The sequence below is a fragment of the Micropterus salmoides genome, unplaced genomic scaffold (assembly GCF_014851395.1).
Source record: "Micropterus salmoides isolate LMB-PRFRI ecotype aquatic unplaced genomic scaffold, ASM1485139v1 Ms_hic_scaffold_14, whole genome shotgun sequence".
NCBI classification, from domain to species: Eukaryota; Metazoa; Chordata; class Actinopteri; order Centrarchiformes; family Centrarchidae; genus Micropterus; species Micropterus salmoides.
Genome location: NW_024040485.1, coordinates 21806805 through 21859944, shown reverse-complemented (window position 1 = coordinate 21859944; position 53140 = coordinate 21806805). Strand labels below are relative to the sequence as shown.

General features: G+C 40.5%; 3 protein-coding genes across 3 annotated transcripts in view; 2 read left to right on the top strand and 1 right to left on the bottom strand.

Moving 5' to 3' along the window:
- Nucleotides 1-2713: 2713 nt before the first annotated feature.
- Nucleotides 2714-30370, top strand: pkn2 (protein kinase N2). The gene is made up of 23 exons (XM_038718371.1): nt 2714-3043; nt 10075-10239; nt 10614-10749; nt 15069-15223; nt 19197-19326; nt 19442-19587; nt 19896-20109; nt 21134-21319; nt 21555-21664; nt 21785-21928; nt 22357-22432; nt 22696-22852; nt 22970-23096; nt 24077-24213; nt 25292-25367; nt 25702-25793; nt 26008-26184; nt 26571-26633; nt 26746-26822; nt 26998-27140; nt 27335-27442; nt 27601-27681; nt 28338-30370. Exons 1-23 carry the CDS (start codon nt 3023-3025, stop codon nt 28539-28541), a joined length of 2925 nt encoding a protein of 974 aa, XP_038574299.1. The 5' UTR covers nt 2714-3022; the 3' UTR covers nt 28542-30370.
- A 99-nt stretch (nt 30371-30469) lies between these two features.
- Nucleotides 30470-44113, bottom strand: gtf2b (general transcription factor IIB). The gene is made up of 7 exons (XM_038718372.1): nt 44062-44113; nt 41231-41343; nt 38833-38966; nt 38279-38425; nt 34397-34526; nt 32708-32989; nt 30470-31009 (listed from the first exon to the last, which is right to left on the bottom strand). The coding sequence occupies exons 1-7, from the start codon at nt 44076-44078 to the stop codon at nt 30876-30878; spliced, it is 957 nt and encodes a 318-aa protein (XP_038574300.1). The 5' UTR covers nt 44079-44113; the 3' UTR covers nt 30470-30875.
- A 5946-nt stretch (nt 44114-50059) lies between these two features.
- The window catches only part of lrrc8da (leucine rich repeat containing 8 VRAC subunit Da), a 7455-nt gene continuing 4374 nt past the window's right edge, over nt 50060-53140 (top strand). Inside the window, 1 exon segment of the mRNA XM_038718370.1 lies at nt 50060-50156. The gene's annotated coding sequence lies outside the window, so the exon portion shown is untranslated.

Genomic DNA, 53140 nt, shown 5'->3' with positions numbered 1-53140 from the left:
TTTTTATTGATTTACATTTAAACTTCCATCAGACATTTTATCTCCTCATACATTTTTCTCAATTGCACAGAATGGAGGTTATTTATTAGGAGGAGTACATAAGAAACATACATAGTGTAAATCTTAATGATAGTGACCCTGGCAGTTACGGCAATCATAGTTAAATAAATGATTATGAGTTTTTCAATTATAAAACACAAATTAGAGGTTTTTTTAGAATATTTTATAGATATTTAAGAAATTTTGTGCTAATTCAGCCTTTATTAGTAGAGAACAATGCGGAACTTGGGGGTTGGTAAAATGCAACAAAGTTCCCCCTCTCAAAATGTGTGTCCCTATCTAAACACTTTAGAGGCACCATTTTGCTAACACCTATCAAAATACAGTATGTGATAAAGCACGATGAAAACATGTGCAATGGCAAAATATGGCTGAAATCCCGTCATGTTGCAGAATCTGGTGTAACACCAGACTTGAGGTACATTAGATATACATGAAGATTTCTCAGAGTTTTTAAATCTTGTGAGGAAATATCTAATATTATATGCATGCCCAATAAAACATCACCATGCCATTAATCAGGGCATTAATCAACATATTTTCATTCATTAGAGCTGGAGTAACAGCTGTAGAAAGGCAGAACAACACAGTTTCTGATAACAATACATGAATTTACCTGTTGGTACAGAAACATTACACCATATCATCTCCATTCTTCCCTCACACACCAAACACTGCACCCATTTAGTGTAGGTTGTGGATATTGCTGATAGACCGTATTAATCCACATACAAAAGACAAAATCATCACGTCCCGTCTGAAGCACCTATCCTCAGTCAGGCTCTGGAGAGCATCACTGACGGAGACTTGACCTTTCCAGGGATCTTAACAGGGACACATAATTCAAAAGTCTGATCAACAAGGCCGCTGCCATTTTTATTATGTGGACAACACTCAGTTTATGAATGAGGACCCAGCGTTGTTGTCCACACCAATAAATATCTGTGACACAATGCCATAAGCACAGATAGCCCCTTGTCTCTGAGACATATGGCGTGTGATGACTGTGTCCCTGTGGATTACGTAATGCAGCAGTAAGTCTTCTCACTGAGGTGTGACATGTCATGCCCTGGCCCCAGTGGAGAAGAGTCCAGTGTTTGTCCTGAGGTTTCTTCATAGCAGCACCTCCTGATCTATCTGGCTTGGCAACTCAAAGTAAACTCAAAGTTATTCAGTCTGCCACAGCTTTTGTTTGCATTGCAGCTCTGGTTGTTTGTTCAGCATCTGAATGATCCTTTTGATTTGAACTATGCGGATTAATATTAAATTGTTGACAGTCTTTCTGAGGTGCAGCCTTGACACAAGTACAGTTTTGAGGCACTTGTACTTTGAGTTCAGTATTTATATTTTATGCTCCTTTACTACTATTTCATGGGGAAATATTGTACTTTTTACCCCATTATATTTACCCGAAAGTTATCATTATATCTTAAAATATGTTGCACATGATTTTATAGAATAAACTCTCCAACAGCCTACATATTAATGCTTCAACAATAATCTAGATATTTATGAATGTATGGCATTTTGGAAGAGGCCATTCTGAGTACTTCTAAGTTTGAGAGCTCTAATTAAAGTATATTTTGCTGATAATATGTAATTATACTTAAGTACAAATCTCAATTCCTAAATTGTATTTTGAGAGTATTTTGACACGAATGCATTGCTGTTAAGAAAAGAACCTGAGTGCTACCCCATGAGTACTTTTAATACTATACCTACATTTTTGCTGCTTATACTTCTGTACTTTTCACAGAGGTATTGCTGCTTTTACTAAAGTAAAGGACCTCAGTACTTCTTCCACCACTGATGAAATGGCAAATATCTAAGAAGTTAAAATTCTTAATCTGTAGTGAAGGATTTCCTTTGTCTACATATTTTAGCCTAAATTAAAAAAGTTGTGCTACTCTGTCCATCATAGGCCTACTTTACTTTTCATACTGTACTTAAATATTTCCTCCTGAATTAGGAGGAAGTCTCCATTATGTAAAGGTCCTGCTACAGAAGTAGCAGGACCTTTACTTGTAATGCAGTACTTTTCACAGAGGTATTGCTGCTTTTACTAAAGTGAAAGACGTTAGTTCTTCTTCCACCAGTGATGAAATGGCACAAGTCAGGATTCTCCATCTGTAGTGAAGGATTTCCTTAGTCTGCAGTCTGCACATACATTTAAACACATTTTAGCCTGACATGGGCCCTGCTAATCCATCCATAATATTTTACTTTGATATTGTACTTACATGTTTCCTCCTACAGTAGGAGGAAGCACTCCATTATGTAAAAGTCCTGCTACAGAAGTAGCACTCACTTCTGTAGCAGGACTTTACATATAATGGAGTTCTTTTCACAGAGTTATTTTATTGCTGTATCACTCAAGTAAAGGACCTCATTACTTCTTCCACCACTGATGAAATAGCACAGAATTCAGGATTCCCCATCTGCAGTTAAGGATTTCCTTAGTCCGCACATACATTTGAACATATTTTAGCCTAAATTTGAAAAGCACCCCGGCCTGAGATGAATTTTCGTCCATTTTTGTGTTTACCACAGGATGGTTTCAGGTCATTACCATGAGGTAAGGCCAGCCTATATGAAGTTTTGGATCACGTGTGTGTTAACTGTCCGAGCTGAGAGCAGCCCAGCGGCAGCAGCTCCTCTGGGCGGACTCTTCCACTCTCACCACCGCCTCTTTCCCAACTGCACTGGGACAGATTTATGCTCCAGCTTTTTTATTTATGAGCGCCAGTCCACCCTCCAGGAGCTCGCTAGGACGGTGTGACCCCGTAAATGAAGTGTGGAGACGACATGGGAAGCCCCGTGTACCCGAGATGACCGATGATTTGGTCCAAATAATCACTACTTTTTTGTCGCCAGAGAGGGAAACTTGAAACAGGGCTTGCTTTTGGAGTTCCACCTCCCCTCCTCTCTCCCCGTAGGATTTGATTCAAAGGCGAAAACCAAGATGGCCGCCGATTCCGTGCAGGTAGGAAAAGTTGACAACTGTTGCGAAAAGTGCGCAAACTTTCTCCAGAGGTTCAGTTATAAGTCAGCAAAGCTGTTTTATTTAATAAAGTTTAGTCGCTGTGAGTGGAAAGTGTTGTAATTTGGGTGAAAGGCCTCTGTCTGATCCCAAAGGGTTGTCTGGGAATTATCCATGGATTGAGGCCTGGGAAACAATTATCCAAAGTTATTTATCCTGAAATATCCAAACTTTTTAAACCTGTGATTTTGTGCGGGAGCTGCTGTGATAATTAACGTTATTGTAACTTTAACAGCCTTTGTTGTGAAAAGTTTGAACGTTAGTGTTGCTGTAATTCAAGTCAAGTAAGGGCTGTTTAACGTTAACTTGCAGCTCTGTAGCCAAACGTCAAGTTAACCTGCGCTACTTTAGGAAAATAAACACTGTCTTCTGTGTACCGGTAACTCTATAGCTTTCATTTGAATATGTTCATCCTCAGTGTGAGTACAGTGAAACATTTTCCCATGTTTCGTAAGAGCAAGTGTTCACTGGTTTGCTTGACGTAAAGTTTTTGTTTTTTTAAAAAACACGTTACACAGACCGGGATAAAGTTAGAACCTGTCACCAGCGACGTGACATAGGTCAGAAATAAATGTCTGTCCTGATCTTCAAATGCAGGTTTTTACATTTAACACACACACACACAAAAAAGGGAGCAAGTGAATGTAAGCTTTACACTCATGTCTCATTATTGTCTGAACAGCCGTGACTCACTCACTAATGTGGTTTCACTTGAGTGACGTCAGTCCTGAAATACATATTTTATGATTAAAATCTGAAAATATGGTCCAAGAGGAACAAACTCATCCAGGACTTTATCTAATCAAGTGCAGCCGAGCATGGCTTTAGCAATATCCCTCCTGTTAAAGCCAGTCTGATTACTCACGTATTATTATTGATCTTTACAGGGAGTATTGGGTTACAGGAGAAACCAAAGCTAACATTTATGAGAAGTATTTCTTATTAATTAGATGCACAGGGCTGGTGCAGACTGAAACTGATCTCTAAGGCAATGATCTGCTTGTCATGACAGTAAGGCTGTTGCTTAACCAGTTTAATCATAAAATGGCTTATTATATTATTACATCTTTATTTTATTCACTAAGCACTGGCTATGCACTATAATTCTCAGTCTGAAAAATTATCAGCTGATATAGGGCATATTATTTTCATTATTGGAATTACATCAGAAAATTATATTTTGGCAGATAATTTAGCCAGTAAAATTAAACAATACTTTAACATGTACAGCTGCTGTTGTCGCACTCATAATGTCATATTGCTGTACCTGGATAGAGCCACTTACTGAGGGGTTTGGTTTTTTTAATACTTTGAGATGTATGATTTGATATCTTATGTCAGTCCATTTGATTTATTTTGAATTGTTTTTGTTTTAATAAAATTGATGTCAGATTTGATTACGTCAGAGTTATGGAATATTAAATTACAAATCTTGCTGTACATGACATCTTAGCCTTTCTTAGAAAGAATCTATCGTGCATCACTATTAAGCACAGGTGTTTGTGTGGATTTATAAAGTTAAATTGTCACAGTAGCCCATATTATACTGAGTCTAAAAATTGTAAGCTGATGGTAAAACAGGTGTAGGCATGACAACCTGTTTCCTCTTGAGTATGAGGACATAAATAGATAAAGATGTGCCTTTATTCTCATCACAGTATTGGTAGGTTTTATAATCAAACCAATCATTAAGCCAGTTCTGGGTGGTGTAAAGTTGCACTGTTTTACTATCAGGGGTGGCTCATAATGGTTGACATCACAATTAGTTACTTTAATTTTCTGCCAGTATTAATGTATATAATGATGTGGCGAATGGATAATCGGTTCAGTGTCCACTGTTCTGTATTACATTTTTCTTAACACACTTAAAAACAAAAGCATCAGTAACAGATTGTTTTTAACAGTGTGCGTGGGATCACTAATTCAGACAGTATTTTGTAAAACAGTGAGTTCACACAATTTCAGATGTGTAATATAATTTAGTAGCTAAATGATTTAACAAAAATATGATTTATGTTTAACAACATAATATGTAACAACAGTATATTTTCTGTCACAATATCCGTTTAGGTGCAAAATGAGATCATTTACATTCACTGATTAGTAGAGTCTGACCAATATGGGATTTTTAAGACCGATACAGATTTTGGTATTTGAAGATTTTAAAATCCTATATGCCAATATATTGACCAATATTATTTTTTTTCCCCCTTCTTTTCAAAAATACATAACACATGTTAGGGATAATCTTTGTTTATGTTATGTTATAACATCACAAAATGCTGAATAAAATATAACAACAAACTAATTAAAGCTTTAATAAATAAGAGTCAAATGTTTAAAACTACAAAAAAATTTTAAAGATCCATAAACTAGAGAGTACTACTACTAATGAACATTAAAGGAAATGTGTATGTAGCCTATTGTATGGGCCTGCTAAACAGAAACTATAACTAAAAAATACTAATATACTACATCTACTATAACAATAATAATACCATATCTATAGCTCATGGCATTACAATTGTTGTATATTGTTATAATGATAAACACGGCTCTCCTACATAGGAAATTTGTTGTCGTGCAGTAGGTATTACCTTACACATAATCTGCCACAATGACTGACTTTTCAATGTAGCATATTCATCTGTAGTTTATCCCTTTACCAGCACGCTTTTCATTTTATCCAAAGCTATGAGAATTTTTCAACCGTCATCTATAATACAGTGACCCAGAGGAAGCGCTGCTGTTAAATGCGTCTAATACTACATAAATGTCTACAACAAGGACTTGCAACTTTGTGATGTCTCACTAACATTACAGATTTAAAGGAGGATCTGAATAACGTTGTGGCCTAGGAAGCCGTGTTGTTCAGCTCACGTTTATTTACATGTCCCCTATGGTTTAATCAGTCGGTGTGTCGGAAACTACTACACTCGTAGTGTATTTTGCATATTTTTAGTGGGGCTTAAACTACCACCTGGGTGTTTTACTTTCACTATGCATCTATGTTTAGCTAAACCTTAACATTTATCACCATAGTGGTTTATATGGAGTGTACCCAGATCAACTCAGCAGAGCAACAGGTGCTTCAGTACAGTTTTTATCGCTCAGTCTCTTTTGTGACACTGTAGCATTAGTTTTCTAGTCTACGCACAATAAATCTACTGTTTGTCCGGCTCAGAAACGAACATTAACATTGACCTGAAGTGCAAGATGTTACCTACAGTTTGACTTGGCATGGGATATGTCTAAGGCTTGTGTGAAGGCTGCATTTGTTGGATCTGCTGTTTATTAGCCTGTGTTACTATTTTTGGTCGCGGCCAAAACTCCTCAGCCAGCTGCGGGGTAAGACGGCCGGGTGTCAGGTTGTAGGCTGACATAGGCTGACATAGGCCTCACGCAGAAATGGCAAGGCCTTGGCTGGATAGTGCCCTCAACTTTTCCATTGTCCTATTGTCTGAATGAAGCACTTGTTATTGGAGCTTTCAGGCTTAAAGAGCAAGTTAACCTGCTTAAACTTGAGGCTCAGACGTAGTGTTTGCTTTTACCTCACAGTTTCCTTTCATGTTTAAGGCATTAAAGGGCTCTTTAACAAGTTCAACATGTGTAGGTAACAGTTATCTGTTGAAATAATGTTATCTTAGGAGTATAATATACATTATATTATCAAGGGTTTTTATTAAATACAGGTCCTAGATTTCTATAAATATTATTGTTTTTATTAGGTAGGTAACCAACCCCTGTTTTTTCCACCTAATAAATGAAGTAGCTCTTTCATTTTTGAACAAAACTTGTGGCTGAAAAAAGCTTTTAGTGACCACCTTTTCATTTGTTGTGCACCCTGAACATTTCACAGAGCAGCTAGCAGAGCTGCACTGACAAGAACAAGTTTCCTCCATCCATCAAAAACTGTATGCTTTGTGGAACGAGTGGAAACATTTGCTTACAGTTCCTGCTTCACTTGTCTTTGAACTAATAAGTCTCGAGTCTCAGTGTGGCGTCATTCCCCGTTGCCCTGACAGTGCACTCAGGCAGCAAGAAATGATAAGGGCCGCACAGGTAAAAGACCAACTCAGGGAAGTACTGCACTTATAGAGACACAAGAGGTGAAAGCAATCCTGCAAATGAGTGTGCCTGCTCTCTTTCTTTGGATATAGTTTCTTTGTTTGATCTCAAATTAAAACGCAGACCATGCGGGGTCTACCAGCTGATTTATTTCCACCTTATCAGATCGGCTTCGCATGGATTTCCTTGCATTGTTGCACAGTAAAATGGGCCCATTGGGGTGTCCTCATGCTGTCCTCATACCACGTTGGGCAAACACAGCTACAGTGCAAACAAGTTTTGCAAGGCAGTGAGCTGAAGAACAGAGCTGCCCCTCCTCTTCTTCTCCTGGGAGTTGTGACCTCCATTTTACCTATGAGTCATCAAGGAGCCCCTGCGCCAGGATATGTGCAAAACTATAGTTTCCTCTTAAGTGAGCACCTATAGAGGAGAGTGGCGGGGGGGTTCACAAGGGTATGCCAGAACTCATGGAAATCCCTCATCTTACCAAACTCCATGACGTATTTTCCCAACGTAAATACATCCGGCAGAAGTAGAGTGGATGATTTCAGGGTTTCCCCTATGTAACTGTTTTAGCCGATCATGAAATTCATAATCAATTGAGTTAGAAGATGACGGCCTAAATAATAGCCGCTAAATGTGATGGATTTTGCTGCCTATAATGTGGCCTCTCATCTTGTAGAGGAGGTGGATGTGTTTGAGATGAGGTGGCCAACCTCTGAAATAAAACACTGTGGGAAACCATGGATTTTCTGTGAAACTGTGGCATGGATTTAGGGACAATACAGCCGGCGTGGTGCTTTACTGGCTTGTGTCTGCCAGTGACAACCTTTCAGGGTTAATTCCCCAATGAGCTCTTGTGTTTTTTAAAAGCTTCGTTTTCACTTGTAGACAAAACACACTTTCAAACAACACCACTCTCTACTGTGTTTTACAGATGTGGTGGTGTCGTTCTCCTCCTCCACCACACAAGTTGCTTTCCGGGGGGGGGGGGGAGGCCACAATAGAGAGCCAGTGTTAGCCAGTGTTTTTAACTTGAGTTAATTTTAGACACAGTCCTCTCCCTGGAGTGAGATTAGGGCCCGTTCTGGTCTGCTCTGACCTCACAGAGTTAGAAGCTAAGAGGGATTTGGCTGTCGCTGCTCAGACGGTTTATCTCCCCTGTTGATGTCAATGGTCTGTGTGAGAAAGAGTGCACAACAAGAGAGCTGCACAACATCGGATACCAGCGGAGTGAATGAGTGTGGCTTCGGACCAAGCCTCCTGTCCATGCAATGATAGCTTAGCTGGCCAGCAGAACATGCATGGACTAGTCGGTTCATCTGATCTAGAGATGGAGTTGGCTGAAACCAATGAAGTTATGGTAAGGCAGAAAGATTAGTAAAGCCAATTTTTACCATCCTTTTCTTAGGCAGTTGTAATTTTAACAGTAGCCCACTGAATCAAAGCTAATTCCACTAAGAGTGTTTGGTTTGACTGCTTTCTTTTATAGTAAAGTCATAATGGCTAAAATGCAACAAGCCGCAGATCTTGTGGTAGTCACAGAGGGGTGACGTGCTGTTTTTCACATCTCATTAGGCCCATGTTCATGAATGGAATAAGCTGAACACTTTAACTCTAGCACGGTTGCTTTCAGAGGGAAGCGAGTCTCTTCTTTCCCTTACATTTTACATGTTATATGTGTTGGTTATTTTAGTGAGTGCACTTTACATTGATAAATTTTTCCAAAACATTAACGGTCACAGATGTAAAATAACAAATCATTTGCATAGCTAATTGAAAAGTTGTCAGTAAGGGCACGCTTTTGGCTACTTTGGTTTGTAATTTTGGCCTGTTTGAGCTATGATGATGTTGTTGCTTCACAGTTTTAAAAATTATGTTGTCCAACTTCAAATTTAAAATTGGAAGATATTATTAAACCTGAGAACTTGGATTGGTGAACAGTGTAATGAAATGGAGTAAACTGATTAGTCATAGTCCTCAAGATAGTCAGACGTATTCTGTGATCAACTAGTGGAACGTAACCGGTTCACCACTGCATTCATGATTAACTTTAACGCTGAAGCCATTCAGGAAGTGCCTTCTAATCCCTCTTTAGTTAAGGTGACGGCTTAAAGGATGCAGGTAAATGGTGACTGACAGCACAGTGAAAACACCACATACAGAGGCCAGCTCAAGTTCAAAATGCACCACTACACGGGGGTTGACCTCAGGATGCTCAGGCAGACTGTATTAAATCTCTGAACCTCTTGTTTAGTAAACATATTTTCAGTGCATTTAAGTCATTATAACTTCAGATGCATTTATTTTGAATAAGTTTATTGTAGGATTTGTAAATGATCACCTGATGTGCAGGATCAAGTCAGATTGTTATAAACTCAGTGATTGCTGGGATCAAACTGTCTGTGGCTCCGTCTCTGTTGTTATTGGTTCCTTGCTGCTGTCATGAATCAGAAGAAGGAGCTTTATTGCTAAGTAGTGTTTTACACATACAAGGAATTTCCTGTGGTGATAAGGTGCTACACGTAGACAAACAGACAGTCAACATAAATAAATGTAGAAATATATAAATATGGAATGGATGAACAACGTAGCAGATATATACATGTGAGCAGGCACTTACGACAAAATGGAAATTCAGGCATTTTATATGTAGTTTCAGCTGTTTTGAAACAATGTTGGTGCATTGCTTTTTTTTACCCGTCCTTGAGAGTTCATATTGCTGAGTCCTGTTGGTTAAACTACTCAAAAAAACGGCAGTATGCACGGTCTATTTGTTGACTGAGTCACTGACCTCTGTATGTCCTCTCCTCCTTACTCTGTTATCCCATTTTCCTTCTCCTCCTCCCTTGCTGACCTCCTCTCAATTACATTCCTCTCATCTCGTCTTTTTCCTCCTCCTTCAGGGGGACGCCAGAGGCCAGCTGGTGGCGGAGCGACTGGGTCTGGGACACAACCTGGACCTGTCCGACACCATGGTCCAACAGAAGCTGGACGAGATCAAGGAGCAGATCCGACGCGAGATCCGCAAGGAGCTGAAGATCAAAGAAGGTGCAGAGAACCTGCGAAAGGTAAAATCACTTTGTTGTCTTTCTCTCAAAGGGGCACTTTGCTGATTTAGTATTCATTGTTAAAATCAGACAGGCTATATTCTGACTTTTATCCTGACAGAGTATGGGTTATTCTCCAAGAACACTGGATCATACATTTCTGCAGCCAGTAGCATTTTTCCTGCCTGGTAAACGCTCATGTTTTTCAAACTCCATGCTGCCAGTTTGTAGTCTTCAAGGCCAAGCTGACAGTAGACATAACACAACTGTTCTTGCCAGTGTAGTGCTCCCAATGACTATTAAGCTGACATTTATTATTAAAGTTAAGAGTTTGCTTTTAAAATCTTATCAATTGTCACATTTTTTTTAAGTCTCCTCCACTCCCCTCTCCTCAGGTCACCACAGACAAGAAGAGCCTGGCTTATGTTGACAACATGCTGAAAGAATCTAACAAGAAGGTTGAGGAGCTTCACCAGGAGCTGCAGGAGCTCAACGCCCACATTGTGGTCAAAGACCCTGAAGAACTGTTAGGTAACAGAAACACTACAGCAAAGTAACTCCAGAGGATTTAGTAAATATTAACCAACTCGTAAAGTTGATACAAGCTAATGTTATATGGCCAATTGCAGTATCCACATTGCAGAGGCTGCAATTTTTGGATGTAGATAAAATGCGTGAATAAACAGCATTATGATGAAGTGCTGTAGAGCCGCAGAGGTGCCCCTGCCTACAAATCTTGTTCTCCAGATCTGGTACAGACTCCAACAAACGTCACATCATCATGATTTTTATAGTTTTTTTTTTTCATTGAAAATAAAAATTGTGATGCAAAAACAATCATTCCAACTAATTGTAAATCATATCGTTACATCTGTCAAAAGAATAGCAATAATATTTTTTCATGCAGCCCTAGTACTAATATATATTTTAGTTGTGCACTTTTACATCAGCTAAATGTTCCTTGTGTTTAAGCATTGAAATCTAAGGTTAGTTACATCATGCTAAAATTATAACTGAAAACTTTTTTTTTTTGGTTATTTGTTTGCATCTCTATTAATATTTTCAATCAAAATTAGTGGGTTGACACGGGCAACAGAGTATTTGTATAGAAGCAGGGTCTCTGTGTCTTACAGTCACATTTACATATGGTACAATCTCACAAAACGCCAATGAACATCTCTTCCACATATTGTCATTCTATCCATACTAGCATTTTTTTTTTTCCAAAAGCAAAGTATCGCTGAGTAAATAATATTGGCAATGTTGTGTCAGAACAGCACCTATATGAGCACACAGAGCACCCTCAGTGTTTGGAGGTGACTCACTCTCCAGAGGCCGACATTGTTGCATTCCACATTCCTCCGACAGTTACAATGAGCTGTCGATTGTTCCCCTCCGAGGCTGCTGAAAGCCTGCTCCTGTGCGTTTGTCGAAAACAATGGAATTGGAGAGAGTTAACCACAACAGTGGCGTGTGTGCATTCAATATGGTTTTGTTACAGTAGTTGCCTTATGCAGTATTTGTTGGTGCCGAGCGTCTGGGTGAATGCAGGAAGAGAAGGAATGGTATTTGTCTCCCTGTTGCCATCACGTCCCCCCGGTTCAGTTGATATTAGGAAGTAGATGAGGAGGTGTGTGTGTGTGTGTGTCCGTGTCCTGGGGGAGGGAAGGGAGGTTGTCTTGGTAAATGGTTATCTTAAGTGGGAACAAATTTAGCCTGACTCGGTGACACTCTATCTGATGAACGAGGGTTTTCTTTTTAAGTGACGCGACGCCAGCGGAATGTCGCTGGCTATTGCAAAGTGATGGAGAGGCACTGAGGGCAGCTCGGCTCCGCAGTCATGAGACGGACTTGTTGAAATACATTTTAGTTCTTGAATCCGCAAGAGACAGCACTCTCTTCCTGAATTAGTAGGAAGGAGTTGCTCAGCCTCTGTGAGCAGCCAGAATGTGTTTTTGTTCCAGGAGAAAGTCGAGGGGACTCTGGTTATTCTCCGCCACTCAGCTGAGGCCAGAAATGGACCGACTTGCTCTCGGGCACCGTCTGGGAGAAGCAGCAGCAGCTCTGACGCCAGGTTGCCAGCCAGGTCCCTCTGTCAAATATGATCCCATTCATAAAGAGGCTTACCCCAAAGTCAGCGGTTTACTCCCTGAATACAAGTCGAGTGTGTTTTCCTTCCAGTCATCATATCACATCTCAACTGTCAACCACCCCCGCCACTTTTAGGTCCAGCTCGCCAAATCGTGAGGCAATTGTTTAGAAAGTATTGTTAGCATGTTTCTTGCTGACTTCTCATCAGATACAGATGGGGTTAATCTGAGGGAGGGTTCCCCTTGTCAGCTGTCCAGCAGTGACATCAGTCCTGCAGCTATTCAGCTATTCCTCTGTCAGCGTAGCTCAGCCTCAGCCTGGAGGGTGGGGGTCCTTGAATTCTTGGCTTGATGTGACCTTGACTACCCCCCCCCACCCCCCCACCACCGCGCAGAGAGGAAAGCCCCCAAACGCAGCGCTTTTGCATGTGTGTTTCTAAGCGAGCCTTTGTCATTTTCACAAACAACTTTCTCATGACATTGACTTAACGTGACTTAATGTAATCACTATGACACTACAGAGCCTTGTTATGCAATATGGGTTTTAGGAACGCTAAAGTCAGTTTTTCCCCAAGCCCCTGTTGATTTCCCACCTCTCTCCACAGGCTTTTCTAGAGATGTGGTTTGGATGAGAATCTTAAAGTGCCCACTCCTAGCTGTTTTTCCCATCTAGCCCTGCCCCTGTCACTGTGTATGGTTGTATACAAGAGGGTTGCCCCAGGGAGGTTAACATCCTCCCGTCCTGCCTATTAACAGAAACCTCAGCGGTGATGCCCTCTCAGCTTATTAAAGGTCATTAAATGAATCATTTAGCCTTTAAGTTCAAAGAATCACATGCTTCCTATTTGCCTGTATCCCGCAGGTGTTCAAAGGAATCTTTAGACTGTCTGTTGATGAAACGTTCAGAGTGAATGAATCACAGACCCACCTGCTGGTTATTGTTATCTGTGTTTGGCAGCGTCTTCTGAATAACTGATTTTCCTCACTGCTGTTATTTTAGGTAATGCCAGTGGGACTCACTAAGATGGATTCAAGACCCTCAGGGAAATCAGATATTTCTTTTTATTGGGAGTATTTGTTATTTCCATGTCATCAGTTGTTTGGTTTTTTTTGATGGGAGTTGAAAATATGCATAGAAGAGAACTGAGCTAAAAGACTTTTAGTTATAATAGGCTCCTGTTTCTGAGAGGAGTTCCTTTATGACACCACAGACTCCTAAACTGAACTTGCAAGTCAAGTCAGGAGAAGTCAGGCAGGTTTTTTTGCCCACCTTGTGTGTGTGTGTGTGTGTGTGTGTGTGTGTGTGTGAGAAAGTTTTTGCTTTGTGCTGCAGTGATCAGTGTGGGGAGGGGTTTTCTCTGCACCTTTCGAGTCCAGACATGACAAAAAATACGCAACAAAACAGTGAGCTCATCGAACAGAACTGTGGTCCAGCTCAGGGGATAGACAGTTTTTGTGTCTGCGTGGTGTGAATGCATGAGAAACTCAAAAGCCTAAATATGGATGAGCCCAGCAGCATCGTGTTGTCCCAGTTGCTTTTAGGGTCTGGACACAAAGCAATATTAAAAAAAGTTTGAAATTTGCATTGTTGTGCAATAAGGGATAGCGACAGAAATGTAGTATTGGTAGTTGTCTGCAAGTTCACACTTGTTGTTTGGTTTTTTTTTTGTTTTTGTTTTTCAGTTGCTCAGTATAGAGATAGCTGCAGGGTTTCCATGTTAAACATTTCAAAAGATTTCAGGAGAGAGCCAATGAGATAACAGAAGATGCGTTTGAATTAGCAGCTTTGTGTTACGATATCAATGCATCATACCGAATCAAATTCAAGTCAAAGTGAACATTTGTGTGCTCTGGGTTCACCTATGATGTGTTTTAATCACACTTTTATTTTCTGTGTCTGGTAATATAGCACAAAAGTTGCATTAAAAAAAACCTCATCCATCATCCTGAAATTCTGCTTTATGTTAAATCTTAATGCTGTTGACTTGTGTGACTCTGTCTGTGTTGAGGGAGTGAGGCAATTGGAGTAGGGCTGAAACGATTCATCGATTAAACTGATTAATAAAATGCATCGATGCTTCGTTTAATCCATATAACTATACAGCCCACTGTTTCGCACGGACATTTATTACTGTCGCGCTTGCGCTGTGAACACCACGTGATTATAATGGCGCTGTGTGCAAAGTGGAGGAAGAGAGAGAAAAAGAAAAAAGTGTCCAAAGTATGGGATTAGTTTAAGCTAAAGAAAACAACAACTCTGCAATGTTACAGTCTGTCCACGTAAAACGAAATTAATGCTGCCTCGTCAACAGCACGACGGCATCTGATCAGAAAGCACCCGGTGTGGACCACAGACAAGCAAAAGTACTTCTTAAATGACGCATTGATGAATCGTTGAAATAATCTATAGAAACTTCAAATACTAAAATCATCGTTAGCTGCAGTCCTAAATTGGAGTCTTATGCTAACACACCTCATCAAATTATAAACAGTCGACCTTTCTGGATACTTTATGTGACTGCTGAAGTTGCTACCTGACGTGTTTTTGTAAGCAAAGCTGTAGGTCTTTGTACTGTGCTGCAGGACTGTTTTGCTAACTTCAAAATGGCTGGCAGCCAAAAAGAGCACACGTGCAGAGTTGCTATTTATAGTCAGTATGTATCTGTGACAAACTCCAGTAGCACATACGGAGTCATATCTGTGGTTGTTTCCAAAATGGTCATAAGGTGGTAACTTTTATTTCTTCTTTTCTTTACCCAGAATTCCCTTTGACCCCAGATACGCCCAACAGTGAGGCGAGAATGTGCACCAGCAGCAGCCGCCTGGCCGCCCTGAAAAGACAGAATGACATCGAGCTCAAGGTCAAACAGGGTGCCGAGAACATGATTCAGATGTACTCCAACGGGTCCTCCAAGGTGAGATTCAGCAGGAGGGGGTTGAGGGTGTTCACATGACATTCAGCTTTGAGCTTGGTCATGTCAGGATGCCAAGTGAGTGAAATCAGTTGTGTTGTATTTAAACGATTTTGGGCATAATATACTTTGGCAGTAACAACATTGTACTCACCTAGTACATCTGGCAACCCAAACAAATTGGGTAAGAAACACAAGCAGTCAGACAAACTCTCACGTTAGCCGAACTTATTTGAATAAGAAAATGAGGCTTTACAGTAAAATTATGACCCAAACTGTCTGTTGTACAAGCAGTCAGTCAATAAATCAACTTCCTGGTTCAACAGAGAATTATTGTACTTTCCATAGTTGTGTGCACACAGAGTTAAGGATTATCAGCAACATAAATTTGTGCTCGCTTTCTGTTGTACCTGTTGTAAGGGTGTAAAACCCGACCTTTTTGGCTTGTAACTCCTCAAAGCAAAGCCATATCCACCTGTGACCCTCATCATTACATTTGTTGGCTGGTTGTGACGAGTCCAACGGGGGGAAAAATGCCCTTGTTTGATGTGAATAGTTTAAGGGGCTTAATGATAAGGGAACAATAATAAACACAATAATTACAAGAGAGTCTCTGGACCTCCGTATTGGGGACCACAGTTTTAGATAATATGCTTTAATTGTTGTCGTCTTCACAAACTGTCTAAATGTCTGACTGCTTGTGCTTCTTGCCCCGTTGGCCCTCATTGTAGCGATATTTTTGTGTTCCCAGATCTGAGCTCTTACTTTGGTGAGTACAATGTTATCATAACTGATTATGACCAATATGACAAAAATAAGACTCAAGTGGACATGAACTGTAGGTATTTGACGTGATCTTTGGCAGTTCAAGATAAGTAACAAAAGCAACCATGAGTCTTTTTTAGTCACCACCATTTGGTTTTATTCACCATTTGACATTCTGATTCAGTTAAATTAGAATTACAACCCTGTTTCCAAAAATGTTGGCACGCTGTGTAAAATATAAATAGAAACAAAATGTGATGATGTGCAAAACATTGAAACCCCATTTTTAATAGAAAATAGCACAAAGACAACTTTCAAATGTTGAAACTGAGAAATGTTATTGTTGTTTGAGAATTTTATGCCCATTTCGAGTTTGATGGAACAACATGTTTCATAAGATGTTCACAGTGGCAACAAAAAACAGGAAAAAGTTGTGAAATGTTAAAAGAAAACACCCGGTGGAACATCTCACAATAAATGAGGTCAATTGACAACAAGTTAGTAACATGATTGGGATGCTCTTTTTTTAACCCATTCTTTCTGAAGTAAAAATGGGTATGGTTCACCACTCTGTGAAAGACTGCGTCAGCAAATAGTGCACCAATTTAAGAATAATTTTTCTCAACTTAAAATTGCAGAGAATCTGGGTATTTCATTGTCTACAGTACATCATATAATTTAAAGATTCAGAGAATGAGAAGAAATCTCTGTATGCAAGGGTCAAGACCGAAAACCAATATTGGATGGCCGTGACCTTGGGGCCCTGAGACTGCACTGCATCAAAAACAGACACAATTCTGTAGTGGACATCACTGCGTGGGCTGAGGAACACTTCCAAAAACCATTGTCTGTGTACACAGTTTGTCGCTGCATCCACAAATGCAAGTTGAAACTCTACCATGCAAAGAGGAAACCGTTGTTGAAGAGGTGATGCAACAGAATGGAAAACATGAACCTGTCCCAGCTTTTTTGGAAACAGGGTTGTACATGACACTTGATCACATGTATTTCAACAGCTCAGAGGTGAGCCTGCCTTACAAGAAATTTATCTTTGCTTCCGCACAACTGTCACTCTTCATCATAATAATAATAATAATCTTTATTTGTAGAGCACTTTTCAAAAACAAGTTACAAAGTGCTTTAACAAGTGTAAAGAAAATAATACCCCATCATGCAAATCTTACTACTTCACTCGTGTTTCCTTCAGTGCTCGCTTTCTTGTAAGGCTTGCTAATTAATCTTGGTTCATGTGTTGTCCTTTTGCGAGAGTTGTATAGTATTACTAGACTCATAATCACCATCATGATCATTTATTTTGAAAACTTCAGTTAAGCCAAGAGTCTTTTTAAAAGTGCCTTGGTCACAGTCACTTGGAAACTGGAGTGAGCAGGCTCATTCCCAGTACGCAGATGGTAGAATGATACATGTTGGTTTTGCTTTTACAGCTTCACTTTAGGGGAGGAGGAAACATGAGAAGGCACTGACACATACCATGTGTCATATGCACCGCTGTTTGTTCACAAGGCTCGTACAGTGCTTGTGGCTCCTAATACTCAGAGAGAGCAAAACTATAATTTAGGTGGAAGGTGTGTGTGCGCAAGTCACCGGGGCTAATAACAGCTGGAGCACTAAGACCCCCTCATGCTCATCTCTGCTTGTGTGCATGTCAGTAGTAATTGAAGCCACTTTGTAGTAGACGGTTTAGGTATAGTGTAGGATTTCAATAGTGTTATCTCTACGTATGTCTCAGAATCAGAAATACTTTATTGAAATTCTTCTTCGTTACAATTGCTCACTTTGCATGTCAAGATTAAGGAATTAATAGAAAATATAACGAAATCTAAGTATACAATCTAAATATAAATGACTGTGGATATGTACAGTATTAACAGAAATTCTGTTTGTCTGTTAATGTAGCATGGATTGATTAAATTTCTCATGCCTTGAAAATACTTTTTAAGGGAATAGTTAGATTTTTGGAAATGCGCTAATTTGCTTTCTGCCAGAGTTAATGAGAAGATGCCACTCCGATGTCTGTACAGTAAATATGAAGCTACAGCTAGCACCTGCTTAGCGTAGCTTAGCATAAAGATTGCAAACAGAGGGAAATGGCTTGTCTGGCTCTGTCCCAAAGGTTACAAAATCTGCCTATCTGCTCCTCTAAAGCACACTAATTAATATTGTTGTATACTGTTTTTATGTTTTTTTTTTTGTTTAACCCATTTAGGAATGGTTTTAGTGTATGTGCTGGACTATTTATTGGTTGGGTCCAAGAAGTTCTTCAGAAACTCGCTGCACCAAAGATTGCTTCGACTTTAATTGGGATGAAAATTATTTGCTTAGACATTTACATTTAAATTCACCAGTACAGCTCAGCTATCTAACCCTGTCTACATCCCAGGATGAACTCCTCACATGGCCTAAAAACTGTGTAATGAACATTTGAAAGATTTCTAGACATGGTGAATATTAGATTTTGAGAAGGTTGGGACGTCTAGCTTGGTTTTAATGTCATGTCCAATTTTTAAGTAGGCCAGAAATGAGGCCTTGAATGTTTCCCAACAAGAGGTGCTTGCAGAGCCTTGGCGTCTAACTGTAGGAGAGTATATGGGACTGTCTGTCAATCCTCCACTCTCTGACCAGGGGAGGTGGCTTACAAAACACTGTGACCTCCCCGGGTCAGACAGACAGACAGACAAACAAAGGCACCTTCCAGTTGGAAATAGTCCTGTCCTGATGTCAGAGGAAATGCCTGCTGGACAGAGGTCTTTCCTGAGAGTGGCGCCATCAACAACTAAGATTTAAACTTCAGAGGAATTCTGGGTGGAGTTTGCTTACTCCACTCTGTTTGTGCGTGTTTGTGTGAGTGTATTTGCGTACATTAGAGGGTTAGTAATTACAACACACAATGAGATTCCACACTTTTTTTTTTTTGATGAATACGATTTTCCATGTGGTCACTTGTTCTTTAGCTCCCATTAAGGGTATAAACTGATGTTCTGGCCGTTTGTGTTACATGCTCACAACAACAGAACACAATAAGTGATGAAGGATGGTGTGCAATCAGGGTCATCTGTAGAGTCCTGACACGCAGTTATTTTAATCATAAGACAAAACAATATTAAAACCTTTGATTCAAACATTAATGTATGTAAAGCGTTATGTCTCCACCAGCAGACAGTGATTGTTTTATTTCTAATTTTGTTCAAAGGATCGTAAGTTGCTAGCGACTGCCCAGCAGATGCTACAGGACAGCAAGACAAAGATCGAGTTCATCAGGATGCAGATCCTCAAGGCCAGCCAGGCCAGCGAGCTCAACTTCGAGAACAATGACGTGATGGGTGAGCCTCCTCTTGCCGTCAGTGATGGATTAGAGTTACTCAGCGTGACTTTTGGATGCCTCCATCAGTGCCCACAAGGTCTTTTTAAACAATCATGTCCTTCCTTGTCCTCCAGACAAGCCCATCATCAGCCCGTTGGACCTGCGGGTGGAGGAGCTGTGTCACCATGCCAAGATAGAGTCCGCTGTGGCCGAGGGAGCCAAGAATGTCATGAAACTCCTGGGCTCGGGAAAAGTCACAGAAAAAAGAGCACATTCAGAGGTAGATGTTTGTGTCTGAGTTTATCTCTATGTAAAATTCACTTCTTTACCGCCTGCTGTATGTATACAGTGGTGTTTTAAAACAAGCAGGAACAAGAATTCGGATCACTTTTAGACCTAATGCAGTTTCGTGGGCTTAAAATGAAACTGAGCTATGCACTGCTGCTGTGCTCCACTAAAGTAAAATGGACCATTGATGTTTCTCTCTCTTTCTATCCTTCCCCAACTAATTTTCACATCTACTAATTCTTTTCCTCCAACCCTCCTTTGCTTCCTCTGTACTTCCTTGCCTCTTTTCTCTCTCTTTAGGCCCAAGCTCGTTTTAACGAGTCCAGTCAAAAGCTCGACCTCCTGAGATATTCTTTGGAGCAGCGCCTCAACGAGTTGCCTAAAAACCACCCTCGTAGCAGCAGTATCGTGGAAGAGTTGTCCCTGCTGTCCTCACCGGTCCTCAGTCCCAGATCCAGCCTCATCTCCGCACAGAACCAGTACAGCACCGTGACTAAGCCCGCCGCACTCACAGGTAACTGAACAAGTGATGGTTATTACTAGCACATTTATTATTTGAGATGTTTTACACTGACGGCGTGTGTTAGTTTTGGTCCTATTATTTCCTATTACACACAGAGTTCCTCCAGTCACACAGAAAAAATTAACCAACTTGATGGATACTTTCCCTTTTTGACCCTTTTTATTTGTTGCAATTTAAAGATATTTTATGAAAAATAAACAAGAGCAAAGCGTGGGAACTACTTTTTACTAAGGGTAAACATTTCTTACTCTTCTGACTTAATGTCCACAGTGTGCTTTATCCAGACCAAGATACGATGGTATCGTCGCTGTTTGCTGTGAAGGTCTTACGTTGTTCATTAATTGTTTATGTCTTGGTGGGGAGTTGTGTTTCATACCAGTTAACAGAGACACAGGTCTCACCTCATTACCACTACTACTCTTATCCAACCTGTATCTTGCTGTTGTATTCGTAACCTTATATGTCTCCTAGGGTTAAACAAATTCTCCCCAAATATGTGAACCTTTTCACATGACCAGACGATGTGGGAATGATCATAGTCAACAGCAATGAACAAATGAATGATGAAGTGTTTTTGTTAGGTGTGATGTGGAAGATTTAAATTTTTTTTATTCTTCCAACCAAATTCCTTTCCTACAATTTGTAGATCTTCTGATACTTTTCAAACAAAAACATTGCAGACTGAGCTACACACTCTTTCATACTTTTGGAAAGATGATAAAGTTACGCTGGTGTCTTTATTTTCACTAGTTTACTTTCCTCTTCAAAAGCTCTCTTTCCTCATGGCAATTTTCAGACATTGATTTTTAGCTGTCAACACACATGACTTGTCTGCAGGTAGGGTGGGTTTTAAGCCTTGAATTGGTCTGCCTTTACCTTTGTGTCAAACATGAGTTAGACTAAACTACCAAAAAAAACAAGACTGGCCTTACTCAGTAAACTATTCTAACAAAACTTTGCACGAGACACATTGTGTAATTATATATGGATGTGTGTCGTCCCACCTCACTTCCAGGCACGTTAGACGTCAGGCTCATGGGCTGTCAGGACCTTCTGGAAAATGTCCCGGGTCGTTCCAAAGCGGCGTCTGTCCCGCTGCCTGGCTGGAGCCCCAGCGAGACACGCTCATCCTTCATTAGCCGAGCGAACCGAAACCGCGGTGTGAGCTCACGGAACATGACAAAGAGCGAGGAGCTCTCCAGTAAGTATATCTGACCTCCTGCACTGTCTGGAAATATATTGATTTAAACAATTCTGTGGCATTGAGCTTCACAAAGTTAGCACTAAATCATAGCTGGGCCGTAATGGACCTGTGACATTTCCCAGCGAAATGACCTTGTCTCTTAAACCAACTGAATTACACTCTCAATCAGGGCTTTGTTAATACATTAGTGCTTAACAAATAATGCGTGTATGTGTGTGCGTGTGTTTCTTAGATGAGATCAGTGCAGTGTTGAAGCTGGACAACACGGTAGTCGGCCAGACAAGCTGGAGGTCTGTCAGCAACCAGGCCTGGGACCAGAAGTTTACATTGGAGCTGGACCGGGTAACTAACACACATTTCTGCCCTTGACCTACATCTGTGCTGTTGACTCAGTGTCGTGTTCGGACAACACAGTCTGTGTGTTTCACATCTGTTTGGTGTGTGTGTGACTCTGCCCTTTAGTCTCGTGAGCTGGAGATCTCAGTGTACTGGCGTGACTGGCGTTCACTCTGTGCTGTCAAGTTCCTGCGGCTGGAGGACTTCCTGGACAACCAGCGTCATGGGATGTGTCTGTACCTAGAGCCACAGGGGATGCTGTTTGCTGAGGTACACACACACAAAAACACGTACGCACACACACACAGTGTACTAATATTGACCTTTACTGGTGACCGATCCCATTAAAACAGTTATTGTTAGCCGTAATGGACATAAATGTAAAAAGTTAGTAAGAACATTTAAAAACAGAAACAGAAATGGTTTATATGTTACCCAACTTTGAGAGAAGCGAGAAAGTTTATTTTTATTTGAGACTTTGTACTCCTTTGTGTCTTGGTTCACGCTTTTCTACCTTTATAAAACGCCCTCACATAACTTCAACTCTTCGGACTATATGCTTATTTATTTTTCGTCTTGTTTGAGTACATCCATCCAAGTGTTTCCACCACACAATGCTGCATGTACACATTGACTTAGATCTCTTATTTGTTGTATCAGCCGCTTTTTATCTAAAAAAAAAAAATTCTCTTGTCAAGGTAACGTTTTTTAATCCTGTCATTGAGAGACGACCAAAGCTGCAAAGACAAAAGAAGATTTTCTCGAAGCAGCAAGGTGAGTCAACATTCAACAGACAGGCATCATAGAAACTTACATTTATTATAACAGGCTTGGATGCTGTATCTGACTATGTCGTGGTTCTTGGTTTCACCAAATGCAGTGTTAATCTTTCCTGAATCCCCTGCCGTAAAAAGATTATTTTGTGATCTACATGTATTCTTTGTTTTACTCCTCCTGTTGTTTCTCGCAAACTTCACCACCTCTTTTGCTCTTCTTTCTCCCCTCCTCCTGTGTCTCACTTGCCTCTTCATTATCAGGTAAAACCTTTCTGCGAGCCCCTCAGATGAACATCAACATCGCTACGTGGGGCCGCCTGGTGAGAAGAGCCATACCGACCGTCAGCACCAACTCCTTCAGCCCGCAGGCGGCTGAGACCGGGCACAGCAGCCTGCCTGGTTCACCCACACCCAGCAGGTACTCCAACATGACACATACATGGACTAAAGATATTCAGATGTAATTCTTAACTCATACTAAAACTATGACAAAGACAGTTTTAAAAAAAAAACTGTTACCTCTGCTAATTCACAGCGACCCGCTGGTGACTAAGCTGGACTTTGACAAAGAGCCCACCCCAGGACCAAAACACTACCCAGTACCCGATGACATCCGAGAACCGCTGGTCCAGGATAAGATGCCCGATAAGGAGGAAGTACAGGTACGGTGTCCTAGGAATTACTGGTATTTTTGATAAAGCAGTAATGAGCTGATGTAATCACAGAAGGAAGACAACAAAGCCTCAGCACTCAGCCAGACAAGCCTATGCTGAGAATTTGACAGAAAGAAAAGATAAAAGGTCCAAAAAGGTGAATAAGAAGCAGCAAAACATACAGACAGCTCGAATGCCTTTAAATGGAGATCAGTTTAAATAAGACCTTTCCCCTGTACCGACTAATGTTCACCTCACTTTGTTTGCCACCTGCGGTATTCAGTATGACTATCCATTACCCAGGACGAATAGTCGCAGGATTTGTTTGACACAACAGATGGAATTAACAGTGGAAACCTCTTTATAGTGATCAAGTCTGTCTATTATAACTGATTTTTGTTTTTATTTATTTGTTACATGAATATAAAGAAATGAAACGGCACATTTGTTATTTACGGAATTTTTTTGACTTTTTCAAAATACAGTGCAGCCATTTCAGGCGCTTTTCAAATGACTATAATTCAAATACAGTACTGCATATAAAATCTATGTATTTCTAATTATAATTAGGCTATAGCCTAAAAAACTGTTTTGCTGTTTACAGTAACATTAGTGGTGCCACAGTTTGGTGTTGAACATTTATACATTTTTAACAGGCCTGAAAATAAACTTAAGGCTTTCAGTGGCAAACTCAGCAGATTTATAACATTTGGAGTTTTTTGTTCATGTATGAAAAGACCCAAAATGAACACTAAGCATATTATTTTAATAGCATTTGTATAAGAATGATTCTGTCCCAAGCTTTTTGATCCATATAAGCTGTTGATCAACGTAACCATGATCACTATAATCATTTCCCACTGTATAATCATATTATAAATAATGGCTAAAAGCTTGTTCCTTATTACTTTTAGTCGACCAAAACCCCACGATTTGACTCATTTTTCACCACTTTTCTGTCCTCCTGCTTTGTGCTCCCCCCTCTGCAGGATGCACTCGCCTCGTTCGACTTCTTGAACAAGAGAAACAGCGTAGCGGTGAAGCCAGACCTGGACAGAGTGGTGGAGCAGGAGATCCAGCATCAAGACCTGGAGCTTACCGTCATCCAGAAAGACTCAGAGATAAGGTAGGAGAGCCATGTGTGTGTTTTTGTTTTTGTTTGTGTTCGAGGTCTAGTTCAGGGGCCTGTACCATGAAGCGAGTTCAATATACCCAGGATATCTTTAAGTTATCTGGCTGAACTAACCCTAACAATCGCGGTCGGGATAAGCGGTACCACGAAGCTGGTTATCAACTCGGTAACTCAACCCAGGGTTTCCCAATTCAGCCGGGAGCGCGTTCACATAAAAGAGGCGGTGTAAGCAGCAGATGACCAATCACAGACATGAACTTGTCGTCACTTCAAAAATGAGATTAATTTATTTAACACACTCAAAAGTGTTCCCAACATTATTCTAAATTAACTTCATAAAGCAATGAAACGAAAACTCCATTCATGCCGTAAAGTGTGCTCAAATAGTGGTTGACAAAACCCCACATCGCAAGAGGTGGGGCAGAACGTGACCAGTCTTGGCAATTTGGCAGTCAGGGCAATTGGTTCTGCAGCAAGACTCAGTTAGAAGTCTACTGTAAAAACCTGTAGGTGTACAATAACCTAAGGCTTTTAATGAGTGTCTTTAGGATGATATCGCTATAGCCTACAAGAGTTTCTCCACATCACCGCTGCAAACATAAAGCAGCCTTAACAGTCTGTGGGATTTCCTACAGATTGTAATGTCATTTTCCAAGAGAGCTGATTGGTCAGTAGGTGGAGTTTTCATAGAGTTGATCTCTTATCTGCAACATAACCTGCTCCGGAGCAAGTTAGCCGTTCAGCATAAGTTACCATGGAGATATACCCTGGTAAGAAGTGAACCACCGTTGTGGTACTGAAAATCCAGGGTTAAACCCGAAGTTACCTCGATAAGCTCAAATCCTGCTGCGTGATACAGGCCCCAGGTGTAATGTTCTGACATGCAGAAGTATTCAGAGGAGCTGAAATAGTAACATGGGCGTGAACACTGCCCCCTGGCTTTGAATCTTTATGCTGTTTAACTGTGGTGTGTTGTGCTACAGGCTGGCTCTGTATTCAAACCACCAGCTTCATGCAGGTCTCTATAATTAATTAATAAATGATGTTAATGTAAACGCTGATCCTTTTCCAGGGAAGAAGAGCAGTTCCACTTCAGTCTCCAAGACTTCAAATGTGTGGCAGTCCTTGGACGTGGTCACTTTGGAAAGGTGCTTTATAACGATAATCTTTTATTATCAATTTATCTGTCTGTTATTTTCCTGGAGTTATAATTTTTGTCTACAAATGCCTGAAAGTATTAACCGTTCATAACCCAAATACATTAAGTTCACTATCATATATGACAACGAAAAGCATCTGCATGTTTCAGAAGGTTGAGGATGCATTTTTGTTTAAAATATGAAAAAAAAAACTGTTCTTATATTTGCAGTCAGTTGATGAATCGATAAATGAACTAATTGTTTCAGCTCTAGTCCAACAGAACAAAGTAGGCAGAAAGCTGACATTGAAAGTGTCTCTTTCCTCTGTGTCTTCCATCCTCAGGTGTTGCTGGCAGAATATAAAAGCACAGGAGAGATGTTTGCTATCAAAGCTCTCAAGAAAGGAGACATCGTGGCTCGCGATGAGGTGGACAGGTAAATATTTAAAGTGTCTGCTCAGACTAGTGACTCTCACCAGTGTGCCAAAAATACTGCAAGGCTGCAACTAGAAATGTAAGGGTAATAGGAAACCTTGGAGGAGCCAGTTAGGAGTTAACGTGGCCTCCTTTTTTCTTCAAGTGGATGAGTACAAAATTTCAGCGACCCCCTTGCTGCTGTAACTCACACAGTCTCCTCTTCTCTTTGCCAGTCTGATGTGCGAGAAGAGGATTTTCGAGACGGTCAACAGTGTCCGCCACCCGTTCCTGGTCAACCTGTTTGCGTGTTTCCAGACACAAGAGCATGTTTGCTTTGTCATGGAGTATGCGGCGGGAGGCGACCTGATGATGCACATCCACGCTGATGTTTTCTCTGAGCCCAGGGCCATGTGAGTGACCAGAGCTTTAACTCCACCACCCGTGTCTGAACTTGACTGTACATTTGCACCATTAGTGAAGTGTTTATGAAGGGTCATTTGGGTTTCATGGTTCTTTCAGTTGTTCAGACCTGTTGGGGTTTTGTGTCTTGTTTAGGGATGCACCAATCCAATACTGATATCAGATATCGTCTCGATACTGACAAAATAGCTGGATCGGGTATACCGAAAGCACAGGTATTAGTATCAGGACTGAAAACGTCGGATCGGTGCATCCCTAGTCTTGTTTCTATTTTTTTTTTATTTGCAGGGGCACGTCTATAGGAATTCTGAAAGAACTGTTTCCCTCAGTGTGTAAAACTCTTTGTATAGCTCATGTAAGGTAATCTGTTTTGCAGATTTTATGCAGCCTGCGTCGTATTGGGATTGCAGTTCTTACATGACCATAAGATTGTGTACAGGTAAGCAGTTTGAGTAATGTTAAATCGGTCATTCATTCATTCATCCAGTCCCACATCAGTTAGGAACATGACATTTTTAAAATTCTTTCCTTATTCCTTTTTTTATTTGCAGAGATTTGAAGCTGGATAACCTGCTACTAGACACAGAGGGATATGTAAAGATTGCTGACTTTGGGCTTTGCAAAGAAGGTAACACAGAAAATGAGATTAAACAGGAAAATTGCAAAAGAATCTGTAGCTTCAAAATGACAAATGTGAAACTAGCGCCCTGAATATCCAGAGACATATCAGTTATCAAACAACAATGAATAGAGTAGAGGGTGGTAGGATGATTTTTATCAAACCACACCTGTGTTGCTTTCAGGAATGGGTTTCAGGGACCGCACCAGCACATTTTGTGGCACGCCAGAGTTTTTAGCTCCTGAGGTTTTGACCGAAACGTCGTACACTCGTGCTGTGGACTGGTGGGGACTGGGCGTCCTTATCTTCGAGATGCTGGTTGGGGAGGTGAGTGCGTTTTCCCCCACCCCAGATGTTCCGTATGATAAATATTTGACTTTACAACGCCTTCACAAACATTCAGCAATTGTGCATTGTTGCATAATGTCAAGGCTTCTGATTCATGCTGAAGGTCAGTGATTCATATTCAGCGGCAGTTGTCAGGTCTTCATCTTTTCTTTCTTTGCACGTCTTTTTTTCAGTCACCCTTCCCTGGTGATGATGAAGAGGAGGTGTTTGACAGCATTGTCAATGACGAGGTCCGCTACCCACGGTTCCTCTCAACCGAGGCCATCTCCATCATGAGGAGGGTGTGTAGATAGACTTCAAATTCAAAGCAGCTGCGTTATCGCTGAACTGCAAACTCTGTTTGTATTCCCCTCCTGACATGATGTCACCAAGTAACTGACCAGTGTGTGTCCAGGTAGTGTATCAATTTAATTTGACTTCTTCTTCTTCTTGTGCTCAGCTTTTGAGGAGGAGTCCAGAACGACGACTGGGAGCAGGAGAAAGGGACGCAGAGGAGGTCAAGAAACATCTATTCTTCAGGGTAAGGAACCAAAAGTGAATTAGCACTGATAGTTTTTTAAAGGGGCATTCACACCTACCTTGTTTGGTCCAGACTTTCCGGACTTTTCAGTTTGATCCGAATCAAAATCACAGGTCTGAAACTTCCCCCTGACCGCCGTCCGTACCAAACAGATGAAATTAGATTTTTGGGATGTTTTGGACTTTGAGACCATTTAATAGGAAGTTTGGAGGTTCCTGTGTATACTGGAAACAAACAAATGCACAGATAAATGAATTGAAATAAGGAATTTAAACTTTCAAGTATAGTTAGAGCTGCAGGTAGTAATGCCATAATATAGTGGCAACAATATGCATCTGTTCATTCCTCATTCTTGTCAAAGCTAACCGCAGAACTTTTTACAAACCACTCAATGTCAAGTATAGGGAGACTCGGCACACATAGATGATGACAGGATGTAGCCTATGTCATGGAAAGTTCTTGGTGAAATTAGGTGTGGACTTGCACTTGTGAAAGGCCCCTTGATTAGTGAGCTTTAGAGGTACTGGAAGGGGAATTTTTGTGTTTTTTACCTTTGGAGGGAGCCAGGCTAGTTGTTTCCCCATCACTAGTTTTCATGCTAAGCTAACCAGATGCAGCCTGCAACCATGTGACCTCCTGTGTCTGTTTCTTGGCAGAGCATGGACTGGAATGGACTGTTGGCCAAGAAGGTGAAACCGCCGTTCGTGCCGACCATCCAAGGCACCAACGACGTCAGCAACTTCGATGATGAATTTACCTCAGAGGCTCCCATCTTAACCCCGCCCAGGGAACCCCGAGCGCTGAGCTCTGATGAGCAGAACACCTTTTCTGACTTTGATTACATTGCTGACTGGTGTTAGCCTCACCTAACCCTGTCTACACACACACACACTCACATGCACACACACACATGCACACACTGTGAACCAACCAACACAGCAATGACTGTAACGTCATTTAAAAACTTTCCTCTTCCTTGCCCAATATTTTGGAAGAGCAACGAACGTGGCTCCCCGCAAAAACTCTGTGCCATTGAGGGGGAAAGTCCAGAAGCCTCCCGAGGACCCCCACTTATTTTTTAATCCACATGAAGAACTTTTTTTAAGGAAAAGAAAAGAAATGAAACTCTTTTGTTTGGAGAGTGAAGGAGGAGGTATGCTTTGTCCTCCTGCACACGTTGTCGTCGTCATGTCCATTGTCTGACCACTGAGAATGTTTTTCATATGAACTCCGAGAAGACGGCAACAATCACAATCATGGTATGCAGTGTCACCGTCTTTGTTTTTTTGATCTGTACAGATTATATTCAGTCGTATATTTTATTGTTGTTTTTCTCTCTTTGCAAAGCCCTCGCGATAGCTTAAGGACATTTTTATCTCACTGTAAAGTTTGACATTTCTGCTATGATCACATCTGAAACTGGTGTTCAGTGAGTCTGAAATGCTCAAAGCATTATCACTGAGCGGTCAACTACAGCAAACATCTTGACTACTACTGCTACTGCTTCTTGACTTGAAATCCAAGCGAGAGTCTTCACACTACATGTCGTCTTGTCTCCGGGCCCAGTCTGTCCACAACCTGCTTTTCAACGTCACTGTGCTCACCTTAAGCTTTTATGTCTGCATACAACAATCCACACAATAATAATTCTTTTTAGTGTAAAACAGCAGTCCATCCATGCTGCTTAAACTGTTAAATGAATTATCATCACTTAGTAAATGTTGGAAATTAGTTGATAATTAAAAAGGCCTTTTGGCCAGAAGAATTAATGCAAAATGGTTGGTCTGATGCCCTCTAGTGGCTCATATTCAGCTGAATTCTGGTCAAAGTACCACTTGGTATTGCAGTACCTTTTGGAGCAAAAAAATCAAATATTAAATTAATTATTTTGTAAAATCCGAGTTCAGTTGGATTTCAAGTAGTCTTTTCTTTTGTTCCTCAAAGAACAGCTGTCGTTGTGGACCTGGCAGATGTTTTCTTCTTACCTCAGTCAAAGTGAAAAAAACTAAAGTGAGTCGCACAGCTACAGCTACCAAAACCAAATTCATCTTGTCCCATCCTGAAGCAGCAGAAAAACAACTCTTCATGGTTTAAAATAAATAAATAAATACATCTGATTTATGGACAGACGGTGAACCCAATAACGGTAAAGATGTGGTGGTAAAAAATCCATTAGACAAGCGCCGAGCTGTGTTGTATGTGGGAACATACTAAGTTTAGTTGTTCTAGGTCTGTCAAAATGCCATTTCATTGCTTCCCACACTGTTGTGGGATCAGTTTTTCAGGCTGGCGCCGAGGAACCAGGTGATTACTTTGTCAATTTGCATGTTTATATATAAACTGACTCAAATGTTGGAGAGCTGTTGAATCACTACAGGGGAGGGCAGGGTATATTATATATATACATACTGTATGTACACAATTAAGCTGAAAGCACTAATTCTATCAATAGTTTAATTATCTACATTTTCTTAATGATGAAAATAGATTGTACAAAGTTTTTTTTTTTTTTTTTTTTATTCTTTGCTTGTGCATGACGTCACCAGAACAGATGAAAACTTTATGGATGGTACACCAATAGTCAAGTCACACAACTGTTGCTGTTCACCCTGGAGTAAAAAAAAGAAGGCATTTCTGCAGTTGTTTGTTGCCCATCATGAATGCACAAATTAAACATTTGTAATAGTGTCTTTTCTTGTATTTGTACCCTTGACACTAAACACGGTTTACCCGTCACCCTGGAAAAATTACAGGATAGTAATTATGTAAACAAATGCTTCAAACCATGAACTGATCACCTTGCTTTAATGAAAATCTTTTATTTTTTTTAAATTACTTGAAACAATTCAAACAAACTAACAAAATAGAACCTGGTCATTTTTCTACAAAAACAAAGTTTATGTATACAGTATGAAACCAGCCTAAAATTGCAGGCATCAATTACATTTTCCCACTTGGACATATATACATGACACAGTATACACACTCAAATGAAATACTGTAAGTACAGTCTGCAAGCTGTTTATTTAAGCACTGGAATGTGTCCGTTTTATTCCTGTAAGAGCACCCTGACAAAGGCTTGAAGGGGGACAAGAGAAATCTTCCAAATCCAACACACATGATTTTTACAAAAAGGATGTAATCCTGTAAGTACAGCAGAAAAATATCGTCACTGTGTAGAGGCAGCGTCTTCTTCACAGTTGGGGCAGCTTGTCGACAGGTGTGTCAAATTTGAAGTCTGGAGGGAAGAGTTCTGCTGCTCGCGGGTAGATGAGCCGGTATGACTGTCGGATTGTAACATCTGCAACGCCGGCAATGTCCCCGATTTCTGTGGAAGCATCACAGACAAGGTTAGACACTTGAATTGTACAGAATCTAAAAAAAACTGCTGCATTTTCAGAAAAACAACGGCGAATTTTCTGGAGCTCAAAAATGCCAAGTGAAAATAAAAGACCGCATTCTACTTATTTTGATCTACTCAGGAAAACATTCAGCTAAAAAAGCCCCATATCTGGAGCTAGAGGGACACCACTGTCCTCCTGAAGGACATTTAAACGGGACTGATGACTGACAGATTTTTATCAAACCATTAAGACATGATGCCAACTCTGTGCTTTTTCCCTTTTATTATCCACTTTTGTCAGACTTTATACTTTTACTTTACCAATTTTCAGTGGACTATACTGTGCTATGTCTTCCACTGCAATTATTTTTTGTCTTTAATTACTTTGTTACTTTGCAGATGAAGATAATGCATACACATAATCTCACAAAATATAATCCAATGCAGTGTTTTATAGGTCTTTAAACCATCAACAATAAAACTGACAAATCATATTATATATGAACTCAGGTGACCTTTGTAATGCTAGAAAGCTCTATATTGTGGTGTTTGCTAGTTGCATGTCATTAAAAAACACAATCTGTGACCCAAATGTAAAAAAATAAAATAAAATAAACTATTTAAGACACATGAATCGGGCCTCCTATGACATGCAAATCGATTGACAGGCCTTTTAAACCAGACAACTAAAACCTTTATCAATGTTTTTATAAAGAAAGTTTAATGTTTGTTTTACTTTGTTGGATCATTTTGGTATTTTTAAACCTCAGCCCTAATTTCACATCTTTTGGTGTTGAAATGACTGGTAGGTTACAAAACGTTTTGGAATCCGTGCAGTAGATGGCTTCAGCCAGCAGCTTCAAAACTGCTGCAGAGACATTGGGGACAATTGCGCCCATCAAAATTACATCCACAAAAAGTGCTTTTTTTGCCATCAACAGGCTCAGACTGTTATATAGCAAGTGTCTGACAACATCATGGAAAGGATCCCTACGAGTGTCTCACTCAAGGACAATTCTCACTCCTGAGAGGCAAGTTGTTGCATGAAGACGCGGGTGGAAACGAGGGAGACCAGTTAAGAGTAATGTTCTTGGTAGCAGTTGCTCTCTATACATAACAACATCCTCTCTCCATCTAACCTACGAAGATCTCTGCTACTAGTATATGTGAATATTATTATATTAATATTACAAGGCCAAAAAAACCTACAAAGGAGGTCTTTTAAAGGTGGCGAGTTGAGAGTTAGCAAACTGTCGCTACAGTTGCTGCTGCAAAGCTAACATGCAGGGAGGATGAGACGGTCTCCAGACAGCGATACTCACAACTCTCCTGCTACTGTAGCTAACATCACAACAACAGCAGTCTTGGCAAACTAGGAAGTAAGCTGAATGACCATGGGCAAGTCATTAAAAGTTACCTGACACAAATCATAGCTGGAAAGGCTGGAATAGTGTTGTGTGACGGGGTGCAGGCCACTATGTTTGTTTCCCATTTACAAAGCCAGGGCTGTGTACAAACAAGATTTTTTTCAGCACGCACATAGGATGGACAGCTAGCGGGCCGTGAGGGAATATTTGCTGAACTTGACAGAAAGACATGTACTGGATTAGGATCACTTACCCCACCTTTAACTAGAGTTGTTTAAACTAAACTTTAGATTTGGCTGTCAACAGTCTCACTCACCTTTCTGGGTCTTCTTCTCAGCAGAGGCCTGGGAGGCCATGTAGATGGCTGCTGCAGCCACAGAGATGGGGCTCCTGCCGGGCACCAGGTCGAGCTCCACAGCCTTCCTGGCGATGAAGGTGGCCGCCATCTGCACCTGTTTGGGCAAGCCCAGGTTTGAGCAGAAGCGGGACATGAAGTCTCCGGTGGTGATGAGGTCCACACTGGTCTCCAGCGCCTTCAGGATCAGCTTAAAACACCGGCCAATCTCCTTCTTGGAGATCCGGGAGACTGCGCAGATCTCTGTGGAGGGAAGGAGAGAGGATCAGGGGAAGAAACTGCACATAGAGTGAAGTCAAAGAAATGTGTCTCTTTTCTTTCTCTACTGTGACTTCCACAGTAAAACTGGAGAGGAGAGAGTGCACCTTTTCTTCTATAAATAGGATGTTTTCTACTTTAAAACTGTACGGACAGGAATCTAATTGCCTTTAGTTAATGGTGGCTAATTGCACATCACAGATTAAATCCCATTGAGATACACTTACACTTAAGTGACTGTGTGTAGCTTTTCCTAACGTCCATGCCTTTAACTTCCTATCCACTCAGGCCAGCACGCCCCATGTCCATTATCCAGGTCCCTCACTGACCCCGCCATCAAATAAAATATAGGCTAATTGTCTTCCCTGAATATAAATGGTTTTATAATTATTATGAGTAGTAGTAGTATTATCAGTTAATTGTATTTATATTAAAAATGTATTATTTCTTTTCTTTGTTATTATATGGTTATTATGTTAAAATATCATAATCATGGGTTTCCCAGGGTGTTAAACAAATGCAACATTTAGAAATTTGACAACTTTAATTAGGTGTCTTATAGACCGCAAACAGCAGTCAATCAGAAATGCCAAACAAGAAGCAAAAAACAAGCAAAGCCTCAGGAAGAAGTCTGAGGCTGTTGGAAGAAAGCAGACAGATTTATCGTAACTTTCTAAGGACATTAGCTAAATTGAAATTTCAAAGTTAGTGTGAGCCCTGCGCTCGGTGGTTCTCTGCCCACTTCTTCACTGCAGGGTGACACAGTAGGCCTATACACCAGTGTGGGGACATTTTATGGATGACACTCTGACATCCCGTTCCCATGAAGGCAGCATGAAGCAGCACTACAGAAAGCTGACAGAAAGACTTAAGTAAAGAGTCGCTGCCGTCCTGTCGCATAGGTGTAAACTGGCAGGTTTTACAATGTTGCAGACCACTTTCTTTTTGCAAGTAGCTGCGAGTTTCATCTCATCTCAAAGTGAATCTTTGGTGTAAATTCGCCTTGAACAACGGCCCCAGAGAACACCTCCCTTTCAAAAATATTGCTGCCAGCGCCCCCCGATGTTCTTTGAACTGCCCCCGTTGAGAAACACTACACAAGGTGTTAAATGTGAATTTTGAACAAATTCTATTTTAAAATGATTTTAATCTAACATGAGAAATAAAACAATCAAGAAGCTGAATACTTTTTTAGCAAACCTGAATTTAAAGAGGGAAATTTATGAGTCACTATCAAAAATGTTCCTGTCTAAGGTTTTTATGTCAACCAAACACTTCATGTTACCTGTTACCATGTACTTAGAAGTACCAAAGTTTGTTTTGTTCCATCAATCATTCCTCAACAGCAGCCCTAACTTCAACAGTATGGCAGGAAGTAGAAGTTTTTCTGACCTTTAAACGTTCTTGGTACACCTTCTTGTCTGCAGGCAATGTAGAGACATGCAGAAGCGATGGCATCATTGGCTCGCCCCTTCAGGCTCTTCTGTTCATACACCTGCTTGAACAAGTTGTTTGTTCTGTCCTGCAGAGCAAAAAACATATTTACAGCAAACAAAAGACTTGAATACACCTAGTAAAAGTCTTTACAACATTTTTAATGGGATTAAATAGTGTTTATCTTCACAAACCCAAAATAAGTGTTTTTGTGAGAGCGAATTATGAAAATCTTAGAAAAAGAGTGCTGTACTTCTTGTTTAGCTAAAACTGTTGGATCTTGTTTGAGTGGGGCCAACCTGTGGCTCTTCTATTTGAACTCTTTCCTGTTTGTCTTACTTATTTAATAATTTACATTTTTATTTACGTCACCATGTATATTATGGCCTCAAAAGAGCTTCTGTCTAGAAATAATTGAACTGAACCGCAGACCACGTGTACCCCTTTTATACAGGGGACACGCATATGAACGTGCCTCCAGTCACACTTCAATGAAAAACCAAAGAGTTACCTCAAAGTTATGTTACAGTTTAATTTCCCTTTATTCTCTTGCTCGCTATGTTTCCATTTCTAACAGAGATGCCTGGGGCCTCATGTATAAAAGACTGCGCAGCTTTCATACTGAAAGATGGCATACTCACAGAATTAGAAAAGTACGTACGCATAAAAATATCCATATGTATAAAACCAGGTGTACGCCAGGTCCTGCGCACCTTTCCTTTATACATGACATGAAATTGAGTGCACATGCACAAGCCACATACCCCGCCTTGGCTCCTCCCATAAATTACTATGCAAATGATTATAAATACGCCAGTGTCACCTCCTAAGGGCCTAATAACAACGGCCAATCCTGCTGCAAAACATGTGAAAAAGAGAAACTACACTGAGTGTGTGATCGAAGTGCTGATCACAGAAGTGGAGGCGAGAAGAAATATTTAATTTGATGGTTTGAACTCTTTGATCAGCAACAAACGCAAAACGAGAGTGATGTTAGTGGTAGAATGGCAGTCAATGCAGCCGGCTCAGAGACTCATACTGGCTGAAATTAAGAAAACATGGTCTGACATAAAGTGGATGTGATGGAAGTTAGAAAGTAGCCAACATATTGTTTGATTCACAAACAAAAAAAAGACTTTTATAGAATTTTATTATTTTAAACAAAAACTGTAGGTAGAAAGGTAAACACTACACTCACCTAAAGGATTATTAGGAACACCATAATAATACTGTGTTTGACCCCCTTTCGCCTTCAGAACTGCCTTAATTCTACGTGGCATTGATTCAACAAGGTGCTGCAAGCATTCTTTAGAAATGTTGGCCCATATTGATAGGATAGCATCTTGCAGTTGATGGAGATTTGTGGGATGCACATCCAGGGCACGAAGCTCCCGTTCCACCACATCCCAAAGATGCTCTGTTGGGTTGAGATCTGGTGACTGTGGGGGCCATTTTAGTACAGTGAACTCAATGTCATGTTCAAGAAACCAATTTGAAATGATTCGAGCTTTGTGACATGGTGCATTATCCTGCTGGAAGTAGCCATCAGAGGATGGGTACATGGTGGCCATAAAGGGATGGACATGGTCAGAAATAATGCTCAGGTAGGTCGTGGCATTTAAACGATGCCCAACTGGCACTAAGGGGCCTAAAGTGTGCCAAGAAAACATCCCGACACCATTACACCACCACCACCAGCCTGCACAGTGGTAACAAGGCATGATGGATCCATGTTCTCATTCTGTTTACGCCAAATTCTGACTCTACCATCTGAATGTCTCAACAGAAATCGAGACTCATCAGACCAGGCAACATTTTTCCAATTTTGGTGAGCTCTTGCAAATTGTAGCCTCTTTTTCCTATTTGTAGTGGAGATGAGTGGTACCCGGTGGGGTCTTCTGCTGTTGTAGCCCATCCGCCTCAAGGTTGTGCGTGTTGTGGCTTCACAAATGCTTTGCTGCATACCTCGGTTGTAACAAGTGGTTATTTCAGTCAAAGTTGCTCTTCTATCAGCTTGAATCAATCGGCCCATTCTCCTCTGACCTCTAGCATCAACAAGGCATTTTCGCCCACAGGACTGCTGCATACTGGATGTTTTTCTCTTTTCACACCATTCTTTGTAAACCCTTAGAAATGGTTGTGCATGAAAATCCCAGTAACTGAGCAGATTGTGAAATACTCAGACCGGCCCGTCTGGTACCAACAACCATGCCACGCTCAAAATTGTTTAAATCACCTTTCTTTCCCATTCTGACATTCAGTTTGGAGTTCAGGAGATTGTCTTGACCAGGACCACACCCCTAAATGCATTGAAGCAACTGCCATGTGATTGGTTGATTAGATAATTGCATTAATGAGAAATTGAACAGGTGTTCCTAATAATCCTTTAGGTGAGTGTATATAGCCTATTGTTGATTCCCATCAGGCACACACACACGGCTGCCACTGCTAAAAACCGACTGCCAGAAACAGTGGTTATAGCTTATTTGTCTTTGAACCGGGATGGCACAGTTACGCCAGGTTGGTCTGTCAAATGCTGGACCCACTTCAGCACACATATCCAAGAGCACGACTCTAGGGAATCTAAATCGAAGTATTAGCCAGTCATCATGGGCTAGGAAATCTTCATGGACACTCTCTAATTCTTCTCTGCAGTGCCATTGCGCAGCCATGCAGCATTACGCACGAGTGTCACACAGTGTCTGTATGTTTACAGCAAACATACAGATTATGCTTCACACCTTCAGTCAGTGGTTTCCCCCACTCTGGGAGATCATTTGAAGATTGAGGTTTGACAGGTGACCCATTTTTTAATGTCGTTTTGGCCCGCATTATGAGGACTGATAATGAGGATGGAGAGTAGTGATTGTGTGAGAGCTGTCCCTGGCTTTATTTCCAGACATTTTTAATTTACACAGCCCATATGTGCAGGTGATGAAGATGTGCCGGGTGAGAATGCAGATCTGTGTCTCAGTGCGCTCTGTGCTCCTGACAGCATACTCTGTTCACTGCAGCGTGTTTACAAATGAAAACTAAACTGAAAAATAAAAGGTGATATATGCATAGAGGATATTATTAAAAACTACAGAGCTCTCTTCTGCAATTCTTTAATGCTATTTGATGAAGTATTTGATGTTATCTCAGATTTTTACGATGACGATAATTCCATCAGTTAGGCGAATCTGAAAAGGACTCAGTAGCTAAATTCCTGTCTAATATATTGGGGAAAGGCAAGCCTGCATCCTGCCACCTGATCCTGGCTTTTGGCTGGTGCAGTATTGAATAGTTATGGCTCACTAGCGCGAGTACAAATGACACTGCTGGTTTGAATGTTTAAATGTTAAAGTGATAGTGTGTGATATGAAGTGAAATTAAAGTTTGTGAGAGCCATCATTATCTATTCCGCTCACATTCACATGATCAAACTTTTATTGTGTATTAATGGACATAATTAGGTTTTTGATTGACTACTTCATCGGCATATGAACAGTAACAGAAGTGGAAACACTATTTTGAAACATTTGGTGAGTTTTGGCACTTTGGAGTTTACTAAAAGAGCCAGACAAAAGTTTGCTGAGTGTCCGCACATTCTCGTGTCATGTTCATTTTTATACATCCCACGAGTGTGTGACTACCAGCGTACATAAACTTTTTGTGTGTTGGCTGCGTTTATACATGAGGCCCCTAGTCACTAAATGCCAGTAGTATCTGAACCCCACCAGGTAGAGAGCAGGGTTGAAGGACAGACCACACAGACAGAGTGAGTGATGTGGCAGCTGTTTTTGGCCCTTAACCTTTCCAAAGGCACATTACAGAATCAGATTTTTTTTAAACACTTACTATGATGTTCCTTGGCAGGTTGATGCGGTCTGCCATGGTGCTGATTTCTTTAAAGGCGTTGAGCATGGCGCGGTCGGAGCTGCTCATGGTCCGCCGGTTCTGGTATTTGGAGTTACCGAATTCATCAAAACTAGCTGCACCTGTTCCCTGTGGTGGAAACAAGAGGATGTTTATCATTATCCTTTTGAGAAACTTTGAGAATGTGGTTTACTGAGATAGCATGTTCTCTCGTGCAGCACGTTACAACACAGTGACACCAATGTTTCTGCATCACTCTCGGACCCAAACTCAGTATAGAAATCTGTATCAGATAATAGTAATATAATAATAATAATATAAATGCTGATATTAATATCAAAACAAAAACAATTAAATAGCATGAATGTTTCTGCACACCATTGCCTGTACATGTATATTTTAACATGGGTAATTGTTGCTTAAATATCTTCCTTCCAATCATTTGAAGGGCAAATACCAACATCTTGGAACAGCTGTCATTTACAACAGAACGGACTGAATAAGGCTCATTTTTAACGGTGACAACAGTCTCTCACCTTGCTGATCATGGTGGTTAGGTCGCCACCATTGAGCAGTGGGTTCTGGGCGTCTCCCACTCTGGATGGATCTTTGAGGGCTTTCTCATTGGAAAACGTCCTCCACTCGGAGCCCACATCGATTACACGGTCACCTGAGGAGAAATGGTTTGGACAAAATAAACAAGAAATATAAGAAATTAAAACCTAAATGTGGAAAAAGCAAAAAGCCGGCACAAGACCTTTAATTGGCAGCATGGACATAATATTATTTATTGATTATGTCAACATAGAGTTTTTAGCCCAAACACCAACACATGAAACCAAAGTGTTTTTGTTTTAAATGTGAAATCCATCCAAACTTATCTTCATCCTGAAGTTTTCCTCCTAGGGACTAACATCATCACTGTGAATTAACATGTGGCATGTAGCTAGCTCACCTGGTAGACTGCACGCACAGTGTACGAATCCTTACCGCAGCGGCCTGGGTTTGAGTCCAGCTCATGGCCCTTTGCTGTATGTCATGCTCTCTGTCTCACATTTCCTGTCTGTCTTAAGCTATCCTATCGATAATACAGGCAAAAAGGCCCAAAAAATTCATTAAAAAAAGGACTTATATCTTGCTTTTCAATAACATCACGACCCTGGGTTTTGGTTTTAATACTTTTTCAGACTAGATACCCCGTAGTTAGACCAAATTCAGCTCAATACAATTTAAACCAACATCTGTCTTCTTTCTGTTTTTTCCATGTCAACTTTACAATCTTTCATATTGATGCTTTTGCTCTGAAACAGGTTTCTTTAGCTTTCTTGATTGATAGAAACACAAGGAGTGAAACGTAACAACAAACACAAAAGACTCAATTTCACAAATGTAACACGGTAGTAACGGTAACAAACATGACAGATTTTGTTAAAAGTTCTGTAAGTCACCTGCACAAACACTAAGTGCTCAAAAAAAAAGAAAAACCATCTGTTGTGTTCTTCTGTCTGGCTGTATTACATCCCCCTGGAATAATTAACCAGAAGATGGTGCCATATTCAGCCCCTCTTGCAAACACCTCTTCAGGTGTCTAAGTCTCAAATTGTCTCAGTCCTCGTGTACCGTCAGTCCACAGCTTGTCCTCAGCACACACATTTTACTTTAGTGTATTCTCAGTATCGTGTTCAATCATTTAACACATTGTCCCTTCCCTCTTCTTTCTCATTACTGTATCCTTTGAGGCAGAAACACATAATAAAATATGATCCAAACAGACATTCACTGCATCAAATCTGAGATGTACAAAGGATAAAAGGCAGGGTATACTGTCTGAACAGGGCCATCATTTTCTTCCAGTCATCATGACTCTCTGTTCTTGATACTGCATAGCACGGTCGAGGATTAGATTTGTGATTTAATCTTGTTAGGGTTCTTTTTAACCATCCATCAGTCTTTCTAATATCTAGAGGCAAAGTGACATTCATCTCCTTAGAGGCCAGCCAAAGGGAGCAGGAACAGAGGGCACTTCAGCTTGCATCACAGACCTGGGTCTTTGCTCAGGGGGCTCATTAGAGGAGCTCTTCTCTACAGCTCTGTCTTGCAGTCCGTATCACATGTTAACAGGATTTTTGCTTCATACACATTGTGTCTCAACGATAAATGATGACAGTGATTGACAAGACAGGACTTACACAAATATTGTAAACATTTGTTCAAAAGTCTTCTCTGATGGTAGTTTCTTTTCCTTCATTTTCACCACCCCTACTGCACTCTGCTCAATCTTAAAAAATATTTTTTATCTCAATGTTCTTCTAACCTCACACTGAATGTACGCAGGTGTTGGCTTCAGTAATAAATTAAAGGGTCAGATCAGTTAAATTACAATGAACATTTGTTACTTTAAGCCAATGAAAAACACACCAAGGTTTTTTGGATTATCCAGAATAATATGCTCACCGTCTCTGGAATAAAACATTTTTTAAATGTAGCTTTTATATGCTCAAGACACCACAACAATTATATTTGCCTCAATTGTAAAGCAGTATCTATATGACAATATGTAAAATTGTATTATTTTTGTGATCTGGCTGAATAAAACATAAACAAGCAAAGACCGGCAGCTAGATCCTGCAGATTAACATTCAGAAGCAGGTTGAATGGCATAATAGAGAAATAATTATTACAGGGTTCCAGATTCTAGCTTCACACTTTGCAAACTGTTGATGTCAACTCAGCTGATGTTCACGTGTAGAATCATTTGAAATACAGACAGGAAATCCTTAGTGTGCGCTGATGAGTCTGATTCTCTGATTATGACAAAGTTCAAGTAGAGATAAAGAAACAAGCACAGGAAACCGACATGGAAAGGAACGATGTGTTCTAACATGCAAGGCTCTTTGATTCAAAAGCGCATGCATTCTTAGAGTATATACTGACCTACAACAAGGCCGCACTCAGGGCAAATCATGTCCCCGGCTCTGTAGTCCTCCACCAGTATGGCATCAGGGTGGTTGGGACACTGAACTCTGGGAAGGGCCAGGCCATCTCCGCTACAGAAGCGAAACAACAGTTCATTAAACAGCTCAAAAGGCAAGAAATAGACAGGAAAGTGAGCGTGAGGGAATTTTCCTCAGTGGGCTCAGTGTGGGAAAAGGTGAGGACTGGGTCATACGTGTCACGTTCGGGACACATGCAGAAACAGAAACAGAATGACCTCTGTCTCTCCAGTAACAGTTCAGCTGCTGTCTTTTCGTTTGCATGACGTCGGCTGCATAGATTAGGAACGAGTTGTTGTCTAAGCAGGCGAGGACAGGAGATATGGAGTACTTCTTCAGTCATAGATGTTTGCAGACCGACTGTTATAGAATGCAATACGTGTGACCTCAAGATCCCAACGTGACTCAGGTAATGCATTTGAGTCTTGCTTCCAGTAGGATGGATAAACATATATTTAGGCCAGCAAAGAATGACCCTGTAAGGGATAGCAAAGGGTTAAATATTGTGGACCAAGAGGCAATCTTCAGATTTGGATTGATACTATACACATAGGGCTGGGCAAATATGTGCGAGTAAAATTAAGTAAAATCTTATTTCAGTCCTTTTTCCTCAACAAAATAAATATCTTAAAAGAAAAAATAAGTGCTAATTCTTTGGTGATTTAAATGAATTAAATCAAACATTTACTGAACATTTGGTTATACTGTTATTGAGGAAGATTATATCACGATAATTATCATTATTGTTTTATTGCCCATCCCTATATACACACACACTATGTTCTCACCTTGAACGCCTGGTGCCAGTCTACCCAGCCAGGCTTCAATAAATATTGCTGCTTAAGACATCCTGAGTTTCCTTAAACATTTTTCTTCAATAAGAGTTTACTAGGGAGTAAAATGAAGACGGACCAACATAGCGTAGAGAGTGTGACCCCGGTCTCTAATGAGGAAAAGCTAATTTCCCTTAAATACTCCAGGGACATTTAAAATCATGTTACATCGTCCAGATGTGTTTTACATTTTCTCTTCAACTTCCCTATTTTGTTGCAGAGAAGAAAAACCCGAATGAATATTCTACCACCAACACATCTTTCAAAGTAACTGCTTTATGTTATAATGGATATTGATCCAACTGATGGGCCAAACAACCTGGCTGAAGCTGGTGGGGGCAGTGTCAATATGTTAATCTGGACATAAAGGATCATGATACCAAAGATCAACACAGGTCATTGTCAAACAGGTCATGTCGTATTAATCCTTAATCGTGGCTGAATATGACATGATCTGTTTCTGTGTCAAAAGCTCAAACATCAAGCCGCCTGAAGGCAAAGCTAAACAGCAGCAGGTAGTAAAAAAAGCATTGGTGTCTTGATTAGGACGGCAGTTAACAATTATTCTCATTATTGATTATTCTTCAAATTCTTTTCTCGATTAATTGTTTAGTCTGTGACATGTCAAAAACAGTGAAAACAAGTTCATCACAGTTTGTTACTCAATTTACAGCTTGTCTCAACTCTGGTAGTTACCAGCTGGCATTTTCATTCTGCACCATGGGCATGGAATATGGAAATATCTAAAATTGGAGAAGTGCATACTCATTGATGAATATAAGGAAATCAAAAAATGTGGTGAGGGAGGCATATGGCTGATTTTCTTGAGAAACCATTGTGTTTGAAAAGTTGTGCTTTTGGGGGGGGGGTTCTTGTTTATTTTGTCATGTGTATGTTGCATTTTTCTGTATGGCTGCTACCTTGGGCAGGTCTCTCTTGTAAAAGAGAAATTTTAATCTCAATGGGACTTCAAGGTAAAATAAAGGTAAAAAATGCTTTAACAACCCCATGATAATAAATCTACAATTAAGTACAACAGCTGGATTTATAACTTATTAGAGATTTTTGTTTGAAGCTAACTTAAACAATTAATCACTTATCAAAATAGTTCGTCATTATAATATTTGTGCTTACAATAGTTTGTAATCGTTTCAATATTTATGTAATAATAATAATAACAACAATACAAGCTTACTTTGAATCCTGGACTAAATCCAACAATAACGAATTAATGGGAGTTACGTCAATAGCATACCAGTATTATTCTGCATTTCCATTTCCTCCTTTACATTTACATCGTAATAAGACAAATATTCCCTCAATCTGACAGCGGTGAACACCAGATGTGAGCAAACACTCAGCGTGCCCAACTACAACCGGGGTCCTTTCGCCCAGTGTACGAACCTCAAAGAAGCTTCAGTTGACTAATGTTGCGTAAATGTTGGCAAGCTGCACACAAAACATTTGCATGTGTTGACAAACCAAAGCAGCGCTGATGTAGTGCTGCCCACAGACCGCTAGTGCCAATAATGAGACTGCAAGTTACTACCTTAGCACAAGTTTCAGCTTCATACTACACAGCTGTAGCAATGTTGTAAACGCAACAAAGCTAATAACTTGGCAAAACAAGCCCACTAAGCGAAGCGACGTTAACGTGATGATCAGCTGAAGCTACTGATCGGCAGCACATCGGTGTGACAATATAACGGCGAAGCAGACAGCGACTTCTGGCAACATCCATCCAACCAGCTAGCTAGTTAAGCTAACTGTTACCTAGCACATCGTAACGTTACGCATAACGGAGCAAACAAGGGCGTGATGTTTTTAAACTTGTATTAGCGTATCTCTCCATGTCTAACTCCACACTGTTTACAAAATCACATTCTGGGAACCACACATGAAAAAAGGAAGACGTATAATATTTATAGTTGCTACGCACCGGCTTGTCGACGCCATGTTACTCCTCACTCTGTTATGTGTCAAAGAAACAATTGAACGCACCACCTCTATTTATAACTTTTTATGATCACGTGTCGGTCGCAGTACGGGAAGCCATTAGGTCCAAACTAGTTCAACCCTCCGCCCACTACTGATTATAAAATTAACTAAAAACGTGCATCGATCAGTAACTTTAACAACTTCTTGATACAGGTTATTTTTGGCCAAGGTTTTCGCTCTCTCCCTGTGAACAGGACAACAGAAGAGGGAGGACTAAATCATGCCTGCATGGATGATATTACATGAGAAAACATATCTGAAAGCAGCAGAGAATGTCTAAGAGCCTTACTGCATTATATTCTGTTAGACTTTTAGATTTTGAATTGTCACCTGAATTTTGTGTTTCCCTTTATATAAAGGAAAACATTTCCACCACACATTGGTAAGAAAAAGTCACCAGAATGCAGGAAATTAAGTGTTTAAAGGGGCTATATGTAAGTTTTTCAATGAAATCAATCAAATTTTCATTGCCTTATTGTCAATGGGCTCAAAACTCACTTAGAAATGAAGCACACGCCTGTTTTCTCCGTTGCTTGCACCACCCACTATTCTGCTTTGAATATGAGGTCTCGGGGTCGGATTCAGCCCTGTGCACGCTCCCTAGCCTCTCTCTGACTACAGCGACAACACCTCTGCAGTTCAAATGATGTCGAGTAAGAACAAAGTGAGCATTAGTAAAGCTGCAGAAACACAGAGAAAGTCACGTTAGCTCGCAGGCTAACTCCGAGCAGTTGCTCATGTTATCCGGTGCAAAATTTACATAATGTTAGCTCTGCATATTACTTCACCAACTAACGCGACCCATGTTACTATCCTGTGTATCACTGTTGATTTAGCCTGCAAGAAAGGATGAAACGGCAAAAAGCAAATGTGGAGCGATTTGTTTACTAACGTTAGCCTATAGTGGTGCAGCCAGGAGCAGCCAGCTAACGCTACAGTAGCTCGGACCTTCCGCTGTTTGCTTCGTAACGTTCAGTTTAGTTTTATTGTGGTTTTTATATAACATTACAGTCTGTGGGATTTACCAATAACGTTTCTCCACCTCAGTCGCTGTAACTAACGTGACCCGCAACCGGCGAAAACGGCCACAACAACCCAGAGGAAGAGCCGTCCACTATCACCAGTTACAGTAAAGTTACTTACTGCGGTCTAACTGTATAAAGTGTGACACAATCTCGGTTTAATGTCCAGTCCAGCTCATTAACCGTTTCGTTATCATCCGATACGTGTAACTTAGCTGTGCTGACATTGCTGAGCCTCCGGTGACAGATTCACAGATAGTAAAGATAGTTACTGAAAGCAGCAGGCGAGCTAACGATGTAGCACGTCAGCTAAATGCAGTAAATGTACCGTGATCATGTAACGAGCATGAATTAGTTCAACCTGCAGCTGATAAAACTATTACTGTAACGTTGCAGTGGAGTTTACCTGAGTTTCCAGCTCTGTCTGTTCTCCCTGTCTCTCTATAGCCGCTGTCACTCTGCCTTTTTTCGGGAGTATTGTGCCGATATGCGGCTCGCTGCGCTGAATGAAGTAACGTTACGGAGCCGGTGTTGATCTGCCTCTGAGATGGGAACGTTGAAGTAACAGAGCCTGAACATGTCTGGAGAAAAGCCACAGCCTGCATGCTGGTGTTCCTGCGTTTATTGTGGTATTTCTGTATGAAACTGGTTGTGTTGCGGATTCTGCTCGTTCATGAGTTCTAGCGAGCACGCGTACGAGCACACGCGTGGTTGCAATCTTAGAACCGCACCGCTAGTGGCCGCTGGAAACTCCATAATGCCCCTTTAATGCTCAAAGTTTCCTGGGGGAGGACCCCCAAACCCCTGGTCATATATCTCAGCTTTGAAGAGTTCTTCAAAACACTGTTTAAAGATCTGTTTAAAGATGGGTTCTAAGTAAAAGTAATTTCAAAATTATTTCCTAGAAAGGTTCATGGAAAGAACTATATGACATGCTAATAGGGAACATGAGCATTTCCTAAAAATAGAATTATTTAAATTGAACTGAATTGTCATTCATTATTCATTTATCATTTGAAACTTAACTGAGTGTGTACTGAAGTGTACGTTTGCCTGTAGATATATTTCAGATTTTTTAATGTTAAGTGTACCTGCTGTGTACTTACTGTACCACATAGAAAAGCAAAACAACAGTAATAGTGGTAGTGGTACAGATATCAATAAAAAATAATACTAGTACTTCTAATGATAACAATATTGATGATGACAATAATAATAGTACTAATAATAAAAATTGTGTTTGTAGTACTAATTTACATTGTTTTATTCAGGAGACTTCCTTGGAAAATACTTTAAATTATTTAAAATTTATCCTCCAGAGGTCAACTGATAAAAAAAAAGGCCTTTGAGTGTCTGACTGTGCCTGCCTGTGTCTCTGACTCTGTACCAGCCTGCGACTGCTCTGCTCCTCTGCATATCCAGGCCAGTGAAGGAAGCCACATGCGCCACAAAGAGTCATTTATTAGGTCAGGTTTTTTGGTAAAAGAATAACAAATCTGTCTGCAAATGAATAGAATTCTATGAAATATCTATCATATAAACATAATTTCCCCGCTACTTATAGTATGTCTGGCAAAATATGTTTATTTTTATATAACATTTACACATTTCGTACAAAACTTCTTTAAAAAAATAAGTTAACTATGAATTATTGTAATGCATTATTATTACCTCAAAAGTAGTATAAGTCAAGAATCACAGTGTGCTTCAAGACAACAGCAGGTGGAGCTAAAATAAAAAATGTGTGCCAGGTTGTGGCTCAGCAGTGATGCCGATATTGTTCCAGGATGATGATTACAGCGATTAGTCATTACAGATTATTCGGCACTGATCTCTCACTCAGTGGTCAAACAAATTGGACTTCTTATCTTTAAGATCATATAAAATGACCCTCCACAGAGTACAGTCACATTTAGCTGAGTAGATGGGAAATCTAATCCGACATCTGGCAAGTGTTGGCAGCTGGTTGTGATGTGGATGTCTGATTCTGACTTGGTGAAAAACAGCCCGGATGTGGCCATCTCATCAGCACTGCAAATGATGAGCAACACCCAGATTGATTTATTCATTCCTGCCAATTAGGGAACAATGATGAGCAGATGTGCGCACCATGACAGTGCAAAACCTCTGCTGGACTGACTGTGCCGCCTGTGGAAGCAAAACTTGCATAAATAGTTAATTATGAAAGACATCACAGGTAGACCAAACTAAATGAGAGCAAGCAGAGTCCCCTATGCATGTGTTCCAAACACTTATGCAAATACATACACGTTACTGACTACCTCAATGCCTCAGGAGTTGTTTATTCATTATTTCCCAACTGCTTCACATTACACCACATCATCATTCTTCATCTCTCTTACTCTATGTTAAGTAATAACAAAGGATCACGACACGAGCGGCCAGGCTGTGTGCAGACGCCTGAAGCAGTCTATGTAATTTGACACACGCCTTCTCTGGTCTAACTATACCTGAGTAACTATTGAGTACATTTAATTCGCAAATGACTAACCCTCCCTACTACATGCCCAACACTTACTAAACTAATCCTGAATTTCCTACCCCAGTGTGTGTGTGGGTGAGATAAGTGCTTTTCATGCTCACAGGAAATTAATTATCATAGAAACCAGTTTGTTGTTGGTTTGTGGCTTTGGTCAACATTTCAGCGACAGTTTATTTTCCACACAGTGACCTCATGTGTGGGTATCTGATGTGCTGTTAAACCACCGCCTAATGTTTGTGGGTGTGATTCTACCCGGTGTATTCATTACAAATCTGAGAGGGAGGCCCATGCTGAATAATTTATATTCCACTGAGCCAATTCTCAACACACTGTGCTGGTTGCCAGGGGTATCTGGGGCCCTCAGCTGTTGGTTATAGACAGGAAGCCCCAACTGTCAGTATCACCACAGCCAACCAGTGTGACAACAAACCAAACCATTAGAACATCTTTATACCTTTGTCTTTTACCTCACCACAACAACCAGATGTCAGGCCACAAGCATAAACATCTGTAGGATTTGTAATAAGGCCACTGCCCAAATTAACATCAGCATTTATATCATATAAAAACATTATTATGAATAATACATTGCCACAAAAATGCATTCCTCCAAAATCACTGAGAAGTGTCTACTAAGAAGTCAGAAAGTTAAGTGGGTTTGCAATCTTATAATCCTCTACTTTTCTCATACACTTTGTCCACTCTGTCTTTCTTTGGTATTCTTCAGGGGTCAACTATTACACTATATACCCCAGTGGCTGCTTTGTTCTCAAAGTACAAGTTTAGCTTTTTTTTTCTTCCTTGCAAAGTACAAGGGTAGTGTGAGTGAGAACAGAGTGCCAGCAGCCAGCAGCCCAGGACCGGTTGAAACCTGTCTGGGTTGCAACTGAGGAGATACTTCCTCCTCCCAGTGCATCATCTACCAAATCCAGAAAGAGCTGGAAATAATACATGAGTTCAGCACTCAGGGTCCTATTGACTGTTGAGTTTGTCAATACCAATAAGAAAGAAAGAAAGATAGATAGAATGTTGCCTTATCTGTGCACCTGTTAACAGTTTACCCGTAACAACACAATGCAGCATGTCAAACATGTGTCATGTGCAAAAGGGCACATATGGGAAGTCTTAATTAGTCAGCTAAGTTCTTTCAGCTAACACCATGAAGCATTGTGTGGTGTCTTGGACTGAAACAAAGAAGTGGAAGCTGGTGTTGTGTTCAAGTCACTTTGGGAACACAGTAGACATGAGAGCTCAGGTTATTGGTCTGTAATACGACTCATTTGTTTCACTTTCTGAATTTGTACTGAATATATTATAGGCCAGGCGTTTTAATTCTCTAAGACTTGCAACATAGGCTACCTGCTAAAATGTTTGTTTTCTACATTTGTGACCCTTGTACTCCTTAGTTTTTTAAGTTCCCTACACACAAACCTTGGTGGAAAGTTACAGCAGCAGTGGGTCTAAACAAATATTTTAAAGCTGGGGGGCAGGTAACGTTGGAGTGGAGAAACTAGCAAGAGACAGCTACATTTTGAAAGGCCAATGAAAAGAATTTCCACCCCCTCTGTACAAGCCTCCCTCCAAAGCCATTCCCCTAAAATACATTTTGTGCAGTTAGGCAGGCAGACAGCCAGGTAGGCCCTAAACAAGGTGTCTCGACGAGGACACTGGAGTCTTGCATTAACCTGTCCTGTCTGTTGATGTTGTAGTATGTTGTTTGTGGTGTACATTTGCTGGAAAATGATATGTGTGGAGGATAATATTGAATGTTGATTGGTAGTGTACAGTGTTGTGAAAAAGAATTTCCCTCTGGGACAATAAAGCCTAATCTAATCTAATCTATATTAATATTTTAATAAAGGGCACTGAACATGCCTCACATTTCTATGGTACAGATTAATTCAGGTGGGGTGGAGCCTACAAACTTGTACTTGTTTGGCTTACCTTGTTATTCAAATCCTAACCAATTCTTGCCTAAACCTAACCAACCCAACCAACAAATACAACAAGTACTAGCCAGTCAGAGGCAGATCAGGGCGAGTCATGCGTTTGCCATCCTGGGAACAAAAATGTGGCCCCCAGGGGGCAAACGTGGTAGGCTATCCAGGGTAACCCGTCTATCGACCTGTCCGGGCAAATACAGGTAAAAACATAACACTTAAATTATCCCTCTAAGCACAGACCGCTGGGGTCACAATAAGACCAACGTTAAGATCAATGTAAACTTTCGGTTCTTTCTCAGCCCAGCCCTTGCGTGTCGCTCTGTCTGTACCACTTTGTCCCACACGCTTTGAACGCAGCATCAGATAAGCTCGCAGGCGGTGTCTTCGGGAAGTTGCCGTAATGTCATCAACCAATGAGAAGCACACATAACAACATGCATAACGCCCATAACAGCCCTCTGTGCGGCTCCATATTGGTTGTGTCTTTTCGCAGAAATACATTGCACTGGAGGTTTGTCTGCGCATATTTCTAACGCACGGCCAGGCAGCCGGCGCACCGCGGGCTCAGGTATGAGTGATGCAGCCGACAAAACGTGCTGTCAAGAACAAATGTTCTCCAAGCTTTGTTTTACAGACCAGCGTCATTACCACAGTTTTAAACCTGGCAAAGAAATTAGGTTAGAGGCGCACCTGAGGAGCAGAGCGAAAAGTGGCATGCAGGCTGAGGAAGAAATAATTGGATTGAGATAACGTCATACAGGCAGTAAGTATATTTGCCCTCACTATGTTTTAACGATATAGCCTACTTTAAAATGTATGTAGACCATACTAATAATAAATATGATATTAGACTGCATCGTCCCGGGTGGTCGAGGAAATAAGAAACCGGTTACCTGGTGTGTATGTTTAACGCCGGGACACTTGCTGATTCTCAATTTCACATGTTTCAACAAGTCACCTGACAGCAGCACACCAACAGATATCTTAACTGCGCAAGAACTCCCCACGCGGGGAAAAACGTTTCACCATGAACCCACAAAAATATCCTATTTCCTCTTGTGGCTGAGAAGTGTGGTTATAAAATGCATTATAAGCATGCATACAGGCGGTTTTCCACATGGCCAGTCTGTGACCTATTTCCATGCTGCCTGGGGCTCATAACACCATGGTGGCCATTTTTAAACGTATGATTTATCTTAATTAACTTACACTTAACTATCACATGGCAGGTGCGTCTTAATGTAGTCTATCTCAGTGTGCGAACTCTATGGGCTACTTCCGTGTCTTTTGTCTTTTTTGTTAGTAATAAAGGGTGTTTGGCTAAAACTTGCGAAAGGGACTTGGTAGAGTGAGACTAAGAAAGTTCGTTTTTTTCCTGATCCTTGAGACAATCCTTGAGAGTGCCATGCATGCTTGGATCTTGGTGAATTGAACTGAAGTGATAAATCAATCATCAATAATAACCTATTTTTACCATAGACTCATTTTTATGCATGACCCATGACGATCAAGATACAAAAAATAGAAATGCATGGGAAAAAATAGTTTATAATATTTTAGAGACTCCCAAAATTTAAAAAATCATGTTTTTATGGGAGCCCAGTGCTCATTAGGAGGAGCCAAGCTGTTAGCACCTTGTCTGTCTGTACAGGGCAGCAAGAGAGGGACTGTCAGGACTGTTCAGACTGTTGAAAATTGGCCTTTCAGGTGTCCCAGTGAGCCGTGACAGTGAGGCAGTATGCACAATGGCAGGACCCTGAAACTGAAGCAGCTAAATGAAATTCAGCCGTCATCTATTGAATTATTCACATTGACATGTCAAGTGTGTGTCAAGTGTTTTCCGTGAAATAGCCAGTGATTGAATATTATAGCGCCATGAGAAAACACCAATATAACTGACATGCTCACACCATGTCAGATTGCTTTCAAGTCACATTGAGAGAGTAAGTATTGGTATTACCCAGTAATAAAGCCTGGCAGATATTGTGTTTTAGAAGTGTATGCTGTTATTTGAGAATTCAAAAATAAGATTTTTAGGATGAAGAAGGCAGAAGGAGAAGATCTACCTAATTTGGTTATTAAAGACTGAGTGAGACACGCCCACTGATTCATTGGTCAGGTTCTTGTGAAGACCCACTGAAACTTACAAAAATTTGCGCCACACCATTACTTCACATGCAATACTCTTGGGCAAGAAATTTGCCCTATCAACAGTAGAAAAGCTGCTTTGACTTTGATTTTTGAAGGGGCGGTTTAATTGCAAAGTCCAAAATGAACCCAAAGAAAGACCAACTTCTGCTGCTGAGGTCACGTGATTTCCTGTTAACTGCGGAGGTTCGCCATTTTACGTCTGCAGCTAGGTCCTCGTTTCAATCTGTTGCTGCTGCTCTTAAATGTACCATAATGTGGAAAACAGCTGAGGCCTCTAGAAAATTCTGATAAAATGGGAAAAGGTTTGCCCAAATGGGCAAATTATCTACCACATAAAAAAAACACTAAGACCTCGACATAAAAAAAGTCATAAAGTCAAATATATATTTTCTTCTTATAAATGCTCAAATTCTACCTTTCTTAATTTCAAAACACACCTTCCTCTTTGCTGAAACAAATGAAAGATGATACAAGCAATCCACACAACACAGATAGTGTCACATCCACTGAATAAGAAAACACGGTGCTTCACTAAATGAAACGTGTGCCAAACATCTTAAAAGAGTTGGTAGACTTATGCCCACGTCAAAGGACTTTGCCCTGTTCCAACAGCAACATGTTGTAATAAGTCTGGATTTAGCACAACCCTGGCTCTGTGCTTAAACATCATTAAAACATTACTGATTGATAAAATGATGGCTTCACAACAGTACATGTTCACACAGAGTACAGCTGGGGGTTACGTGTGTTACTCTAGCAGCTTTAGCAGGGAGTACGACGTGGCTCTCCACTTTTGGCAACCTGCTTTGGATTTGACCCAGAAAGCTTTAACTTCCTGGTCTAGGTTTGTGCTCTTGAAACTCATGTTGAATGTTATTTTTACATTTTCCTTTTTTCCCTCTGAAAGATTACTCAAGATGGAAGGGCACAGTGTTAAAAGCAGTCATACACTGACTTTGGTAAACTAAACATAATTTGTAGGGCAGCAATAAGCGATAGTTTCATTGTAGATTAATTTTGTTTATTATTTTCTCAATGTATTGTTTGTTCTATCATCGCAGGTTTTGAAGGCGATGTCTTCAGATGTCATGTTTTATCTGATCAGTCCAAAATCCAAAGACATTCGGTTTACAATGATGTAAAACAGAGAAAGCCTAGCTCCTCACATTGGTGAAACCAGGACAAGAGAATACAGTATTTGGAATATTTGCTTAAAAATTATTTAAGCAAACAATGAATTGTTTATCAGAATACTTGACACTTAGTTTTCTGTTGATCAGCTAATCAATTAATTGACTGTTTCATCTATAAATTACTTAGTCAAACCTTTTCATACATTTATAGTGTAACAGTAGTTAATTCTAAAACTACTTAGAGTAGTAGATAAACTGGCTCTCCCCT

Coding starts and splice junctions, on each gene's coding strand:
- gtf2b (XM_038718372.1), bottom strand. Junction 34,527..38,278: donor ACCTGCCAAGGAACATCATA/GTAAGTGTTTAA, acceptor TTTGCTCTGCAG/GACAGAACAAACAACTTGTT. Junction 31,010..32,707: donor TGAGAAGAAGACCCAGAAAG/GTGAGTGAGACT, acceptor ATGCTTCCACAG/AAATCGGGGACATTGCCGGC.
- pkn2 (XM_038718371.1), top strand. CDS start 3,023: ATGGCCGCCGATTCCGTGCAG. Junction 3,044..10,074: donor TGGCCGCCGATTCCGTGCAG/GTAGGAAAAGTT, acceptor CTCCTCCTTCAG/GGGGACGCCAGAGGCCAGCT. Junction 15,224..19,196: donor ACTCCAACGGGTCCTCCAAG/GTGAGATTCAGC, acceptor TTTTGTTCAAAG/GATCGTAAGTTGCTAGCGAC.